The sequence below is a fragment of the Pteronotus mesoamericanus genome, unplaced genomic scaffold (genome assembly GCF_021234165.1).
Source record: "Pteronotus mesoamericanus isolate MK-2021 breed Mesoamerican mustached bat unplaced genomic scaffold, CSHL_Meso_final scaffold_651, whole genome shotgun sequence".
NCBI lineage: Eukaryota > Metazoa > Chordata > Mammalia > Chiroptera > Mormoopidae > Pteronotus > Pteronotus mesoamericanus.
Window position 1 is genome coordinate 46,446,912 of NW_026555325.1, and position 72,089 is coordinate 46,519,000.

At 37.2% G+C, this 72,089-nt stretch overlaps 1 protein-coding gene across 1 annotated transcript; it reads right to left on the bottom strand.

Moving 5' to 3' along the window:
- Positions 1–14,158: 14,158 nt before the first annotated feature.
- SLC40A1 (solute carrier family 40 member 1) lies at positions 14,159–35,646 on the bottom strand. The gene is made up of 8 exons (XM_054562694.1): positions 35,277–35,646; positions 34,746–34,813; positions 29,226–29,385; positions 26,888–27,003; positions 25,710–25,836; positions 18,517–18,762; positions 17,109–17,765; positions 14,159–15,753 (listed from the first exon to the last, which is right to left on the bottom strand). The coding sequence occupies exons 1-8, from the start codon at positions 35,317–35,319 to the stop codon at positions 15,440–15,442; spliced, it is 1,731 nt and encodes a 576-aa protein (XP_054418669.1). The 5' UTR covers positions 35,320–35,646; the 3' UTR covers positions 14,159–15,439.
- Between the last annotated feature and the right edge of the window lie 36,443 nt (positions 35,647–72,089).

Genomic DNA, 72,089 nt, shown 5'->3' on the forward strand with positions numbered 1-72,089 from the left:
AACACCCACAAACACACATCTATCAATATTCAAAATCTTTGATTCATACACACAGACTAAAAGCATATTGGACTTTGATATTTTTTAAACAAGTCAGTAAGTTCATAAGAAGCTGAACATGTATATTGTTGCCAATCTCCAGAAGTTTCTTGGACTAGTTCAGGCAACAGCTGCATAAATATTTCTTGCGTTGGCAGTCCGCCCCACTCCACTTCTTTGCAGGAAAGACCACATTTTTTTTTTCCATTTCAGCTTACTCCTCATATTTCCTATGTATTAACTGAAGAACATTATATCTAGGAGTGTTCCAAGCATAACTATGACTTCTGGCACCTAACAAGACACCACTCCTGTTCATCCTCCAAGACTTAGCTCAGAATAGCGAGTATCAAGAAATGAGAAGGACCGGTGTGAATAAAATATAAACCTTTATAAAGTAACATAAAGAAACACTGGAATAAATGGAAAGACATACATATTTTTAATGGAAAGAAAAACTGAAAGTTATAAAAAAAACTTTTTTTTTCCTAATAGGAAATATATAATGACAATCAAAATCTGAATAAGCTTGTTAGGAACTGAAAAAGTGTTCCTAAAGCTCATCTAAAAAAATAAAAATGCTAGAAGAATCAGGAAAAAATTTGAAAAAATATAAGAGAACTTGTCCTATAAATTTCTAGAATTTACTGAGTATAACAGAATAGTCTAGAAATAATCTCACATAACATGTGAATTTGATATCCAATACTAGCTACTATGTAGTGAGCTTTTATTATGTGCCATGTATTCTACGAAACCCTTTACAGATACTAACATATGAAGTCCTGATAATTCCAAGAGATAGATACTTTTATCATCCCCATTTTGTACAAGAGAAATCAGGTTCACACAATATGTAAGCAATGAAGCCAGGATTTGGATCCAGACAGCCCAACTCCAAGGCCTACTCTCTTAATCACTATATTACTATGCAGTATTTTAAATTAAAGGAAAGAGGTCACTCACTTGGGTGACTAACAGAAATTCTGTTGCACATTATATATCACAGCTGATTCTAGATAGTTAATAAATATTTAAATATGAAAACAAAACTCTAAAAGTAATAGAGGAACCTATGTGGTTTTAGAAATCTTCATGTTGAGAGGCCTTTTGACAGCCCAAACAAAGGTCAAAATCAAAATAGAAAAGATTCATAGACCTGACTGAAATATTTTCAAACCATAATTAGAGCCAAATACAGAAGTGAAATAATAATTATAGTATATATGACAGACACTCCTAGCATGCTAAGATCTTTTACAAATAAACCAGCTGTTGATAAACATCCCAATAAAAAACATATACATGTAATTCACAAAAACAAGTAAAAGAGACAAAAATGTAAAAAGATGTTTAAACTAATGATGAAATTCACATTAGAATTAAAAAACAACTTTTCATTTATCAGATTGGCAAACTCATAACAGGTAAAATTTAATGTTGACAAAGGCGTAGGAAAACATGGAATTTGTATTGGTAAACTTTTCTGAAGAGCAGCTTGGCATTTGTGAATCAAAATTTCAAATGTGTATGACATGATCTAGCAATTCTCCCAAAGAATTATCTGTGGAAATAATTGCCCAAATATCCAAAGATGTAGGTGTACATACAATGATATTAAGTATGGCATTATTCAAAACAATGAAAAAAATTGGAAACAATTGTACTTTAATAAAGTACCAGCTAAACAAATTGAGGCACAAAATATAATGAAATACTATGTAGCTGTAAAATAGTGATATAATTCTAAATTCATTGATCTGGAAAGATGTCCAGAATATATTGTTGAATAAAAAACAATTCAAGATACTGAACAACACATGGAATATTTATATGAAATTTATATAAAATTATGTCTACACACACATTAAATAAAATTATGTCTACACACACAGACACATACATGGAAGGGTACTCACCAAAATGTCAGCTGTGATTATTTCAAGATAAAGAGATTTGGGTAAGTTTTACTCTGTTTATATTTTCATGTATCATTCAGAATTTGTTTTTGTTTGAAACTTGTCCTTTTTTTAAATTTTTTTATTGTTATTCAGAATTTTTAAATGAGCAAATACCACTAAAAAAAGAAATAGAACAGATGCAATTGAAACCTTGCTTTTTCCAGAAAGCTTTCCTTAACTCCAGGTTGGTGTAAGTGTTGCCCTCTGACCTCCCACAGCACCCAGTGCATACCTCAACCACAGCAAATCCACATTACAATGCGAAGATATTTATTAGCACGTGTCACTCCCCGCCTCCCCCCCCGCCACTGCCCCAGCTGAATCCCCAGCTCTTGAGTATCACTGATATCTTTTTTTTTTTCCATTCACCAAACTCAGAGGCTGTCACATACAAGCACCCAATGACTGAAACTTATTTGGGAACTCAGACAAATATCTTGTAAAGTAATATATCATATAAGACAATAAATGTGAGTTTTATGAGATGTAGATGGTCATTTCCAATGGTTCTAACAAGATAAATTGTGGAGAAATGCAAAGTAGTGGCCTCCTTTTTTAATGGACCTATCAACCTTTAAGCAAGATACAGGGTCTCAGTAAATTAACATACTTCAGAATCCTTCTTGTGAGGACTGCTGTGTAAGTCTTGACAATGACTGACTCTGATTTGTTATTGAAAACAGGTCTTCTTCTCTGGAACTATCACTGCCTGCATCTGCAGACTGGAAATGAGAATGATTTCCCAAGCAATAAGCATCTACCTCCAATGACTGTGGTGATGAGGAATAACTAACAGTGCTTGTTCTAGATCTTTGCTTTAGGCATGATTTCAATCCCGCAATTTCCTGTGAACTCTGTCTGCCTCTACATTGACATTAAAAAACAACGTTTTGGCACTGAGTTACACTTAAAAATGTTTCACAATAAGTTCCTCTTATCAGTTTGTTGACTTCATCATGTGAGTTTTTCCATTAGCCAGATTTCAAATTATATTCTGGGGTTAGTACTTTTGAACTATAGAAATAGATGTGAATCTCAGGTAGAAAGTGGTCTCTAATTAGTAACTATTATTAGATATTAACATGAAATATAAAATACAGAAAAAGGAGAGTAGATAACAAATAAGATATCCCTAAAGTATAAAAGAGTCCTCTAATTGAAATGAGTTAAAAACTGAAAGACTTAAATTCCATATCCAAACTGTTAGTGTGTTCATAAACATATTCTCTAGAGGATGGTGTTGGTTTTGTGGTGTTGATGGTGCTCTTGCTCCTTATAAAAATTCAAAGAGAAGACCTCTGGTCAAGATGGTGGCATAAGTACACGTGTTTCACCTCCTTGTGCAACCACAGAGAATTGCAACTAAACCTCAAAGCAAATAACAACCAGACTATCAGAAAATTGAACTGTATGGAAGTCTGACAACCAAGTATTTGAAGAAGCCACACTTATCCAGGTGGATAGGAGGGATAGAGAATTGGAGACCAATGGAGAGGCAAGGAGACATGCCGTGGCATGGAGAGATGGCAGCAGCAGCAGAATGGATGGTCCCACATTCACATGTGGTAGATAAAAATTGGGTAGATACCTTGGGAGCGAGCGAACCCAGCCCCAGGCCAGACCGCACAATCCAGGGTTCCAGCACCAGGAAGATAAATCCCCAAAACTTCTGGCTGCAAAAACCAGTGGATGTTGGGATGGTGGAAGAAACTACCAGATTTTCAGGAGCTACCCCTTAAAAGGGCCTGCACAGTCTAAGAAGATATGCAAACCCACCCACTCTGGGATTCAGCACCAGGGCAACAGCTGGAAGGGTGCCAGCTGCATATGGGAAGTGGGTGCAGTAACTAGAAGCAGGGCAAGTGCCGGGCAAACCTCCAGAAGCCAGGCAGCAGCAATGTCCTCTCTCCAATTCCCCAGCCCAAAGCCACAAAGCGATGAAGCAGGTTTCCTGCCCTGGTGATTACCTAAGGCTCCACCCCACGCAATTTATAGATGCCTTTTCTACGATAGGCCATGCTACTAAGACAGGGAATCAAAGCAACTCTACCTAACACACAGAAACAAACACAAGGAGGCTACCAAATTGAGGAGACAAAGAAATATGTCCCAAATAAAAACAGAACAAAACCCCGAATAAGAACTAGATGAAATGAAGATAACCAACCCGTCAGATGCAGAGTTCAAAACACTGGTGATCGGGCAACTCAAAGAGCTCATTGAGAACAGCAACAACATCGCAGAAGAAATGAAGTTTACATGAAGTGAAATAAAAATCTATAGGGAACCATCAGTGGAGGGGAGGAAGCCAAGATTCAGATCAATGATCTGGAACACAAGGAAGAAATAAGCATTCAACTAGAACAGCAAGAAGAAAAGAGAATTCAAAAAAATGAAGCTAGTATACGGACATGCTGGAACATTTCCAAACACACCAACATCCAAGTCAGAAGGAAGCCAGAAGGAGAAGAAGAGCAAGAAATTGAAAACTTATTTGAAAAAATAATGAAAGAAAACCCCTCATTTGGTGAAGGAAATAGACATACAAGTCCAGGAAGCACAGAGAGTCCCAAACAAGTTGGACCCAAAGAGGACCACACTAAGACACATCATAATTAAAATGCCAAAGGTTAAAGATAAAGAGAGAATCTTAAAAGCAGCAAGAGGAAAGCAGAGTTACTTACAAAGGAGTTCCCATAAGACTCTCAGTAGATTTCTCAAAGAAACTTTGCAGGCTAGAAGGGACTGGCAAGAAGTATTCAAAGTGATGAAAAGCAAGGACCTACAACCTAGATTAGTCTATCCGGCAAAGCTATCATTTAGAATAGAAGGGCAGATAAAGTGCTTCCCAGCCAAGGTAAAAACTTAAGGAGTTAATCACCACCAAGCCATTATTACATGAAATGTTAAAGGGACTTATTTAAGAAAAAGAAGATCGATCTATGAACATTAAAATGGCAACAAATTCACAACTATCAACAACTGAATCTAAAAAAACAAACTAAGCAAACAAGCAGAACAGAAACAGAATCATAGATACGGAGATCATTTGGAGGGTTATCAGCTGGGAGGGAGAAATGGAAGACTTGGGGAAGAATGGAGGGATTAAGAAGCGTAATTGTAAGTATGAAATAGACAGGGGGATGTCAAGAATAATAAGCAAATGGAGAAGCCAAAGAATTTACATGTACAACCCATGGACATGAACTAAGGGGAGGAACTGCTGGAGGGAAGGATGTTACCAGGCAGAGGGAGCAAAGGGGGAAAATTGGGACAACTATAATAGTAAAATCAATAAAATATATTTTTAAAAATTCAAACAGAACAAAGTGGTAGCAAATGAAAAGTTATAGTTATACCCTTTGTTACACCAACCAAAGATAATCACTTTGCATTATTCTTGGTTCTTTAGGTAGTAACCTCATCTTTAGACTCTTTGCCTCTATTTAGACGAATGTGATTTTTACACTGTCCTCCAGGCTATGAGAACACCAGCTTTTCCTAATCATGTGAAAGCTGTGGCTTTTGCTTTATAAATATTGACACTGAAAGATCAGGTAGTGTCTTTCAGAGTGTTTATTTACTTAATCTTTTGGAAATTAAGCTTAGAGTTTCTACAATGTGTTACATTAAGCACGTGTCATCACTTTGAACTTAACATGAAACTGTTTATAAGACCTGTATGCATTTACTTACTTAAAATCAACAGTTCAAAAGTTTTAAGAAATGTAAAACATTGAGAATATAAATAAAATAACTCCCAGAAAAAAAGGGAGTGAAAATTAAAGGAAGAATGATTAGAAATGGGAAGAGTAAAAAAAGAAGTACCAGATACAAATAACCTACAAGCTATAGTCAACACAGTAGCATACAATGAAAATAATATAACATTTTAGAGTACATTGTGACATATATTTACATTATAAATATTGCAATTAACTTACAGTTCTAAGATCAAACAGTCCTTTCTTTCCACTTCACACAGATACACTTTTCACTTTCAAAAGAAGGCAATCTGCTCCATATTTAGTCAAGTCAGTGACCATCAATATGATAATAGACTTTTGACAAATTCTGCTCCTGCCTTCCTAAACTTGTACTTCCAAATGAACAGTGTAAGTTCTCTCAATAATTCAATCATTGGGATCTTTAGGGACTGTATTTGAGAAGAATGAGTTTGTTAATACAGGTATAAGTAAAGACTTAGGTCATTTTTAGAGTCTGCTAGAGTGGTTGATGTTAAGCCAGCTATACCTAATTCTCAATACTACTGATATCTCTCTCTTTCTTGATTTAGCAACCAAAGACTATATCTCTCAATGACCCACTGTAACAGATAATTCATTTCACATTACTTGCTGCTTTTTGCCCAATTCTTCTCTCAGCTTTTGTTGGTTCCTCTATAGTTTTGAGCTCTTTTATTGGTTACATAATTCATATCATATAAACTATCTCCTAAATTCATATAATATATTTTAAATAACATAATTTGTATAATTTCAAATAACATGTTTAAATTCCCTTAACTGTTACATCATTTTTAGGCAGTTCTTAATTCTTTCTATAAAATGAGGAAATAAGAACCCTACATTACCCTTCCTTATGCCCAATTCCCAGTCATTTTCAACCGCACCAGGACTTTTCAATTATTAGTTTTTATAACATTTACACTTAAAGCCCCCCTTCTTTGTTTTACAACTTTATTAAAAAGATTTTGTTTAGGGGTTAATTCTAAAAATTAAAAACAAATAACACACAGGACATTATTATTAGTGTATACTATTCATTGCAGAATCAACTATTGTGATTGGACCTTGGGGAAAAGAAATGTAATCCTATGTAAGAAAAACTTTGCCACTCAAAGAAAGTGACTTAGGAATCAAAGTAAAATTAATTTTGTTTTCTTTTACTCCAGCAGGCCCTCAGAACCATGCCACAGTTTACTTTGTTTCATGTATGGAAATAGCTTTCTGATACAAGTTTCTTAACTAGAAACTAAAGTTTCTATTGCCTTTTTCTATCAGACAAGAAACATATGAACTCCCATTACATCATTAAAGTAATTCAGCTCCTCCTCTTCATTCCTTCCCCTCCCACTCTGCTCCTTCATTTTTCTGGTACCCCTTACTTGATTTCTCGATAGAAAGATATTTGACATCCTGGATTAACCTTTCAGGTCACTTTATACTTTATATTTGCTCTACTCTTAATCTATGTTTTTTATTGAATTTTTGTGGGGCAACCATATTTTTAATTTCCAGAAAGTTCCTCACGTTCCTTTCTTGCATAGAACCTTGTACTCACTTTATAGATATTCCTTTTTGAATCTCTCTGAGGATATTAGCTAGAATTGAAAAAAAAATTGTTTCTTGCCTTAATTATCTGGGTTCTTTTTGGTTCATCAGTTAATTTATTCACCTTAGCCCTATTTTTTGGTACTGTTGGTTTGCCCTAGTATCTGGTCATCATTAGTTACCTATTCATACTTATGAAAGAAAGACTAGGTTAGCGAATTCATGGAGCTTATGTGGATTTCTTATACTGTTGGGTACATTTTTTTTGTTTTTGTTTTTTCCCAAAAGATGTCACTCTGACTTGGAGGATGTCTGGGAAAGTGGGCAAGTCATATCAATAGGTGGTCATACTTAACCTTCATAGGCAGAAACACAATGTAATCAGGGGTTTACTCCCAACATTGAAACACAAAGGCTTTTCTCCTGGAGGGCACACCTTCACTAGACATGCTGGCCCTCTCCAGGGCTAATGAACACTGCATGCTCTGCATAGGTGGGAGGGAGCACCTGTTCTGCATACCATCCTCTGCCCACTTCCTCATTGCTCCTCAAGCTATTCCTGCCAACCCAGGCTATTCCAGGAAAGATAGCTCACCGGTGCTTCAGCCTTTTGTGCTAGGGCTTATATGTAAATATGTTCTCACTAGCTTTCCTTATGCCAGAAAGTCATCTTTCATTGGGTAATGACTACCTTAGCCTGTTTTCAAAGGAACAAGTTGAGGTTTTTGTATTTTTTTTTCTGTTATTTCAGTGGCATTTGAAGAGGAAGAATGGATAAATATATGTACTCGGCTGACTATCCAGGACTAGACACATGAATTTCCTCTCTACTCTCCCCAATACCTTTCTTTCTTTCCTTCCTCTCTCCCTTCCTTTCTCCATCCTTCTGCTCCTCTGTTCCTCTGTTTTCTTTTCTAGATAAAGATCTAGAAGTCTAGGAAATGATATGAGAATTAACAACAGTGATGAGAATTTTCCTCTTTTTATTTTCATAGAGGTTCTTTGTAATGTCTACAATGGAAGTCTCAGCTATTCTAAAGAACTGAAACTAAACTTAATTCACTGTCTTTTTCTTCCAGGCAGGTCTCTTTGTTGACTTCCACTATCAAAATGAAAAGGTCACATTTGAAAAAAATTAACAGGTAAAATTAATTGATAAATTCACCTGACTAGTTCATTCAACATAAAGCACTTGCATAAGAATAATTTAGGTAACAATAAACTATGTTAAAATAAATAATATCCTCAATTTTTCTTTATATTAACTTTAAAAATACTTTATTGGGGGCTTTAGGTCAAGTAGTGGGCTAATCTCCTATGAGATAGGTATTAATATTCTTATTGTGTAAATGAAGAAATTCAGGAAAACTAAACAATTTGCCCAAGGGCATAGAAGCTAGTAATTTCCCAGGCCAATGTTTGGACCCAGGTTTCTCTGCTCCTCCTCACTATTTTCTTATTCCACATCAGAGAGGTATTGGAGAGACCCTGTAGTATTGTAAGTACTTAACAATAACCAACCAAGACATTTAAAACTTGTGACATCTATAAATATTGGGAAAAACTTAGCTCTCTGGAAACACAGTTAGAAATCCTCATGTTCAACAAATCAGTTAATAGAGGTGTGCCTATTTCACTGTGTAAGTTGTAATGTTTGCCATGAACAAATAGACCCATTAAGGAGATTAAGGATTTTCTGAAACTGCCCATTAGAAAAAGCTCATGCTAGGATTGTGTGGTACAGAAGAAAGAAGACAGAAATGGTTTTAGAATCTGTCTGCCACTTAACAATGGTGTAAGCCCATGACACCTATTCTAAGACTCAGTTTTCCCATCTATAAAGCTCATATGATATCTTTTTCAATGAGTTATGGTAAAGATTAAATGAATAAAGTGCTGAGAAATAAAAGCTGTTTAAATGTTAGCTTCTTTCCCTGTAATATCTTTTACTTAAATACCCTAGAACAGGGTTCCCTTTTCTCCTCATCCTTGTCAGCATGTATTTTTTAATTTATTAATTATTGCCATTTTGGCAGGTGTGAAATGGCTATTGATGTTGAGAATTTTTTCATATGTCTATAGGCCCTCTGCATGTCCTCCTTGGAGAAGTGTCTGTCCCGGTCCTTTGCCCATTTTTTTTATTGGATTATTTGTCTTCCTTGTGTTGAGTTGTATGAGTTCTTTATATATTTTGGAGATTAAACCTTTGTTCAGTGAATCATTGGCAAATATGTTCTCCCATAGAGTCAGTTCCTTTTTCATTTTGCTGATGGTTTCTTTAGCCATACAGAAGCTCTTTAATTTGATGAAGCTCTGTTTGTTTTTTTCCTCTTTATTTCCCTTGCCTAGGAGATATATCAGCAAAAATATTGCTATCTGAGAAATCTGAAATTTTACTGCCTATGTTTTCCATTAGAATTTTGATGGTATCACAACTTATATTTAAGTCTTTTATCAATTTTGAGTTTATTCTGGTGCATGGTATGAGCTGGAGGTCTAGTTTCATTTTTTTGCATGTTAGCAGCTACTGTGGAAAACAGTATGGAATTTCCTCAAAAAAATTAAAAGTGGAACTACATTCAACCCAGCAGTTGCACTGTTGGGCGTATACCCTAAGAATCCTGAAACACCAATCCAAATAACTTACTCACCCCTATGTTCATAGCAGCACTATTTAAAATAGCCAAATGTTGGAAACAGCCTAAGTGCCCATCAGGAGATGAGTGGATCAAAAAACTGTGGTGCATTTACACAATGGAATACTATGCAGCAGAAAAAAAAGAAGGAATTCCTACCTCTTGGGACAGCATGGATGGTACTGGATACTTATGCTAAGTGAAATAAGCCAGTCAGTGAAAGACAAATACCATAAGACCTCACTTATAAGAGGAATCTAATGAACAAAATAAACCAATAAGCAAAACAGAACCAGAGGCAGAGAATCATGGAACACACTAACAGCTCTCAGAGGGGAAGAGGGAGGTGGAGGCTATCTGAAAGAAGGTGAAGGGATTAGTCAAAGAACATTTGTGAAAGACGCATGGGGTGGGGGCAGGGGAAAGTGGTGGCAGGAAGGTGGAGACAAATGTATTTGAACAATAAAAATAAATAAAAAATAAAATACCTTATAATAAATAGATAAGATATATATCTATGTGGCCAGTACATTGTAGTAAATAAAAATTAAACCTATCATTGGACCACCAGTATTTCTAGAATACATACACAAGTTCAAATACTACTTTAGGTAAAATTTACTACGTGACTATGTCCTGCTTATTAGACTTACTATAAGGTCTTTGAAAATGAGTTCTTTAAAACATATATTTTTCCTGAGGTGTTTTATTTACTATAAAGCATATTTATCTACTTATATCTTCAATTTATTTAATTGGGTTAACTTTTGTACTATTATCACTGCCACTGCACCCATGAGTTGAGGACAGCCACTCTCTAAGACAATTTTGAACATAACTGTTTTAGGAACTTTTCAATGCATGTTTATCCCAGTAAAATGCAATAAGGAAAATGTTCAATTAGAAAAATACATACTAACTCTTCCAGAGGCCCAGATGAAGAACACGGGAAAAAAAGATGTACTTTGAACTCTACTTTGTTCATTCTTTAGATAAAATATTTGTTCCCTTTTGGACTTGCAAAATATAAACGGGTTTCCATAGAAGGAAAAAAGTCATTTAGCCTTATAGTGTGACTAAGTGTAGACTGGCCAGACTAGTTTGTGATGAGTGTAGGTGATGTCAGGGGTTCTTCTACCATTTCGACTCTACTCTTGAATTGCTACAGTGTCAAACAAAAATGTTCTGACAGCAAAGATTTTTCTGAAAGGCAGATCAAAAAATAAAAAGAAACATTATTTAAAAAGAAGAACGGTAAAGGGGCAAGCAAAAGAACACAGATAGAGGACTCACGGGCACAGACAATGGGGGGACAGACTGGAGGAGAGGGGACGTGGGGCAGGGGTGAGCAACGGGGAAAGAGGCAGGACCACTGTAACTGAAGAACAATTAAAAAAGGCAATGTTCAACTGAAATGATAAAGCATTTCAAGTAAATGTTTTTGGGGGAGGAAAAAGGTAAAACTCAGTCATCTTTAGTCTTGGCTGAAAGAAATCTTAGACTAAATTTATTTCTCAACCACAATAAACACATTAGGCTAGGTAATTTGTGTATCTACTCCTATGTTTTTAAAGTTTTTGAGTACTCTGTTCTGTATTTAAAATATTTTAATTATTGTATCAAGAATCTTAATGCAAACATGACTTTAACCCTCAGAATACTGGGGAAAAATATACATTGATAGATCAGTCAACAGATTTAGCTGGGTGACAATATTATCTTGGTAAACAAACCAAATGAGAATATAAAGTTATTTTTTTAAACTTCATTTAAAATAAATTATCTGTAAAGATACATTAAACTGTTTACAGTGAGGAGTTATAAGAATTCAGGGAGTGGGACAGGAAGAGAGGACCCGGATAATTTAAAAATCTGTGCTTACTTTGTTAAAATGAAACTCTAGGCTTCTAATTCAGACAAACTTTTAAAGTTTTTTTAAATTAAATAATCATTATCCTTTAACCCTCATCAGGGCAAACAACACATGAAATAAGGAGCTATGAGGCAGAATTCTCATTGACTTTAATACGGCAGATGATAAATGCATAGATTATTTGATATTAAATGCCTAATAGTTGAAAATTTTTCCACCACAAACGTGTCTGTCCAGTTCTTTTTTGTTCTCTGTATTCCACAATTTTTGCTATCAATCCCTTCTCTCCTCCTACACTTTATTCAAATACCATTCTCTTGTTCACAAACCATCCTCTTAGTGCAAAGCTCAAGAAAATGGCAGCCCATAGTAACCCACAAGTAGCCCATGGATGTATTTTTATTTGCTGAGAATTATTTCCAGTATTTAGAAACGTGGAGACTGAACACCCAACTCTAGATTCCCAGCTTCTCTCAAAAGATCAAAAGATATAAGCCCTGGCTGGTATGGCTCAGTAGATTGAGTGCCAGCCTGCAGACCAAAAGGTCACCAGTTCAATTCCCAGTCAGGGCATATGTCTGGGTTGTGGGCCAGGTCCCCAGTAGGGAGCGCATGAGAGGCAACCACACATGATGTTTTTCTCCCTCTCTTTCTCCCTCCCTTCCCCTCTCTAAAAATAAATAAATAACATCTTTTTTAAGAAAAAGAAGAAGAAGATAGGAAGACACAGGGCCCACATTCCTGAAGGGCAGGTGGGACTGCTGACAGCTACCCTCTTAGCCTGGTGCCCGCTCTCCAGCTCACAGCTCTGCCCACACTGCTGCCTTCCCAGCAGCACTTGCAGTGCCTCACTCCATTTAGCACCCCTTGGCGTTGTTCTTTGTCTTATGGTAAATAGGAAAGTAATTTCTTACATACACCCTTGTCTTCCTTTTTTTAAAAAAGGGGGTCAATAATGAAAGGAATATGAAGGAAGCCAGATGGTTCAAGAAAAAAAAGATGGAACTAGGCATATTTCTTTATGAAAATAAATATAGCTTGTGTTCCTGTGTTTAATCGGCAAACAACGGATGTCCATGGTGAAAGACCTTAATAACCGCAGTAAGAAGCCTGCATGGAGTAGCAAAAGGCATGAAAAAAATGTGAGGAATTTGTTTTTAAGTGGAAACATACTTAAAGGTGATACTTTTGTGAAAGGCAGTTACATGTTAGGGGAAAGACTGTTTTCCTATAAACAATCTACTTCACTCATTTGTATCTTAAGCGGCCCTGTAAGTACTTGGGCTTGTCCTCCCATTTAGAAACACACCCTGAGCTATCTGTGGATAGACACCCACCTCATCATCTACCCCTAGCCAACTTCTGTGCCCTTGGGCAGTAAACAGCAAAGGCTGTTGAGCCCACCAGATTCTCTTCCACTTTCCTCCTTTTCCTGCTCTGGACAGTACTCTGCAAAGATAAGGGAGGCAGCTGTAAAAATTGCTATTAACTCCGCAACGTCAGGCTCCTTCCTCCCACACAGGCCCTCTCTCTCTAACCCCACAGTCTGGCAAAATGCCCACATTAATTGCTGAGACCTTCCTTTGCTAATGTGGTTCATTTTACAAGGTCACCGGCCCTCAGTTACAGCTGCAAACGCTCAGGGCAGATCTCCAACCCCAGCTCAACTCCTATGGGAGAGAGCGCATGGCCTGTTCAAGACAGCAGCCAAGCCTAACAGAGGCCTCCACAGTCTGTTCGAAAGTCATGGGCAGATCAGTAGCTAAAGTGTGATGCCAAAAGTTCTCAAGCTCCCAATTTTAGGGGCCAAAAAAAGGAGGCTTTCATCAACTATGTCTGAGTCAGAGCTGCATCCCAGAACCAATAAATGTGGTGCATAGATCAGTAAAACATTTGTTGAGTATAGAATGTGGCTTTACTTACTCTGGACTATCAGCAGGAGTCTACTTTAACTGTCATTAGTTACATTCGGCGTCTGGTAATCGACTATTGCCTACCTTGTCTCCCTGTCCACAAAGTGCTTCCACGTGATTTGACTCATCTAGGAAAGTGGTAAGGTAGGGATGGTTGGTATAGTATGAGCTCCCATTTACAGAAGAGAAAATAGAACTTGGGGAGTTTAATATGATTCTTCAAGGTCAAAGAAAGAGCACTGCTCATGTTGACTACAGTTTCACCCAGGCCACCATAAACTAGAGGCAACACTCAAAATGATAAGTCATTGTGAAACTGTAGCCCTTTATAGAGAGAAAAATGCATTATCCAGAACAGATTATCTGTACCAAAAGGAATTTTAAATCATTAAAGAACACAATTCAGGAAAAAGAAATCAAGATTTTAAAAATATATTTATATAGAAATATTTCACAAAGATTTTACAACATAGCAAATCATCATGTCATACCATAGAAGAAGAAAAAGAATAAACATCAAAGGATTTAGAAAGTGCTCAGAGCAACATATTGCAGTCTCCATGAAAGTGCATGAATGGTTAAGGCAAAGTACCATGTTGGTACTGGCAGGTTGCAAAAGGACTTGTAAAACAGTTTTTAAAAATATATACAAAAGTCTTTATTTTCCCTACATTCTTTTCAGAGACATTTAAAAGGAAAACACTTATGAACAGCCTTGCTCCACAGCTAGGTAAAAATAACTCCTGGTTACAAAACAGTAAAGGTAAAAATGCTCTACCCCAGCGTGTTCCTAATAAATCAAGTGATTGACAAAACAAAATCTTTCCAAGTGTGGGCTTGCTTTCTACATTTAACCTGCCAAGCAGAAAGTCAACTCCCTCATATTCCAGGATAGAGATCATTCATGACTGTGGCAGGAGTTAAGTTCAGGTCTTTGCCCTTCTGTGCAACTTGTAGTTTCTGGTTTCTATGGCCAAACTATTGGCATATTTGAAGTTACTATGTATTCACTGTGTTATAGACCTACCTTACAGCTTCGCTTCTACCTGCAGCTTACCTGATAGCCATTTTACAAAATGCTGCATATGCTAATACAATATTTTGCCTTATCTGATAATAAAAACACCAAGGTGCTCTCTAAAGTTAAACCTTAACCCTGTCAGAGAATTCTAGAGAGATATTTTGTTTTTCCACACATCTGTAAATCCCTTAAGATCGATAGGATCAATAAGGATAATACTGGTTACCAAAATTTAATCTTCATGGTTGGGGCAGAATTTGTTTTTATAACATAACAGAATAAAATATCACAGAAAAATAAATGAGCTAGACTTGAACAAGAGTGAGTTTTAGGGAAAAATGACATATCTGAATTCTAGTACAGATAATAAATATCTGCCAAAGAATAACTTCATTCACATGGCTGACCACTCTTTTATATAAAATTTTGTCTACTTATGAGAAATACGGAGAATTAGTGTTGCCATGTTAGTCTCCACATTTAAACGTTTTCCTTTTCCTATTTTTTCCCATCCTTAAACATAAGGGAAATTAACCAGCTCATTCAGCTGACATAAGTTTCCTAAATAGCTGTTAGCCCTCAAGATACAGTCGTGGTGAAATCAGAGAGAGACACCTAGCCATTTGTTGGAAATTCTGAAGTACAAAATAAGCACATGTGCTCTATATAAGCTAGTAACAGGATAAAAACAGTTAAACTGTCTTACACAGCAGATGTATTAGCTTGATTTTCATTTGTAACTTCTTTTTCATCAGAACCACAGACAAAAAGCTTGCTGCCCAGAGTTTTCTGGGCAAATCGGAAATACATGATGTGGCCCATTGCCACAAAGGAGACTGAAATCAATACAAGCAAGCCAAAAGCTTCAGGATTCGGAGCCAGGATGACCATGATGAAATGCAGAAGATCAAGAAGATAGTTCATGGAGTTTTGTACGCCATTTATAATGCCTCTTTCAGATTCAATTACATTTTCTTGCAGCAACTGTGTCACAGTTAAATCAAAGGACCAAAGACCTGTAATAAAACATATTTTTTGAGATGCTCACTCTCTAAAATCTATAGCCATATATTTCCAATTTATAAGTTAAAGAAAGATCTGTTGACATGTGAAAAATACACATTTTAGCCCTATTACTTTAAGGTCACCATATTTATATTCTTGCTTTAGAGAATTAGTTTTCATTAATAAATCCTGGGTTATTAGTGGCTCTAAAAAATGATATTTACAGCCAGCAGACAAAAATAAGTCTAACCTACAAACTTCTTAATTCTGTTTTTCTGTGATTATTCATACCATGAAAGCAAAACTCTGAAATCAGAGACATAATTCAAAGTACAGTTATATGCCAAATAATGATGTTATGGTCAGTGACAACAGTATATACAATGGTAGTCCCATAAGATTATAATAGAGCTGAAAAATTCCTATTGCCTAGCGACATCATAGCCACAGTCACATGGTAGCACAATGTATTACATGTTTGTGGTGATGCTGGTGTAAACAAATCAACTGCACTGACAAATGTATAAAGTATAGCACATGCAATTATGTACGGTACATATTATACTTGATAATGATAATAAATGGCAATGTTACTATTTTATGCATTTACTATACTTTACTTTTTATCCTTATTTTAGAGTGTAGTCTTTCTACTTATAAAAAAAAGTTAGCTGTGAAAAAGTGTGTTGTACCATGCTGGCAGCAGCCTCATACATCTCCTATTACTGCATCTCTTGATTGAATTATTTTCTTTTGGGCTTGATTTAGTCTGGTGTTGTTTTGCACAGTAACATGCTGTACAGACTTGTAGCCTAGGAACAATAGGCTATGCTGTCTAGGTTTGTGTAAGTGCACTCTATCATGTTCACACAATGAAATTGCCTAACAACACATTTCTCAGAACATATCCCCCTCGTTAAGCAGCACATGATTGTACTAGTTTTCAAGTTTAAAATAAACAGACCTATATATTGTTACGGTTAAAGTGTAAGGAAACTTTAAACCATTATTACATTTACTGCTTGAGTTCTAAAGCCGCTACAATAAAGCTGTCTTACTTGAATATTAATGTCTTTGATAAATTAATAAACTGCTTTGTATCACAAGATAAAAATATGGTTTCATTTCAAGAATGAATTCGGGAGGAGATAATTCATCAGTACTCTATTAATGATTACTTAAATTTTGCTTTGTAAGAAGTCTTTACATTATGTTGCCTTCTAGAGCTATAAAATCCATTTGGCCAAGTATATAAAATACATATTGCTTAACGCATTTTGCTTAAATTAACACTTAGGAAGTATCTCTGAATTCTTATTGCAAAAAGACACTTTAGTTCATTAATATACAAAAGGAGATGTCTTACCGATTCTAGCAGCAATGACGCCTGCAAACAGCAGACTGACAGAGATTATGGACTCAGGGTTAGAACTCATCTGTGGGGCAACATTAGTAGGAACAGACCCATTTGACAGGTACATTTCAGTTGTAGAGATGATTTCAGGTCTTTCTGTAGGTATATTTGTGGGTAGTGGCTCTACTTGAATGAACCTAGAATGGATATCTTTAAAAGGAGAAACAGACAAGTCTAAAGGGCTTCCCGGCATGAACACAGAGATCACACACAAGATCAAACAGGAAAGCTGTGCAAATCCTGAGATCAGACCAGTCCGAACCAAGCCACATTTTCGCCGTAGCCAAGTAAAAGCCACAGTTCCCGTTATTCCAGTTACGGCTGATGCTCCCATCAAAAAACTGAGGATGGACCCACTCAGCCCCTGAGTGTAGGCGTACCCTGTGGTGATGCAATCAAAGCCCAGGACAGTCATATAGAGGAAAGCAAGACCCATGCCCGCCAGAAACACCGGCTGATGGTAATAGGAGACCCATCCATCTCGGAAAGTACGGAAGGGCTCAGCCATCTGGGAGGCACAGCTTGGCTCTTGCTCATGTTCAAGCTCACGGATGTTAGGGTCTTTGTCACCCATTAGATGAGTTGCCTCCAGGGATTTTGGCTCAGTTTCTGTTAATAAAAAACATCATCATTTAAGGATGAAGGCATGGGGAAAAAAGTCAATTATTTTTACTCAGTATTTTTCTTTTCTTCTTTCCCTCTGCCATGTGTACCCTTAGCTACAACAATGTAATATGTATTTTCTTTAATAATCTAAGAATTATAGCCAAGGAACAATCTCCAAGCAGCAATTACACTGAATAAACAAAATACAATTGATCTCAATTACTCACATACTCTTTTTGAAATTGTACTCCCACCAAAGTAAAACTCATCAGATAAAAATACAATCATTGTCTGGGAAAACAAGCATCTTATTTTCTGGGGCTCTGTCAAGATCCCATTTGTCCAGAAGCCCATCTGCCTCTTCCTGGGGAATGTCTGCCTTCACGTCCTCACTTCTCCTTTTCCCTGTCTCACAAATTACCTACAAATGGCATGTAACTCCCTTCATGGACTTCCAGGAATTCGTTGTTTTCGTTTCTTCCTATGGTTCAACTTTGCCCAGTTTTCCCTCCATTAATTGCCCCTCTGTGTCTACTGCTCACATTAAGGAAAAGGGTCACAGGTCCCATTCCAACCCCTTCCTCATACCCTCAAAAGCCTGGGTTTTGACTCACCTACCAAAGCAATATATTTAGCATCATGCAGGCCTTCAGTGGTAATAAAATCTGATGTAAAAGCAACTTAGTTTGGTCTTCACCAATATTTAAAGGTCTGAACATCAGAATGAAAGAGCTGAGCATTGTGTTAAATTTACCTTTGTGTAAATTCAGCTGTTTCAACTCAGCTTCCTCTACTTTAAGAGTAGCTTTCACAGCTAAAGCAGGGGTTTTCTGGTAAACCTTCCAGAGCAGAAAGTACTCCACGCACATGGACACCAAATTCCACCCGGAAATGAAACCACAGCCAATGACTGCAGAGCCAAATGTCATAATCTGGCCGACAGCCATGGGGGCCAGGATGTTGGTCAACTGGTCGATCCTGCGGATAGTAGCGTTCATATCTACAGAGGTAGGTGAAAGATGGAGGTAAGTGTGCAAATCTATAGGAGAGACTGCCCTCTTACACAATACAAATTCAGAAACCAAGTGTGTAGATTCCTTAAATGTAAATTTATAAAGGCAATCTATGAGCAAACCATAACCATTTTCTTAGAAAATTATTTGTTGTTTGGATCAAGTCATATTAAATTTGCCTCAAAAATAATGATTCCCTTGGAATTGTATAAATTACTTTCATATTAGATTTAAAGTGAATACAATTGTGAACCTACATTCATTTTTTTCAACAAACATTTATAAAATGCCTATTACGAGCTGGACATAATCTAGCACTATAAAGAAAATGAAGGCATCCCTTTCCCTGTCTTCGTGGAGTTTACATTCCCATGGGGAAAGAAAGACAATAAATTGGCAAGCATATACAAGCATACTGTCAGATGACCATTAAGTAGTATGGTGAAAAATAAAGCAGAGAGAGCTCAGGGAAAAAGGGACATTTCAGTTTTAAATATGGCAAGGTCAGGGAAGGACTCAGAGGAAAAAAAGACAGCATCGCAGCAAAGGCATGAAGTGGTAGGAAGTAAAAGAGTGAGTCATGTAGGTATCAGTGAAAAAAGAATTCCAAAGCAAGGTAAGTACGAAAGTCCTGGGGCAAGAGGAGCACACCCAGAGTGTTAGAAACAGCAAGGAGGCCAGTAGGACTGGGGCAGAGAGGGAGGGCAGACTGGCCTGGGCAGGTAAGGTCTTGTGACATGATAGGGACATAACTTGTGCACTGAATAAGTCAGGAAGCGATTGGGAATTTACGATCAGAGATATGGCACAGCCTGACATGTTTTTAATGGTTCATTTTGGCTGCTGTGTTGAGAAAAGACTGGAGACTAAGATGAACGAAAGGGGCCACAGACAAGAATAGACGCAAGTGGACAAGTGGGAGCTGATGGTAGTATGGTCCAGGATATAACAATGGAAATGGAGAAACAGATGCTCAATGTACTTTAAAGGTAAAATTTGGACGACTTGCAAACAGATTAAATATGGTGTATGGCAAAAGGAGAAGGACAAGGAATGGCTCTAAATCTTTTTTCCTGAGCAGCTACTCAAAGCATAGAGTTGCCACTTACTGAGGAAGGGGGAAGACTTCAGAAGAATCAAGATTGAGGCAGAAGAACAAACATTTGATCCTGGAGATTTTGATTCTGATAGGTCCACTGACATTCAAGAGACCACATCAGGCAGACAGTTAAATATATGAGTCTGGATTTTAGGGAAGAAGTATGCACCAGGTTTGAGAGTCATCGGCTGGTTGATTTTTAATGTAATGAGACTAGATGAAATCTCCAAGAAAATGAGTGTAGATCAAGAAGGGAAAAGTAATGAAAACTGAGTCTTAGCCATGTCAATGTCTAGAGGTTAGGAAGATGAGAAGGAACTAGTCAAAGAGAAGGAAGACCAGTACAGTATGGTGTCCTAAAAGCTAAGAGGTAACAGTGTTTCGAAGATAAGGGAGTAATCAACTAGAAAGTACTGGTGCCAAGTCAAGAAAATGGACTCTTAGAAGAAGCTCTAAAGTGGTCATATAGGAGACTTCAAAAAGAGCAGTTCTGGTAGAGCAGAAAGGACAAGCGCTTGATTGAAGTTGGTTTAAGAGACTAATGCCAACTCCAAGAAACACCATTTACATTATATTTTAAGTGAGTGGCATGGCCTGGATTCACAATGCGATGTTGCTCCCCTGGCATTACAGACCAAGGCCCTGACCGAAGAAAGGAACTAGAAAGAGTGAGCACAGACATTTCTTTTTATTAAGTTTCACTGAAAGAACAAAGACATGGGGTAGTAGATGGGTAAAGGCAGGGATACTTAAGAAGAGAAAAATTATAGTATGTGCATTTGCTATAACGAGAATGATACAGTAGATGAGTAGATACAGAAAGTAAGCGTACGCCACAAGTAGAAGGGTTGTTCTTAGATAGCAGCACAAACAATTCATCAATATCAACAACAGTACAGGCCACATATCGCTCCAAGTATGAGTAGAAAGAGCGATGTGATGTTTAGAGCACGTGGCAGTTCCCTTCTCATTTCTTTCATTTTCCCTATAAAATACAAAGCAAGGTCATCAGTGAAAGTAAGGACAGGAGAGGAGGTACTGAATGTACGCAGACAAAGGAGGAAGTATGAAACAGTCCTTTAGAAAAAGGGAAGAAGGACGGGAAGAGAGAAAATAAGATGATCATCTGGCAGCATGAAAGGGTCAACCTGAATCCAATGGTCATGAACTTTAGGTAAAAACGTGTGTTTTTCTCCAGCCACATTCCACTGCAGAGAAGTGGGTTTAACCAGGGTCTTATAAAAGGAAAGTAACAAAAGGAGAGAAAGCCAAATGAGCTGACAATCACGTGGTCAGGACAACTGACCTTGAAGTTTAAGCTGGGTAAAGCAAGGGAGACACGAGGGGTCATAAACAGTGAAAAGCCAGTAGAATTAATGACTTGTAGGTAGCAACCAGGTTGGACGGTAGTTGGGGCTGGGGTACCAGGAGGAATGAGCTGGAAAAATAGGAGGTGGCAGTTCAAGACATGGATGCTTTGGGTGGAGATTATGGAAGGGGAGGGTTTAGTGGTGATGGCAAGACCTAGGGTATAAGCATGGAAACATATAGCTGAGTCAGAGTGGAGGACAAGATGAACAAAGGAGACAGAGTCAAGAAAATGACCGACTGTCTCATTCTCTATCTCATAAAGTAAAACTTAATGAGATAAGTCCTATCAATCATGCAGGGCACCTTAAGGAAAAAGCAATACGTGACTAAAAGTACATTAACAGAAAATTGCCTTTATTCCTTCTCTAGTTCTTCCTGGTCCTAAATTACCTTCCAATTAGTCCTGTGAGTGTATAATGCTTATATGATAACAGAAGAACTTTGACACATTTCACCTTTCACTTGAGAGGCAAAGGCAGTTTTCACTGAACTTGTGCATGACCATTTTTTCCAGAGCCTTCAGTAACTTCCATCTGCCCCCCACTAATAAATTACCAACTCATATGCTAACAGAAAAATGTAGAATTAATCAAAATAACTCAATAATTTGAATCCAACAATAAAGCACTAATGAATATATATACTTGGATCGGAAAAACCCCAGAACAACAAAATTTTGTCACAATGATTTGTTACTCTTTCACTATCTCAATTTTCAAGTGCCCATGAAGCTACTTAATGCCACCAATTTCTTTCTTTTACATTATTCTTAGGATTTTAATAATGTTCATGTGTAATTTAGTGTCAGAAAACAGCTTTTATTTTTCTGAGGCAGAATGAATTAAATAATTTTTTTAAAGACTTAATCATTTCATGGTAACAGGCTAGAAAGGAATCAGTCCTCTGAATGTGCAAGCATACTTTTTACAAATACTATGCAAACAGACAAATGTGTGCTCATTTAAAACCAATTTAATTGTTTTCATCAGCTGTAGCACAGAACATGACATTAAATAAATACTTGCTATGATAAAGGATATATTACATCTCACAGAATAATAATTTAAAATAGCAGATATGCTGAGCAAATAGCAGCCAGTAGGTTTGTATACTTCAAATATGAAATCAACTTTTAGTCAATAGGGTTCAAACAAGAAATTTATTTGCCATACGTGATCAAGCTAACCAGCAGATGTTTCTTTAGAATGGTGGACAAGATAAACCTCAGATGCTATTAATAAAGAATGATTAACAAAGGAAATAGGGAAGGAAATAAAACACCAGATGGAGTAAAATGTCTGGGAAAAGAAGTGAGTTTAAACACGTTCGACTGGCTAAGGGTCATGAATAAGAGAATGTTTCAATAAAACACTGTCAGGTGCCTAGACAAATTAGTTAGCAGATTAATTAACAATATTTACGTCAAAACAATGACCTTTTCTGGAGCTGTCTATACTAGATAGTAACAGTTACATGTTAGCTTGATGCCACTGAAATTTTAAGACTTTTTAACCTTCTACAGACATTTCCTCCTGCCTTTTAACCGCAATGATACAAGTTCCAACTTTAAAACCTACTCTGAAATCAAGAAACAATGGGATACAGGAATGGACGCAATTAGCATTCAGCTCACCTTCCTCTTCATGAGTACGTCTCTTCCCCTTCACCCCCTCACACATACACACAATGCTCACCCAGGGCACCCGCAGTGCACACAGGTTCAGCCATCCCTGCCCTGCTTGGGTTCCTAAATCTTTGCTGGCAACTTCAAAAATCATCCCGATTCACATAAATTATTCCTGTCTGGAGTAGGTGCTTCTGTGCATAGAGACACAACCTCAGAGGGACTGGAATCCACTCTACCTGTACTTTTTCCTTCTCTCTTGTATGTTTCCTTTATCCTACTTCTTTTTTGCTGTTCTTTAACTCTGCCTCAAAGCAGAAGTGGCACCAAAAATCCATGGTTAGACCCCTGCTGACCCTTGGAACTAAAGAAATTTTTACATCCTGTTTTGAAACGTGGTTTCTAATTAACACAAGTATGGGGGTTAAAACTTAAGGAAAGACAAGGTTTTTTCCCTTCCCTAGGCTACTGACAGCTGGCTGAATGAGCAACACTTACTGAAAGCTAACTCACAGTGGGCAAGAGTTCAACAGGCAGCTTTTTTCCTTCCTTAAACTTGAGAAACTCCAGAAGGTTAGAAAATAGACTAGTTGGCCTAAACTCCTCCACTCTGCAGTCATTCCTAATGTAGAGAAAGGGAGCTGAGAAATGGCCAGTCATGCCTTTGTTGTTATTCTAGGACAACACTGCGGGGTCAGAAAGATCCCACAAAAGTTATATATTATTCATTTTTATTTTATTTTATTTTTACCTATTTATTTATGTACCTAGAAGAAAATAAAGATTCTGAGTAACATGGTTTTCATTTGGGACTTTTTTTTTTTTTTTTTTACAGATTATTCAGACCTCACAGAGTCAAAATGAGTTAAGAAATTCAGATAAGGGAAGGAAAATCATTTTAAAATCTAACTTTTCCCCCCAAAATATAGTCCAACAGGTATATATGTAATCTGTTTTCTAAATATATCCTTTTTTTGTCCATTGAATTCTAAAACATGGTCATGTGTTACATATCTAAACTAGTATGTTAAAAAAAGAAAGTAAACAAACAAAAAGAAACACAAAAAAAGACAAAATCTTATAGTTCAATGTGACAAAAAGAGATATGGGATTATTTCCTGTTAGTAAATGATCACAGGAAGAAAAATCAATGAGAATCACCACTTTAGCTCCAGGGAGAATTTCATGCAGTACAGACTCACATGTGCTAAATTCATCTTCTGCACACACCATCATCAAAAATCACAGCTGTATCCCTACCTGCATATCACTCTGCTGTCACAAAGTGATGATTCCAGCAAATTTTTTCTTCTAAACTAGACCTTCCATAGATTTTGTTCCTCCTTTTGCCATGTCCTTTCTTTTTTTTTTTTTTCCCTAAAAAACCACATGGTCCAGTCAAAGTAATATGCTAACCTCAGCACCTAATCTTGCCTTCTGTGTCCTAGAATAAGCTAGCTAAGTCATTAGAAATGTTTTTTCTTGTCTGTTAGGATGGCTGGGCAGGATGGTTTGTGATCCCCATTATCTCAATTACCAGCAAAGTTGATTCAACTGATCTGATCAGTAGAAAGGTATAGTCTTCCTTCTTTATCTTGTGTAACTATCAATCCAATTGGTGTCTCTGTGCTGTATGAGGGGCAGGTAGGAAATATTGAGTGAGATGGGTTATTCTGAGCTCAAGTGAGACCGATGTAATAGGATGTGATGCTTTGAAGGCATTCTTCAGTCTTTCTTTGGCCTCTTGTATATGTTTTCCAAGAAATAATTAAGATTATGAGCTTCTTAAAAACTGTATTCTGTCCTCTATTTCTTTAGTACTTGTAACAGCAATTATATAATGTGACAAATAATGTAATAACAAGTTACAGATTATATCTTTAAAGTAGAAAGAATTAACTTAAAGAATCTCTGAAAGAAAGGAAGGAAGGAAGGAAGAAAAAAGGAAAGAAAGAAAGAAAGAAAGAAAGAAAGAAAGAAAGAAAGAAAGAAAGAAAGAAAGAAAGAAAGAAAGAAAGAAAGAAAGAAAGAAATGGAACGCCTACCTTTTGCAACAACATGGATGGAACTGGAGAACATTAAGCTAAGTGAACTAGGCCAGTTGATGAAAAACAAATACCATATGATCTCACCTATAAGTGGACTCTATTCAACAAAATAAACTAACGAACAAAATAAACCACAGGCATGGAAACATGGAGCAGACTGAAAGTGACCAGAAGGGTTGGGGAAAGAGGACAATGGTGGAAAGAAGGGGAAGGGACTAGACAAAGAACATGTATTAATGACCCATGGACATGGACGACAGAGTGGGAATTGACTGTGGGAGCGGGGATGGGGGGGATGGGTGGAGGAGAGCAAAAGGGGAAAAATTGAGACAACTGTAATAGAATAAACATTATTTATAAATTTAAAAAAAATCTCTCTTTGAGTTAAGTTGTTTCCATTTGGTTTGGAGGAAAATAATATCTATAGAATAACTTATAAGTACTGGTAACAAAATCCATAGTATAACAAATAAAAGTCTATGTGAATATTTCAATGTTTTAAGTATTAAGTAAACATTTAGAAACAGTTAACAGAATTTTTAAACAGCTCAAAATGTTCTTCCATTTGTCAGGTTTGCATAGAATAAAAAATAAGTTCACCATCCTATAAATTAACTTCATAGCATTAAGCTAAATCTTTGCACTGAGAGTGCTAATGTGGTAAGTAAAAGACTGCTTTCAACTTAATGTCCTTAAAAAGTACCCAGAAAAAAAGGCTTATAGTCTCATTTATTACTGATTAAAAGTGAATCCTAATATAACCTATCTAGTTGAAAGAGAAAATCAAATTACCTGCTAATTTGCTTCTGTCTTCTCCTGCAACAACAACAATCCAATCCCTTTGGATTGTAATTGCAGTCGCAGTACTGGCCAAATTTGCAATGTTTGCAATAGTTATGATCAAGATATAGCAGGAAGTCTAAGGAATTACGAGGAAAAGTTGAGTTAAAATGTCAGCTTTACCACACAATGCCTAGGCTTCAATGCGCAATGTACTTTAAAATGGTCTTTGATGACATAATAATTAAACTTTGATTTTAATTTCATTTATAACCAATCATTTTACTTTGTGTATGTGAAACAATAAATCCCAATGGTCAAGTTAAAGAATATATTACCTTCCTAATTCATAATATCCATAGTATATATAGTATAAAAATTATAATAGTCCTATGCATATTTATGTCACAATTTTATAAAGTGTTAACAAAGGAGTAGTTTTTGTCTCCCCCATATATATTTCCTTTGGAAAAAACATCGAAGGGAAAGGGAGAAGACCTGTATTTAAGTGAGAATTCTGACACTTTCTAGTTGCATAACAATGGACAATCGGCTAACATTATTTTGTCTTATTTTTTCCATCAACAAAAGGAAGGAAATAGACTAGATTTCTACTGCCATACCTGGCTTTGAAATTCTACAGTTTCAATCCAAATATGCATAAAAAGATTCAATAGTGACATTAAATCCATTACTTTCTACCATACCCCATCTCCCTCTTTTCCATAAAGTGATCATACAATCATAGTGTGAGGAACGATCTAGTCCATAATCCCCCACTGCCACCAAAATACCAATTTTTATTGGAAGAACACAATTATGACTGATTTATGTATATAAAACATTTTTTATATAGTGTGAACAAATTACAGTTTAATACTAATGAGCTGAAAACTAACAACTGAATTATATAATTAACTCTTAGAAATGCTATTAAAAACATAGGAAAAATAGGAAAAAATCCAAGAGGACAAAATTTAAATTTAAAGAACACTTAATGAGTACCTGTTATGGGCGACAACAACAAAAAAAATTCAGGGATATTAAGATAGACACAGAGATCAATATTAAATGGTCCCATTTGGAAAAAAAAAAAAAAAAAAGATACTACTTAGCCTCAAAGCATTTTCATATTTTACCACTACCAGAAATTCAATTTTCTGCCATCAAGAATCACATTGAGAACTTACAAGAACCCATCCATGGTACATGGTCAGAAGCTGGTCTTTATGCAAGAAAACCATCATCAGGATAATTCCACACAGGATGACCGAAACATTCTGTATCACCAGCGAAGTCTGGGCCACTACACAGAGGGAGAAATGAAGTGTTCACTACACACTACACCAAAATGTCTCAATGGGGCTGTTTTTATCCATACATCATTGTTCTATTACCTTTATACATATGCAAATTATACAGAAAATAAAAATAAAACATTTGTGAAGTAAATCCTGCCTCAAATATCCCCAGGACAATCCATCAGATCATATACCACCATAAAACTTGTAGACAGAATGATGAAGCACCCATCACTTTTTCCTTTTTAGTTGAAGCCATTCATCATGAACACATTTCCATTTACTTTATCCTCATGAAAGTTTACTACCATAAACAGAACAATATTACATAGACAAGATCTACCTCTCAGCTTTTTGCCACTTAAGCTGAAATAAGAACATATAGGAAGTGGTGAAGGAGGTTAAGGAAGAGGTCCTGGAATCCATAACCTCCTACACAGTAGGCTGAATCTGATAGGACACTATGGATAAATAGAAAAGACATGTAAAAATTTCTCAGGAATACAGCAGGAACATGTTTCTTCTGGCATACTAATGCCGTTTGTCATTGCTATGATATTCTAATCTATACCTTTCCTCACAGACAATGCCAACTTTTCTTGGAGTGAGGCACCCATATAGATAAAGTGCTGGAGTAAGGACAGGTAAATATACAGGTGAAGACACCTTGTAGTCTTTTATCTGCCACTCACTAGGATAGAAGATCTAGAACAGAATGCCTAATGTCTCTTAGGCTTGCATCTCTAAGGTGAGAATGCCAGTACATACCTGCCTCCTTACTTTACAGAGTCATTATGATGTTCAAATAAAATACTTATTAAAGCACTTTGAAAAACATAAAGAGTTGTATATGTAAGGTATAATTATAGCTCTTGTCTTTAAGGACAGTAGAGCTCATTCTGGCTTGGAAGGTCATATCAAAGCCTCAAGAAAAAACAAACTGCTTTTTGAAATTAGTTTGAAATAAAATCCCAGAGTATAACTCATTCATTGATGCAGTCACTCATTGCACAAGGATTAAATATCAACCGAAGGAGGTTCTTAGCTTTCAGGACCCCACAGACCAGAGGAAGGATAGACATGGGAATAGATCATTATCAGAATGTAAGTAGAATAGCAGAGGTATTAATGAAGCCTGATGGGAGCACCGAGGAAGAAATGGTTAACTCAGCCTGGAGACATCACAGAATGCTTTCATGAAGGATGAGGGAGGAGTTGATTACATGGGATCCAAGTGGGAGATCACTAGCTGACCACACTCTCCTCCAACTCAGCATTCTTTCTAACCTACAATTTCAGGGCTCAGGAATCATAAGGTTAAAGATCTCTATGAATAATATTCCTATGTTCCTATGTATAATGATGTAAATAACTATGAATATTTTTTAGGATATAAAACTTTTTTCTATATGCATTTTGGTCTATTAATTCTCAAAGCAGGAAAATGTCCATCTTGACCATCTTACTAATAGCATCAAGTCCTAGAATAATCCAAGGGCTTGCTACCCAGGAGCAGTCATCTTATGCTGAAAGAAACAAAAGATATCTCAATCTTTCCCCAACATCTAAGGCTAACACAGCCAGGTCTCGGCATTATCACTGAGCAATTCAGGAAAATTTTTCCCTATTACACTTAATAATTGAATTGCTGAATCACTTTCTCTCTTTCCTATATAAAGCTGAAGATTTCCATATTAATGCTCTAGATTTAAATGTTATTTTATTTCTTCTTTTTCCTCAAAAATTTAAACTTCGGCTTTCTGTGATCCAGACTTTCAGACTCAGATATTCTCTCTTGTATCTACAGTTTTCAATTCCCCTACACACACCTCTAAGTGCAATACAGTAACCCAGAGGACACATGTTAAAGCTGTCCCAGGAACCTCACACTAAAAAGACTCCAGTGTAAATCAGAGTTGGAAAAAATGCCAGACTAAAGTAAACTTTCAATGTTTAACATGGTTCTCAAAAAAGTGCTACACTGTTAATCATTACCATCTGAAATTTATTAATAGCCAAGATACCAAAAAAAAAAATCTATTAGTTCAATATCCTGTCATCCTAACCTTGTGCAAGGGCCCCGGAACCCTCAGTGCAGAAGTGCTGCCACCCACCTCCCCATCTCTCAAGTGTGGCGTGCAGGCCTGCAGTGGGTTAGCCCCAGTGTTTCTCTTGAGCTCAGGCCCAGGTCCCACGAGTACAAGGGCATAGCTGTAGCAACACTCACCTTTAAGTCTGGCATTCTTATCCACCCAGTCGCCAATGATGGCTCCTAGGACCAGAACAGACCCTGCCACCACCAGCCCGTAGACTGCAGTCAAGAGGAGGCTGTTTCCATAGAGCTCCACCAGAAACACAGAGACTGCAAAGTGCCACATCCGATCTCCCTTGAATAAGAGCAGAGAAAATGTTTTGCTGAAACAGTTTTAGTTTCCAGTCAATTGTACTCAGGAAGTTGCTTCCTTATCAAAAGGGCACTTTCTGGCCCCATCATAAGATTTTCAAGGTCAACTCCTCTGTGGATTGAACACTGGTCAGGTGATAAAATGGTTCATCCTGGCACAATAGAAAATATTCTTGCCCAAGGGCCAAATAAATCTGAAAAAGCATGATATTAATGAAATATGCATAGTCCTTTTAATTCTAGAAAACAAGCAGTTTCCAGAACCAACAAAGTGTTTTAAGACAAAACTGTTCTCTTCTGTATGAGGCTTCTACCTGAGCCTGGAATTGACCTATCCTGAAGCAGCTTGCTACTGAATCGGAATGAAACTACAGAACAGTTCATAAAGATCATGATGTCTTGAATGTCAAAAAAAAAAAGAAAAGAAAAGCCAGTTTCCTAATTTGTAAAATAAGAATGGACTATATGATCTCTAAAGCTTCTTTTGCCTCTAATATTCTAAAATCTATGCTCTATTCATAAATAAATTTCAAAATCATAAAACAGCAGGACAATCAGAAAGATAAAATTAATATGGGCAGATTCTAGCACTGCATAAATGAAAATATCAGAAATAAATGCATAAACAAGTGGTCATTTTTACATTTTAATACAGATGGGTTTTGAAAGGGGGAAGGGAACTACTTATTTCTTCATTCATTCCAAAGTATATAGGGTATTTAGGAATTCACTACTGTAAGATGTGGAATGACAAACTTTTAAGTGAGTCAGGTAAATTAATGTGTAAGAAATCCATAATGGACCTTACTATGAGATTTTAAGCTCCTCTCCTGACTAACAGGTTAACAGAACAGGACAACAATGTTCTATCATAACCTATCCCTGGAAATCATTACAGGAAACTAAATTTCCAGGCTAGATTCCTTATGGATTTGACCCTATGTGGAAGTACTTGCACTCCTACTTCCTTCCAAAGTCTATTAACATCTTTCTGATAAATTTCATGTGCCAGGAGCAAAGTATTATCCTGGTATGTCAAATGAGTTTAAATATTTATAAAGCCAAGACTACAATCTTATGCATTTAAAACTTAAATTGATTCACATGCACACTAGCCAAGGTTTACAATAAATTTCATACATAGCAGTATTTTTCAAGTGGGGGGTGGACTGTGATTTTACCCTCCAGGGATCACCAGGCAATGTCTGGAGCTGTCTGGGGTTGTCACACTGGAGGGAAGGGGTATCTACAATGTCCCCCATAACAAAGAATTACTCAGCCTGAGATGTCAATAGCGCCAAGGTAAAGCACCCTGGTTTAGATTAGGAACATAATTTAAAATCACAATTCAAAATTAACCTAAGACTAGGGCCTTAGAGGGTGCGGTGGATATAGTCAAGTAAACATTAAAACAAACAAACACTGGAAGCATTGTGTTTGAAAAACTGATTCTCACTTTGATGGTCTGGAATGTGAGCTCTAGAACCTTCTGCACTCAACCCTCAGCACAGTGCATGGCTTGCAGTAGATGCATAACAAATAGCCGTGGATTCAACAAAGGAGTGGATATGCAGTGGATCCCAGTTGTGAATGAGTAAATATAGAATAGGTGGCAAAAACATACACTGATTCATCAACTATACTGTTCTAACACATTAGATTTGTTCTGCAAATGTTCAAGAAGTTTGAGAAATAATCTGCACCATGATTAATATTTCTAAGAGAGCTATTTTTTAAAGTTTGTTCTGATAATGAATTTTTCCACTTGAGTAGGATTATTTGAGTTTCAAATACAATTGTACTAAATAATTAAAAATGTATGATACACTACAATTTGTTTGAAAATAAATTAAAAAATAAGTTTATATATTAAGATAAAGATGTCAATAAGAATAGCAAATTAAAACTGTTTTTTAAATCTTTTTTACAAGAAGCAAATTTAGATTTGATTAGAATAAAGTGGGATGGGGAGAGAGGAGGTACAGTCATACCTTGGTACTTGCCAGCTTCAGAACTCTCGTCAAACCCTGTACTTGTCCATTTTGATGGACACTCAGCACTCAGCACTTGCTCAGGACTTGTTGCACTTGCTACAACTTGTATGAGTCATGATGCTGCCCCACAAGAGAAAATGCTTCATCATTTGGTACTCGTTGTTTTCAGCACTCATCTTGAGTTCCAGAACAAATTAACGATGAGTACTGAGGTACCACTGCACTCGAGTCTAATCTCCATTCCTCTGAATAGCTCCCAACGAAAACACTAAAACACATAAATGCCCCACATGACAGGCTGCCCCTATGAGTGAATTTCCTCTTTCTTAACCTAAAGAGTAAGAAATATTATTCTACTACTATTGCCTCTTTCTTTTTTTTGTTTTTTTTTATGTCTATCTTTTTTCCAAAGGAAATAGTTTTAGATTCCTTTTGCAGGGGTGTCCAAACTTTTGGCATATCTGTGTCACACTGTACGAAGAAAAGTTGTCTTAGGCTACACAATAAAGACACTGTGACATGGAATCACAAAAAAATCTCATAATGTTTTAAGTAAATGTACGATTTTGGGTTCGGCGGCATTCACAGCCATCCCGGGCGGCCTGCAGCCCCCTGGCCGCGGGTCAGACACCCTGTTTGAGGGCATCAGAACAAGTGCTATTAAATGAAAATTTTCTCTCTTGCTTATCCCTGTATGACATGCCACTTACTTGATGGAGAGGAATAAAATTGCTCTAGTGACTCCAATTTCCAAAGGCTTTTGGTTTTAAGAAGCAACAGATTGTATGCTCACAAAGCCCAAAATTGGGTAAACTCTAAATAAAAAGTGGACCAGGTACAATTGCAAGCCCACCTATTTCTTCCTTATGTACATTTCCTGTCCTCCCATAAGCTTTCACCATACTTTGATGATTTCCTTACATGTCCCTTTACACCTAGTGGATTAAGAGCTGAAGACCATCTGAATACTTGTGAATGAATAATCACAGTCATCAATCTACCTAATAGTTATTGAGAGGCTACTATGAAGACATTAGAAATGCAACAATGCACAAAAATCAAGGTCCATGCTTTCATGCGGCTTGCATCCCAGTGAGCAAAGACCAAAAATAAATCTAGAATAAGTCAAGCAGTGTAAAATGCTAGGGGAAAAAATAAAGTAGGTTGGGATTGGAAGATGGCATTTTGCACAAAATAGTGACAGAGACCTCTAACCTGAAGGAAGTGAGGGCTGGAGTCATGCAGACATCTGGGATATAAATGGAGACAGTTCATAGGATAATGACATAAGATATAAGCAGCTAGCTACGCTTTTCACTGCCTTACACTAGTAGTTATCTTTTTGTTATTAGCCCTTATTTTTTTTAAAGCCCTTGCTAAACTATAGTAAAAGCTCCTTGACAGAATCAAATTATGACTGTACTTTGTATTCTGATGGTATAGAGTAAAAGGTAGCAATCTACTGGCAGATAGAAATGAAGTCAGAAATAAAATGCGTTCAGCTCTACACAAATTAACCTCATATAACCTCCCAATCTAATACTTCTATGTTCAGCATATAGGAAACCATGGTTTGGCAGAGTTGACAGGGGAATAGAGAAATAGATGTATAAACATAAACACACATTTTCTTGTAATAAAATCAGATAGAATGTCAAACAGGATGCAAAACTCAGGCAAAATTATTTAGAATTAGAGAGCACTCCCCTTTTGCACTCCTTTGCACTGAAAAGTAAAAATCCTCTAAATCTTATATGATTGTAGTTTGTTGTTTGTTTGTTTGTTTTTTAAATACAACTTTCCCACAAGAACTCTCTTTGCTCAACTTACTTGTAAGATTTGGGTAAGCATATGTCACTTTATTGTGGGGCTTTTAATTAACATAACAAAAACAATCCTCCTTGAACAACCACAGTTCCATTGTTTTGGCAAATCTGACCTCCTAACCTATTAACAAAAGGTCACATAAACCCTGAACTTTATCAGTATTTGGAAGTGAGACATTGTTGCCTTAATATTTAGGTCTAGACCACAGAATAAGAATTTCAGATTCTATCTTCATCACTGGTTATTGGTTTTTTTCAATACTTAATACTGACTGAATTAAATTGGAAAAACTACTGATTTAGATTAATTAAGGGTAGTTTCACTAGATGTCTGCCATCAGCAATTGAAAATGAAACATGTTCACATCAATTCCACTTTGTTTACATACATTTGCAGTGATCCCTGTCTAAGCCTCTGGGAAGATAGGAAGGAGCCAGCTTCCTAAAAAGGCCATCTTTGAATTGCTATTTTTTAAGGAGATGATAACCTAGCTTAATAATTTCCCAGGGACATGGGTATAGATTTCCTCACACGATAGTGTACATTTATGTCTTAAGGATGATCGAACAGAAGTTTCCAATTTAAAAAGAAAGCAACATTCACAAAATTTACTCTCGAAATTCTTTCTCCTTACTTATGGTTATTTTTAACTAAATATCATATATGAGGCATGGATAGAATATACTCAAACTGCTTTTAAACAATACAAATAATTATTTAATTTTAAAGAATCTAATCCCCATTAATTAAATATACACCCAACTTCCTTTTAGGATTATTCTTTTTTGTTGTTGTTGCAGGGTGTGGTGGGGGGAAGAATTGATGGAAGAAACCAGGCCCACACAGAAACACTGGGACTCTTCCAAGACCACATCGGAAGTCAGAGGAAGAAGTACGAATCAGTTGATAATCTTCATTGGATGATGGTTTTAAGATAGCCTGAGAAGCCCCACACATATCCACCTATGGATAACAATTTTAAAGACCAGGATTTTCATCACACAGATGTTTGTTTTGGGGGTCAATTTTATTTAAATTAATCTTAGAATACTGTTTTTAGCTTAAGTCAAGTCACTCCACTATTCTGTATTTTCACAGTGCAGCACGCTGAAACTTAGAAATTTAACAAAAGAAGAAAATAGAAATATCTTAGAATGTGAAAGAATAGAAGGTATATGAGATGTCCGTCCATTCTGAGCAGCAGATATTACCATTTACCAAGCCTAGTAATGCAAAATGCAATTTACAAATAATGCAAACACTACTGTCCTAGGTAATGCTGTCTTTGGATATTTGTCAATCTATATAAATGGTTATAACCTGATCATTAAATAACATTTACTAACACCTGAGACAATAGACCCTTGTTGAAAAAAACTTCTTCATTAAAGCATGTGTTTGGGTAATTTACTTCTTGAGCTGCATGACAAAACTAGAAGATGGCTACACCAAGTGGCCCAAGTAAAAGGAAACAAGAAATTGTGAAAGTATGTTGTAAGAACTACTGTATACACCCACTTACCCAAGTAGATAAAGAATGTCCGACGTAGAGAAGGAATTTTGCCGAGGTCAGGTAGTTTGTTAAGGATCCTGCAAAAACACACCGGCAGAAGATCAAAAGCATATTTTTGTTAGTGGAGTGAGAGGAGGTTGGAAAGCGTATACATGTAACATGACTGTTAAACACGATTATTAAAGGCTGTTTTGTGGGGCAAACCAGGTACATTTTATCAAGTCAACACTCACTTCAATTTAGCACGACCGATAACTGACTAACTTCGAACAGTGAAGAAAGCGCTGTATCAACATTCTTTAAATCCTTTTTTTTTTTTAAATAAGGCAATCCAAACTTCTCAGTCGCTCCGTCCTTGCCTGCGTGCAACCCCCTTTTTCCACACCTTGAAATTCATTTCTTCCTCAACCTTCACCAAAATATGAGTCAAACAAACTACAGAGCACTCACAGGTCAGTCACACTCCTCCAAAACCCGCCTGAAGACGCCGGTCTCCAGCGCCCAACCTGCGTTTCCACCACCTGCGTTCGGTCAACTCACCGCAGCATCCTCCCTGGCGGTTTTGCTCTCTCGCCTTGGTCATGACACCAGGCGCCCTCCGCTTGCTCTTCTGCTGCTACTGCTGCTGCTCTTGATGAGGAGCTTGTAAACAGGAGTGCGAGGAACTGAAAAGAGCACCACTAAAAACACAACAGCCTTTTGCAAAAAGACCCCAACGACTACTGCGGCAAATAACAGAAGAAAAACGGCCCGGGGATATTCTTTTCGTCTTCCTTCCAAACTTAGCTAACACTGTAGCTGAAGTTGGAAAGGCAAAGCCTTATGGTAGCAGGTGAGAGAGACTCTCAACAGGCCTTGGGAGCCCTGTCGGTGCCTCTGTGCGCCACCGCCGCCACAGCCGCCGCGCGCCCGGCCCAGCCCTTATACCGGCCCGGGGCGGAGCTCCCTCCCACCGCGGGCCGCGGGCGCCCCTCCCTCTCAGGGCCTCCCGGGCGTCCCCGCGGCGCGCAGCCCGGCGCCCGCCGACCCCAGTGCGGTGCCGCCTCCACGCCCTCCTCGGGCGTTGTTGCGCGCCCGCGGTTCCAGCGCCCCACTGGCCACACACAACGTGCAAACTCCACTGCCCGCGTTTCCCCGCGCTCCGGGAAGCCGCGAGAGAGGGGATCGGGAAGGGTGAGGGGCTGGGCAGCGGAGGCCGCAGCGAGGGCCTGGCGAGGGCCCCGGGCAGAGCCCCGCGGTGGGCACGGGAAAGAAGCGCTTGGCACCCGTCACCTGCGGGTCCGGGGGAGGGCTGCCTCCTGACGCCCACTGGGCTTGAGGGATCCATTTTTTTAAACGAAAATTATTTTTAATATTGGTATCTAAATAAAAATAATCCATGTCACGCAGGCCGCTCTCCTGGCCTTCCCAGGCTAGCCCGCCTGCGAGAGAGAATGTCTTTTCTTCCCAGGACTGCATTTCAGTGCTTCCCTCGAAGAACCAGAATCAAAGGGCAGGAGGGGGCCCAAAGATCAGAGCCTAGCCCTCTTCAGAGGATTAAACGTTGGCTTGGGAAAGTCAAGTCCCGCAGCGAATTAGAGACCCATCCCAGCCCAGAACTCGGGGGCTCAAACGCTCCTCGGCGATGGCGCCAGGAGGACGCAGACCAAGCATTTCCCTTCACCATCCCTCCGTCTCCCTCGGCACCTCTCGCCCCGCCCCCACCTGCGCGTCCCTTCCCCACATCTCCTCCAAATGCCACACTATCTGACAGGCAGCTAGTTACCAGGAATACCGGTTATCCCAGTTGTGTCCCTGGGTCTGTCCCTGCCCAGATAAAGCCATTCAGCGCGGCCTCCCGAAGGGGCAGGTGAATGATTGTAAAGAACACAAGACTTAAACCTTCCAGTGGCTTTTTCACCCTCCATCCCCCACCGCCCGTCGTATTCCAAACCCTGGGGCATACCAGCCCCTATTGCCAAGCCCTATGACCTTACCCTTCTCAAACTCGCCAAAACCCCAGCAGTGGATCCTACACATTGAAACTGCAAACAGATTCCAGCCAGTGAGCACGGGCTGGATGGACACCCAGTAGTGAAGGGGGAGACAGGCTTGAATATATGCCCTGTATCTGAACTCTCAATCAGGAGCCCACAAGTCGACGGGCGGGGTGCAGCTGGATTCGGTTGGGATGTGGTCTGGAGGGCAGAGATAGGGGATTTACAGTTTAACTACTGCTGTTAACTGCGTTCTTCCTTTTCAGACCCTCTTTCCTCATCTTTCCACAAGACTTCCAACTCCTTTCTCTCCACTCCTAGGCAGATTTTGGTTTATCTTCTAAAGCTGGGAGAATAGGGTCATGGTATCCACATGTCCTTGAGAAGGAAACCAAGGCATGTTCCTATGAGGGACCTGCAGAAGGAGCAAACTGATGAATTAAACCACTTCATGTGTGGGGATCTCTTACTGGAGATGAATTTTGATAGATCCTCAAGCAGAGCACAAAGATAATGATATTTGCACATTTGCCACAGTGTCACTCAGCAACAAGGACCTCCAAGTGCTTTACATTAATTTTTCCATGCTATGAGAGCAGTATTGTGCTCTTGCCAACTTCTAGGTGCCTTAAAGAAGTCTCAGTCGGTTGCAAAAAAAAAAAAAAAAAAAAATCATTTCTGGTCAACACTGCCTGAGGAGCGTTTGTGGGAAGAGTAGCCAAGTGAAAGGATACCTCAAAATGTGATTCGGAGATTGTTTTCCACTGTCATCAAGGAGTTCCCAGAAGCGAAGACAAAGAGAATGGTGAAAAGCTCAAATAGGAGACCTCAGTGAAGCATGGAGAAAAGATACTTTGGAAAGAAAACAAGTAAAATCCGTAACATCAAAAGCAGTGAGATGTTTGAACTTTGGCAGGGGATTCTAAATCTTTATTAATGGGAGCGGTCAAGATATATTAGTTGGGGCTCATGAAATAGGAATTGAAAATTAAAATGTAATAAAAATCCTCAAAATATGTGCAAAATGACAGTAATCTCCTGGCCTTGACATTCATGATTACACAGCACTGCTTAAATCACAAGACCCTGTTGGCTATTCCTTCTAGAAATCATTTGACTGATCAAAAATTAAAATTTGTTTCAAAACTCATGTGTATTTTTTCCAGAAGTCAGAAAACACAACTTCCCTGTTAATGTAATCAAAACTAAGAAAGCCATGAAAATTTTAAATCACTTAACAAAAGAAAAAGATACCCTAAAAACCACTTCCAGTTCATTTTCAAAGTTTTTAAGTTTGTGAATAGATAAACTAACTTTAAAAATTCTAGTCAGAATAAAATGTATATTCTAATTTAATATTGATAAGTATGTATGCTTGCCAAATAAAAGGAGTTTTATTATTTTATTTTTAAGTTGCTCTTTCACTTACCGGTCAGGCATCACAAGTTTCCTCTGCTTTAGCTGACGTGCTCACCAGGACAAATGAAGAAAAAAGAATGGTCACCTCTACACTGCTCTAAATAAAAATTATGGGGTTATCATCAACTATTACAGGAAGAGCTCTGATCCGGGACAGAGCTTCTGTTGCATGTGAAATATCTGGACTTAGGCACTACAAAGCCATGTTGTCATTCAAAAGCCTTTCTCAATGTTACAGACATATTTCCAGAACAATTTGGCATTTCTATTACCTATGACTCCTAATTTAAATTACAAACACTAACTGAAAAATAAGTATTCTCCCCAGTTTCCTTTTTGTTTGAATATTTCAAATAGATTTACCCATGCAGTGTCTCATAAATGCTGACTCTGATTTTTGTCTCTGTCTCTTTCTCTCTCATACACACACACACACACACACACACACACACACACACACACACAGATCCGAGATATCCTCAGTAGTCTACAGTTTCTAGTTGGGAAATTAAATGCAGAATTTAGAAGATTTTTAGAGAAATATCTTCCTATGGCAAATCCATAGAGACAGAAAGCACATTAGTAGTTGTTAGGGGCTGGAGTAGAGAATGGATAGTAACTGCTTAACAGGTACAGGGTTTCTTTGGGGGTAATAAATATGTTCCAGAACTAGATAGTATCAATAGTTGCACAACATTATAAACATACTCAGAGTCACTGAAATGCATACTTTGAAATAGTTAAAATGCTGAATTTTATGTTATGTAAAGTTTACCTCAGTTTTAAAATATATTTCTATATGGAAAGTTTGCCATTTTTGATAGCAGTGTTCACTGGGATAAATGTAGGCCAAATATGGTCTTAGGAGATTTAGATCAAAAAGAAAGACTTTGGAAAGAGAAAAAGAGATATCTTGCCCATCAGATTCAATGGAACTACAAAAGCATGAAACTGAATTGACTGCTTAGTTTTCCCCATGTATAACCAGAAAACACATATAAAATTCCATTTAATAAATGTTTTGGTACCTCATCTTTTGCCATAGATAGTTTCTTTTGCTGCCTAAGCTAACTCTCATGTTACAACACAAAGTCCATTTTTCTTATATTCTGTCTTCGGTAACACAGAAGACAGATGCTTAGCATTGCCCCAATATTTCTTTCACATTCTCAAGAACTTGCTTGGCTTTTCCCAGGCTATGTAAACAGGAATAGATTTCTTAGGCATTCGATCATTTTAATTGGTCTTCCTATTTCCAATTGTACCATTTGTACCATTTGCTTGCAAGCCTCTCATAATAGAAGACAGCACAGAGGGCCTCACTTACCTGAGCAAAGGGATCCTGAGTTACATGCTCTTATATCCCCTGTCTTGTCTCACCCACTGCGCACTACACACCTGTTTTTAAACAGTGCCTTGGAGCTGATTCCCACTAAGCTGGCCATACACTTATGCATGAAATTTACATTCTGGGCTCTCAGAAAACATTTCGGAGTTTTTTAATGTTCACTGTGGGACATAGTCCATGTGTCCAGTCCAAGAGTCCCTGTTTCCCAGCTCCCTTCCGACTCCAACCTCTTTGTCGTGTGATCATTGTGCCTGCTCTTCTGCTTATTTTTTTATGAGTAAAGAATACTTCCATACAGCTGATTTGTTCCTTTCAGTTCTCATAAAATGCCTAATTATAATAGCATGTCAATTATAAGTACAGCATAGTAAAAGATAATGGTGTCTCACAGCCACAAAATTCTAATTAGATGATATGCCTCTCTTCGGTTCTTGACTTTTTGGTCACACAGACCAGGAGTGTAATTAGGAAGAACCTAAAATAATAAAGAAGACCTTTATCACACGTCCTGGACAAAGCCCTCCTCTCTAATGCAATTATAAAGTATTGACTAGAGTGATTATTTTAACATTTAAGAATAGGTAAAAATACAACATGAAGGTCCCTCCCTAGGATGCATCAGAAAAGTTTTACTGCATTGTTATCGGCATTGAGCCACATACATAACAAAAGTATCATCTATTTGGAATACTAGACAAATAGCAGATATTAAGCAAGGTGCTTATCAGATATTATCTCATTTTATCTTTATAACACCCCTATGAAGTAACACTGTTATTATCCCTATTAGACACATGAAGAAACTGAGACTGGAAGAGGTTAAATAAGTCACCCCAGGTCACTCAGCTGAAGAGGGAAAGAGCTAGGATTCAAGCCTAGATTTGTCTGACTGCAAAGCCCTTGCTCTTTCTGATTTAATATTCTGCCTCTCACCACCTGATAAGCTTGAGACAACACATGTGCTTCAAATAAGCATAAATAGGGAATTTTCTTCCTCTTGGCTCCCTTATAGATGACTCAGGTACTACCAGGGGATTTAGAACTAAGTGTTGACAGTAGAGGCCAATATAAAACTGGGAGAGGGGGTGAGATGGTGGTATTCCCACCCCTTTTGTGTGGTGGGAACCACCCAATTCCAGGAGTAGTTGGAGAACTTCCCTGAGGTGGTCACCGCCCAAGTCCAACAGATAGTACAGCAGCACTTTCAGAGCACTATATAGCTATAAGATGTACACAATAACATTAAGGTGGTTAGTGAAAGCTCAGTTTGAAATTTTTACGTATGAAGAGGGGAGACTAGATCAAAATAAAATATTTGAAGCTTTGAAGGGTTTATTTTTAGACTGCTTGCTGTCGAAGTTTTAAACTGGCATTAAAAGTTGGGACTTTCTAAAAGTTTTCCTGTCTCAAAAACAGTTTAAAGGAATTTCTTCTTGACACTGTAAAGGGAAATAAAATAATTTTAAAAGGAGGCATAATCAGTGTAGATTTTACATGATTAAGGAGGTGTTTTGTAAGCTATTTTTAAAGAATCGTGACTTATAAAGCAACATTGATACAAAGTTATTATTAGGTATAGAAGATTGGGGTTTTTTGTATGGTGCCAGAAGAAATGTATTTTTGAGAATAATTTTTCATATTTAAAAAATGTTCTACCTAGAAGAGTAATAATGTTTGCATAGTTAGTTTTCCTTAGTCTGTGGTGTGCTTTTGTTTTTTTTTTTTTACTGCTCTAATAACTATAATCACACATCAAAAACTTTTGATCAAACATTGCACATCAAATCAATCCCAGAGGTCCACTGCCTGTTGTGTGTGCCTTCCCTCTCTCTAGTGCACACATGCAGTGTTGGGGGCGTCCCTCTGGAAGTAGGAAAGGTTTTGAGGGGTGGGAGTTGGGTGATGGGGGATATTATGAGTTTAGAAAAGGGCCTGAGTTAAGGAGATCTTAAGGGGCCAAAGATGAAAGTGAACGAAAGAGCAGGGAGAGTGGTCCGCAAGGTACATCAGAAACATGCTTCGGATTAGAAATCAAGGGGGAGAGTTCCTTCTTTGCTAGCAAGTAGCTTTTTGTTCTCAGATAACTTGCTTTACCTCTAGCTAAGGTCTGTTCCCTCATTGGTAAGTGAAAGGTTTAATTGATCTCCGAGATCAAATTCATCCAAACTGTCTGTGATTCAATAACAATACTTAGCTTTAGTGATTTTTTACTTTCCTCTCAATAATTTTCTATATAATGAGCATGTATAACTTATATATCCAGAAACAAAAAATTAAACTTTCTGTTGTTTTAATTTCTTCAACCACAGGAAGGCTTTCTTGTATCTGTTCATACCACTTCAAACTTCGAACAGGGCTAGCTGCAAATTCTCCTCAAGGATACTCATCCATAAAATACTAATCAAATTTTTAAAAATCTGAGTTACAAAAATAGTTTTAAAAGAAATCTCAATAAATCTTTCTATATGTATGGGTATCATTTTATTTAAAAGGAAAATGGGTAACGATGTTTTATCTTTGATTTTGCACTTGAATTCATTCCACTATCATACCTCTGGGGAATTTTGAGGTATTTGTTAAGGCAACATATGATCCTCGTTTATTTTTAGACTACTTTGTTTACTTACTGGATCCAACTACTCATAACCTGGAAAGTAATAACACTAAGTAAATGACCTTGGTTTGGTAATTATTTTGGTGTTTCCACACTTACTTGCTTTTTGAATTATTTAGTCCATCTGATATCTAAAATATTACAATAGATATTTGAAGTTTTTGCTTCCTGAAGAACATATAATTTACATGTGAAGATTGATTTTTAATGTATACCTATAGAGATGCAAAATATATATAAAACATGCTGCCAGAACTGATTGGCAAAAATATTTCCGAGGCCATCAATCTCAAAGAATGTGTCCTTGAACTTTTAGGTCTCGTTTGATTTTGGAAGCCCAGCGTAAGCTGCCTTTAGCTCCTTCAAGGATTGTTTTCTTAGGTTTATCTGACCCTCCATCGATACTGACTGTGAGTCTCCCCTTTTCTATCCCCACCCTTCCTTCTCACAGCAGGGGCCAATTACTGCGCTGTGGCAAGCTCAACAATCCATTTCTTGTGGTCAAGAGGTATGTACTTTTTGTATAATCTACTTTGTGTATTCATCAGTATTAAGTCGACCCATCCTTTGAAAAAAACAATAATGCACTCCTAGGAAGTCACATTAGAAAACATTAATGTTTTGACTAATTTAAAACTGCAAATGAAAAACACCTAGACTACAATTATCAGTTTACGAGGAAAAGGGGTATCATTAAATGAGCTTAGTTGTTTCTTCGTAGTACCAATTACTTTACACATGCCTAATTTGTTTTTTCCTTCGTATGTGCAATCCATTGCCCTTTAAGGTAAATGTGGACTGATGTAGAATGATTAATTGTGTGTCAGCTCTTCATACGGTGAACCATCTAAGCAAAAGTTGAACGCTAAGGATGAAATGGTTTAGGAAATGTGCATGTTTGTGTCATAGGCATCGCTTTCATCTACTAAAAAAGAAAGAAGTCTCATTTTCTAAGCAGTTGACAAGCTCAAACCAACTGTAATCATTAAAAGTAAGTGTATTCATCTGCCTATTGGGAGCATAAACTGAGCTGGTGGTTAAATATTTAGGAAGTAAGTCCTCACTAAAATCACTTTAATTACATTAAATTTATATTTATCTTTATTTGATTGAGCTATCTGGCCCCAGGGGAAATCTGATCTGACACATTTTCTATTTCAAACTGATGACATTTTTTAGAATAAAAGTATATGACAACACTTCTGATTTCTCCTGTTCACGTAATTCTGAGACTGATTGGTTCATCAATACCACTTGTTCCAAACTGTTTTGTAAACCTGAACAGTATATAAAGGCCCCATGGGACAGTATATAAATGTCCTAGAGGTGCCCTATACCATACCTGTTGGTCAATAACTAGCTATTGTCTTCATTCAGGAAAAGCTCAAAATAACTCCCAGCTGTTTTGATAGTTTCAGTTCAAAATACTTTCAGTTCTCTGCCAAATATGTCTCTATGAAGACAATTCAGCTTACACAACTAAACCTAAAAGTCCAGCGATATTTGTCAACTTTTGGTTCAACCAACATAGGAGTGTCGGTAACCATTATAAACCAGGGGTGTTTATGAGGATTACTGGTCAAAGTATCTCCCTGGTAAATATGTAGGTTAATTCTGGGTGTAAATAATTGTTCAAGTTATCTTTGAATAATTACCATCCCTTCAAGGGAAAGGAAGCTTCTCTACTGGAATCCATTTATTCTGAAATTAAAAGGGAGAAGAAAATCCCTCAGATATTTAGTCTAAATTCCTTTAACTTAAACTTTATTTGCTGGCTCTGCTGTTAAGAAGTCAGACACTATTTTTTAAACTATTCCCTAGAACAAGAAAGAATATAAATGCCAGATTGAATTAACCTAACAGTGCATAATGCAAGATTCAGACTCTGACTTAGGGACAAAATGATAATTTGTAGAAGATAGTGGTGTGCCTCTTTGTTTTTAAGGAAGTGGTATTAGGGATATGCTATTCGACACTAGACAAAATTGAGTTCAAACAAGACTGTCCTTCTTATTAACTATGTGATGATATCACCTAACTGAACCTCAGGATCCTCTTTGGTAAAATAGAGATAGAAATGTATTGTTGCATAATAAATGCGGGGCCACAGATATAGTACCTGGTACATGCGAGTCTCAAATGTTAATTACTTCACCAAAACTTAGGGTAAACACCTTAGAAACCAATTGGAGAACTATCTCTTTACTGATACCTATATTTCCTGAATCTCTGTTTTGAGTTGTAACATGAACCCATTATCATTTCCTATCTGAAAAAAAATCCATTTGTTTACAATCAGTATTTTATTTGCCTTAAAAATTCATTTTCAAACCTTCAGAAAAGAACCTAATTTAAAGAACCTCAATTTAGCCCTGGCCAGGTAGCTCAGTTGCTTAGAGTATTGTCCTGACACACCAAGGTTGCAGGTTTGATCTCTGGTCAGGGCGCGTACAAGAAGCAACAAATGAGTACATAAATAAGTAGAACAACAAATTGATCTCTCTCTCTCACTCTCTCTTTCTCTTTCTCCCTTCCTCTCTCTCTCTCTAAAATCAATAAAAATAAATAACCCTCATTTAAAGTTAAGTTCATGCTCACTTGATCTTCATTTATTATTTCATTGTCTTCAATCATTCCTTCTTTAAGTCTTCATATTTATAAATTAAAGTCTTAGTTTAAACGTTAGCAATCTTAAAAAAATTGTGGACCACTATTTCTTATGATATTTGAAAGAGATGAGTAGTAATGACTGGTCAAATCTCCTAGATAATTTCACAAACAGGAAGTGGGGTGGAATTGCATATAGATCACCTTCGTTAAAAGGAGGGGTGAAAAAGGGAGGTTCTAAGTTAACCGCTGAACTGAATAACTCAGACTGGTTCCCCCAAACTGGAGGAAGACATGTCTGTCTTACTTAACATTGTTTCTGGTGTCTAGTATAGCGCTTGTCACATAGTAGTTGACTGAAAAATGTTTGTTGACAACTAAATAAATGAATGAGCAAATATATGCCATTGATAATCAACTCGTGCACTCTTTCATAATGTACTGTATATTACAAATGCCTGGTTATTTTTAACAGTTAGGAATGCTTTCAGTTGCAAGACAGAATACTTAATCCAATAGTGGCTTACACAAATGAGGTTTATTGCTCCCAATGGTGTGGAGAATGGAAGTTGCAGATGTGTTGGCTGAGTGGCCCTATGATCAGGTTCAGAGTCACCTAGAGTCTCTTGGACTTTTCTGGTTTGCAAGATTGTTGCAGAAGTCCCAAGTATCATGTCCTCCCAATAACCATGTTCTACTACAGAACTAGCTAGTGGTATAGGGGAGAGGGCTTCTTTTAGTACCTTGCCTTTCATCAGAGAGGAAATTATTCCCAAGGAGGGCCCTAGGGGATTTCCCCTTACACTTCACTAGGCAGAACTGGGCCACATTGCTTCTAGGTCAAAAACTAGAACTAAGAAGTACAGGATTTTAGGAAGTAGTAACTTATGTGGTATTTATTACTTAAGGGGGTTTTATTGCTTTTAGAGATTCTTCATACTGCTATTATTAATACAAATAATGTCGCATAGTTTGTGATGTACTGTTTTGGGTGATAGACATCAAATATCAAGTCTACTAAAAATCATCTCAGAGTAAGATGTCTCCTCCAGAAAATAAAGCATCTGTTTCTAGTAATTTTTAAATGAGAATTAAAGATTATAACTTAGGTAAAAAGAGAAAAATAGTAATTTGTTTATTTCCCATTATAACTAAGCTTCCAGATATATCTGTATTTACATTTTATTAAAGAGAAATATATATCAGAGTAAATCTGGCTATCAACCCAAAACACTCATCTATCTTATCCATCCTACTTTTTAAAAATTTAATTTAATTTAACTTAGAGAGAGGGGAAGGGAGGAGAAAGAGAGGGAGAGGAACATTGATGTGAGAGAGAAACATCCATCGGTTGCATTTCTTAGGAGCCACTCAGGCCTGTACCCTGACCAGGAATTGAACCTTTTACTTTGCAGGACGGCGCCCAACCAACTAAGCCACACCAGTCATGGCTCATCCTACCTTTAAAAAATAAACAATACATTAAAATTAAAGTTCACTTACTTTGAGATATTATATGTTGTGAAAAGCAACCAGTAAAACCCCTTCAGTCATTCACAGGTAGGTTTTCTATACTTTTTAGAGCATGTGCCAGGCAAAAATGAGGTGGTAATGTAATGAGCCATCATCAACCAATAACTTATTTTGCCATTTTAGTAAATATTAAGCATTTATTCAGATATGAAAGTAAAGTTTACAGGATGTAAGATTTTCCTGGTTAAGATTGGAACAATTCCACAGAATGCAGGATGGGTGGCGCCCTCAGTTTCCTAGTAAGTAAGTTATATAAAAGATGAATATTTTCAAATTTTATTTTTTTTCATTTTTATCTGTGTATTCTTTTTCTTTTAGAACTTATTTTCCACACTACAATTTATTGAATGTTAGATATAAGAGAATATCATTTCAGAATCTTTGCTTGTGAAATGAAGACTCTCTTTCTATATATTTATATAATATATTATATAAGAGAAGTTTGAAAATGGATTGTTAAGGCAAATAAAATACTGAGTGTCAACAGATGGATTATTTTTTTCAGGTAGGAAATGATAATGTGTTCATGTTACAAATCAAAATAGAGATTCAGGAAATGTAGGTATCAGTGAAGAGATAGCTCTCTAACTGGTTTCTAAGGTGTCTACCTAAGTGGTGGTGAGAGAGAAGTAAGGATGGGAGAGTCAGAGAGAGAGAGAAACACCCCTGTAAGAGAGAAACATCAATCGGTTGCCTTCCATATGCGTCCCAACCGGAGATTGAACCCACAACCTAGGTACGTGCCCTGACCGGGAATGAATCCCCACACTTTTGGTGTACAGGACGATGCCCCAAACAACTGAGCGACACCAGTCAGGCTGAAATGAAGACTGTCTTGATCAACTTGTCAACTGAGCATTACAATCCCTGACTGGAAGTAGTTTGTTTAGTTGACTGGTGTGTTCGTTTGCTAATTTTTGGTTGACTTTTTTTCTTTATATTTTTGAAAGTAAGACACAAACTGGAGGGACAGGTTGCATCACTCATGAACATTTAAAATTAAAATTTGCGGTTGAAATTGTTATGGATTGAATTGCATTCAAAATTCATATTTTGAAACCTCAGTACCTCAGAATAGGATCACTGCATATGTATGTAGTTAAGATGAGATCATACTAGAGTAGGATGGCTCCTTAATTCCAAAATGACTGGTATCTTTATAAAAACAGTAAATTTGGGCATAGACACAAACACAAGAAGAATGCCACATAAAAATGAAGGCAGAGATCTACAAGGAGCACCAAATATTTGCTAAGAAACCACCAGAAGCAGAGAGAGGCATGGAACAAATTATCGCTCGCAGTCTTCAGGAAGAACCAACCCTGCTGTCATTTGATTTCAGACTTCTGGCCCCCAAAGCTGATACAATAAATTTCTGTTGTTCTAAGCCCCCCGGTTTATGGTAGTTTGCTGCAGTAGCTCTAGCAAACTAATCATAAAGCAATAACATTTGAATTCTCCCAAGAATTTATGTTTTTCAGGAACAAACAATCCAAGTGACTGTGACTACGGAAGGAAACCAAACCACTCATCTCATTTCTGCCACTCTCCTTACAGGCGATACCTTATAATAAATATTCTTTGGAAAGAATACATTTTGGTTTTCTTTTAATCATTTTAAAGAATAAAAATGGTTTTGTATGCTTAATATTAATGTCACATATGGCAGAAACAGCATAAACTATACACAAGTAATTAAGAAAAATATTGTTACATGCAATAATTGAAATAAATTTCAGCATTTTAACTAGGGATATAACCTTTCCAAATGCAACCTTTTCATATGTGAAGACTATTTTGAAGACCTTATATCCAAAATGAAAGTGGCATGATTTCTCTTCAATAATTAAAAAATAGAAGTGGTTGAAGAGTAATTATTTTGAGGATTTTTCCTTCCTTCTCAGTAAAGTCAAAAAGGGCAAATTTCAGTTTTTTTCCCCCCTTCAGTCTTTGAGTTAGAGATTTAGAGATAGTGTAGAACAATGTGTGTTTATTTGGCAGGGGGCTAGAGAGGTTTCAAAGTAACCAAAGTCAAGAAATAACTTGAGGCAGTCTCAGGACATGGGAAGCTCTCTAAGAATATTAAAAGCTTCCTTGGACAGAATTGATCCCTACTGAAGAGAGCAAATGAAAGAGAGAGAGAGAGAGAGTTGTTAGCACCATTCAAAGAAAAGAAAACTACCTACCTAACTGGTAGCCCTACAAAGATCACAATAGTAAATATAAGAATTATTTGGCTTTACCACATTTATCTGACAAATCCTTTAAACCCATCCAATTCACTTTCCTGTCATTTGATTCTCAGCAAGTAATCTGGTATTTATTAATTTAGTATCACAGATCCCATGGTGCTCTATGATACCAAAGGGAATATTACAGAGTATTCTTTTCCCTGGAAAGGAATATGGCTCTCTGCAAATTAAAAAATGGTATAAACCAGTACCCTTTGAGTTTAGCAAATATGATCTAGTTATAATGATTTGAAAAATAATAGTAAACACAGAGCACTTACTATGTGCTGACGTACCTCTAAGTACTTTACATATACTAGTTCATTTAATTCTCACGGTAAACCCAGTGAAGTGAGTATGATTATTATGCCCATTCTATAGACAAGGAAATTAAAGTTTAGATCTTTGGTGGAGCATTTTACTGATTTTCTACACCTGAGAGCTAAGAAATTAAACCCTTGACCAGCAATAATCTCCTAAGGCCCTCTTCCTTCTTATACCTGGTTTGACACTGACAGCCTCACCGACCAAATCACCATACAATGGAGTACCTGCACTATCTCACTGACTCTGTTCTCTCGTAAGAACTAAGGTAGCAGTAAAGAATTGCAGACAAAGTGTATTCTATCTTCTCAGACCAATTACGGGAGAACGATACTCCACATTATCATCTACCTAGCATTCACAGAGTATAGATGGTGGAAAATAGCTTGGATATTTAGTGTGTACAGATTATGTACAATTTTATGTTCACACTATCACATTACTGGTTCAGAAGCACAGTTGACCCTTGAACAATGCAGATTTGAACTGCACAGGTCCACGTACGTGCAGATTTTTTTTTTTCAATAAATACTGTGAATGTATTTTTCTTTCCTTATGATTTTCTTAATAATATTTTCTTTTCCCTAGCCTACTTCATTATTAGAATACAGTATATAATACATATAACATACAAAATATGTGTTAAGTGACTGTGTTATTGATAAGGCTCTGGTCAACATAGGCTATTTGTTAAGTTTTTGTGGAGTCAAAACTTATATGCGAATTTCCATCTGCACCAGGAGTCAGTGCCTTTAATCCCTATGTTGTTCAAAGGTCAACTATAGCACCCTATACCCAAGATGTCAGTTTTGTAAGGGTGATTTTTTTTGCAAGGTAGTACTACACATTCATATTGCAAGTAACTAAACTTTATCCCACAGTGCAGTAAGAGCTTTAATGTGTTCCTTGGAATCACTGTAATCTCTCAAAATGTATGACTAGAAGTTAAATACGAGGTGCCTGATTTCTTTTATAATTTTACAGATCACTGATAGAAAAACTGGAAATTAACAGCACCAAAGTCTAGGCATTGAACAATTCCCTACAATCTATTTTTATCTTTGACTTATAAGTCTTATTTAAATTTTGTTACTCTGGTCAGAATGAGATTTTTTTAGGAGTTAATACTATGGACTTGGGCTTCAAGTATTCTGTTATGTTATCAATGTTAAAGAAACAAACATGAGTTCATCAAAATAACAATGAAACAAAAGGTATAAACTCAAGAAAAAGGTGAAGCATGGCTTACCAATTTCTGTATAAAGAGTAGTTTTTACCCCATAAACCTTAAGGCAACCAAAGAGACTGGGAGAAAAAAGAAGGGGGACTGGTGCTTATCCTGAGGCGGGGAGGGAGAAGACAGCTGCTTTCCACAGGTTCTGAGCAGAGCTGAGAGAGCGTGCATTTTTGCTGCCTGTCTACACTCCTTTATGCAGCCCTTACTAGGTGGCAGGCACTAGGCACCGTGCAGCAATACAGAAATGAACAGAACAGACAAGGTCCCTAACCCCATGAGGCTTGCATCCACTATGCCAAACTCATGGGATGGGGTATTAATCTCTTACAGTACCGGAAAAGAAAAGTTGTGGCGAGGTGGACTTTCCCTTTGGACCCTCTTGAACCCAGCTGACTTGTGGACCTAACAGACAAGAAAGACAGTGAGAGAAACTGAAAAATCCTGATCTCCTCCTGCCTTTGGATCCCTAATTAATATGACTACAATACAGATTACAACCAGTAGCCTATAAAAATAACAATTATAGAAATACTTACAATCTTCAAATTGGGACAGTGTGGGCACATGGAAGAGATTCAATAAATACTTTTAGAATTAATGCATAATGAATAAAAATATTAAAACTGTCAAAAATCAGCTTCATTATTTAATATTTACTATATGACAAAGTTGACATTGTATAAAGTTTTTGTCTTCCTTTCTTAAAAGAAACAGTACTTAATAGTGCTTAAATAAAGAAGATGCTTACAGAATTTAAAGTAGGATGAGGTACTATTTTAGGCTATTTTAGCACTCCAGTTTCTTCAACACACGAGAATTCTTTATAAAAAAAACCAACAAAAAGCATGAAGTTATGAGAGGTCCAGCACCTGAGCAACACCGTATCAGCACAGCACAGGCTCCAGGTGTGGCTGGCTAACCCTTATCTTCAAAATGAATGATGTTGAGTATCTAAGAAATAAACAATGGGGATTGTTGTCCTTTCTGAGGTCAAAGGACACACTCTCTGAGGAACAAAGGTAAAGAGGGAGAATTCAGTCTGCTTAGTGAAAACAAAAATTGTCCACTGGATTTGCCTTCTAACTGGATTAAGTGAGCCATGTTTAGACAGGCACAGTACAGAAAAATTTTGTTAATTGATTAACTTCATTGGAAGAAATTCAATATTGAGGAAAAGAAGTGTAGTTGCATAATTTCCCACCAAACATGAAGAATATTCAAATATAGTAAATTTTTGATTAAATAATATAAATAAATGATTACTGTCACTATTATTAATAGCAGTGCCAATTTTTTCTTTCCACGTCCTCATGATATTATCTTCCTGCTTAACCACTTCCTCAATAGTCTATTTGCAGCCTACCACAAACTGAGAGAAAAATACTTTAATTACCAATACTTAGAGTAAACATTTTAATTAACGTTCCTAACAAACATGGAAGAAAGAAACCAATAGCAAGTGGCATTGGAGGAAATCATCTCTGTCAGGCTGATATTTCTTTAGACCAAACGAAGATGCTGGTCATCCCCAACATGAGGGAGAGAGAATGAAGGAGATAAGCAAAAACCCAGGAGATATAAAATGGGCAGCTTCTGCATTTATGAGTCTGAACTTCATAGTACAGCTTCATTATTTTATTTGAATTATTATTCATTTTCAGCACAACACACCCACATTAAAAAATAAGTCCAGAACATACAAGTATTCCAGAGACATGTATAACCATACAATCAGCACTTAATTATATCTGCTAACAGGAAAGTAGGGTAAAGATTACCCAAATATATTTTTGGACACTACTTTGCTCCAAATTTAATGTATTTTTATTGAGATATAATTGGCATACATCATTATATTATTTTCAGATGTACAACATAATGATTTGATATTTGTATAGATTATAAAATGATTACCATTTAAGTCTAGTTAACATCCATCACCATACATAGTTACAGAATTTTTTGTTTTTGTGATGAAAACTCTTAAGTTTTACTCTCTTAGCAACTTTCAAATATGCAGCACAGTATTAACTATAGTCACCATGCTGTACATTACATCCCATGACTTATTTATTTTATAATTGGAAGTTTGTACCTTTTGATTCCCTTCACCCATTTTGCCCACCCTGTACCCCCCATGCCTCTGGCAACTACCAATCTGTTCCAAATATCTTTTTAAAAAACATTTCTATTGGGCTATGAATATAGTATAGTATCAACACACGATTGAAAATTTGATGAACAATAAGGATTACTACCTTAGGATTGTTGTTGGTAGCTGTTTCTCTCATTCTCTCAAAAATTTTGATGGAATTAACTCATCCCTAACTAAGTGGAATTAGTAACTAAGTCAAGAAACTTAATTTACTCCTAGGAATAAATTAGGGTGTGAGGGAACATGAAAGTTGAGAAGTATCCATTCCTAAGGCCTCTTCCAGTCTAACATTTAGAAATCTGTGTCCGGAAGACAAGGAAGTTAAAGGCAATGACTGGATTACCCATCACACAGAAAAGAGTAAAAGGAGTTTTCTGAAACCTTTGATCTTCAAAGTCATAAGTAAACATAAAATAAACTTATGAGAGGAAGGCAACCTGGGGAGCATACCAGGTGGCAAGAATCAACTGGCTTAGAGCCAAATGGCTCAAAAGCAGAGAAACATCTGTTATTTCAATGAAAAGAAGAAAAAAAATTTAAAAGAGAGATGATAGCATATTTCATATTTCAATGTTAATAATTTAACATTTAAATACTTCTAAAATGGCATTTCTACACATTCACATCAAAAAAGTCATGTTCCCACCCAAACGTCCATGCACACTTGTGTTTTTAGTGTATTAGAAACAAATAGCCCAAGCGAGTCTAGTTCTAAAACATATTCACCAGGCTGGAGCCAGGGTGAAACCCAAGAGGCTAATGACTTTTCCAGAATAACCATGTGAGCAGCTACAGGCTGATTAGGTGACATAAAATGGCTATGAGCTTTTGTAGGCAGAATGAGGTATTATTCATCTTTAGAAACCCAACACCTACTACATTGCTTGGTACATAGTCATTACTCAAAAAATGTTGATTAATTAATAAATGTACACCTATTCTGCACAGGGAATTTATGATAACATTTAATCTGTTATCTCTGTTTTGAAATATTCAAAATATTAAAGCTATATAGCTATATTAGAGGTCATTATGCATCAGCTTATTTTTCTTATATAACTTATCTTAGTATGTAACCCTTACAAGAACAACTTATTAAGGCTATTTAATCTGCTTGGGAAAATTGAGACATGTATATATTTTTTGGTTTTGATTCCATTATTTACACAAAGTATTCATAATTATTACTATTTGCAGAGTAAAGCACACTTTCAGAAATCTGATAATGTACAAACTGGCAATTCCAAAATTATCTGTTTAGAGGTTGTTTCAGAGAATAAAAATCAATCTTTTTCTCTAACACCAGTTTTCCAGTGTTCTTACACTCTAAATAAATAACTATATTGATCATCCTTAACCTTGAATAAATTTTGAGAACTCTCAGTTTGATAAGAAAACCTCGGTTTCATTAGTATCTTTTAATGAATTTGCCCAGCTGAGCAAAGGTATTTGAATCTAATAAACACGTGGGTTAAATGCATTCTCCTGCATTTGATAGGATTTTTGTTATTGTTATTTAGATTTATTTTTCAACCAGCAGCTTTGTCCTTGTCAGATTAGGAGCAGAGCTCTGACCTAACTACTTTGACCTTAAGACTGTTTAATCTTATAATTATGATGCCTTACCTATGCAGGAGCAAGGAGTTCATTATTGTATTTACTTAAAAAAATATATATATATATATAATAATCAGGTTTGTGAAGGGTGTAATGAATCATTGGTTACTGATAGTTTCATTTTTTTAATAAATAATAATTTGTCGTGATTAAATGGGGTTAGAGTGTTTTTGTTTCCAGTTTAAAAAAAATAAAGAAAAACAGATAAGTCACTCGAACAGCTTTTAAAATATAATTTTGTGTGAAATTAAAAATTGCAAAATGCTTCATTATTTATACTTGTGGAGGATTTTCTCCAAAATTGCAAAATAAATCAGTTATTTTTGTGATATGGTAGGTATTATTGAGAACGTATTAATATTTGGTAGCATTACATATATAAATAAAATCTTAGCCTTAAATAAAACTGTAAGAAAAATTTGGTATCCATAGGGGGTTTCGATAAAGTACAGAATACTTTTGCATTTAATCTTGGTAAATTTAATCCTTTATGTTTTCCTCCTTTAGAAAATGAAGAAAAAAAGAAGCAATCATTGGAGGGTATGAAGCATCTATTTTTTCCCCCCTGATTTTGTAACAAAATGAAAACATTTTAATTCATTTTATAGCACTATAAAATATGTGAAATTATTTTTAATAAATAAAACTATGCTTCTAAAAGGGTTCTTGCCAAAAAGATGCCTGATATTATTGTGTTAACTAATGAAAATCTACAACAAATTAAAGAATAAAATAGCTATGCATTTCATTTTGTCATTTTAATTATTTATTTATTAAATTCTTAACCTATAGGACGTACATAGATTGTATGAATAAACAAATGAATTGGTTCTATTGTTCCTTCATAGCTTCAGAACTGCTCTATTTATGGCTAAACCACATTAGTCTTGTGATCTGTTTGTATTTATAACTCTCAATAGTATCCTAGGGTCAAAAACTAACTTATTTTAATTTAAAAATATCTTTAAGCCTCCGAAAATTATCTGTATTTGCTTGAGTCTGATGTACATTGAATCCTAGTCAGTAAACATTGCACAACCTGAGAGCAAGGGTCTGTCCCACACATACACATCACTCTCAAACCCCCCTGCCCCCCAGATTTAACTACCACCATATGCACTTTATTTTTAACAAAACAAAGGAATCATAACTTGTTCCTTTCAAAATTTCTCTGCAAGAATTAACATCATTATAATGTCCATACTACCCAAAGCAATCTATCGATTCAGTGAAATTTCTATTAAAATACCAGTAGCAGCCCTGACCAGTGTGTCTCAGTTAGTTGTGCACCATTCTGCAGAGCAAAGAGTTGCTGGTTTGATTCCCAGTCAGGGCACATGCCTAGGTTGCAAGTTCAGTCCCCAGACAGGGATGCAGGGGTGGGGTGCGGGGGGAGGGAGGACAGAGCATATGAGAGGTAACATACTGACATTTCTCTCATATTGATATTTCTCTCCCTCTCTCTTTCTCCCTCCCCTCTCTTTCTCTACAAAAATAAAATTAAATTAAACATTAAAAAAATACCAATGGCATATCTCATAGAACTAGAACAAATATCCCCAAAACTTATATGGAACCACAAAACACCCTAAATTGCCTCAGCAATCTTGAGAAATAAGATCAAAGTTGGAGGAATCACATTCCTTGATATCAAATAATACAAGTCGATAATAATCAAAACAGCATGGTAGTGGCATAAAAACAGGCATATAGATCAATGGAACAGAACAGAGAGTCCAGAAATAAACCCATGCCTTTATGGTCAATTAATATTTAATAAAGAAGTCAAGAATATACAATGGGGTAAAGACAGTCTATTCAGTAAATGGTGTTGGGAAAATTGGTCAGATATAAGCAAAAAAAAAACCCAAAAACCAAAAAACTAGACCACCTCTTTGTATCATAAACAAGAATAAACTCAAAATGTATTGAAGACTTAAATGTAAGACTCAAAATCATAAAAGTCCTAGAAGAAAACATAGGCAGTAAACTCTCTTACATTTCTCATAGCAATATTTTTTTATATATTTCCTCAGGCAAGGAAAATAAAAGAAAAAATAATAAACAGAACTACATTAAGTTAAATTTTTTTGCACGGCAAAGAAAACCATTACCAAAATGGAAAGACAACCAGCTAAATGGGAGAACATATTCACCAGTGATACATCTAATAAGGTGTTAATTTCCAAAATTTATGAAGATTTTATACAACTCAACACCAAGAAAACAATCCTATTTTTAAAAATGGGCAAAGGACCTGAACAGACATTTCTCCAAAGAGATGGCCCTACAGATGGCCAACAGACATATGAAAAGATGCTCAATGTCATTAATCATCAGAGAAATGCAAATTAAAACCACAGTGAGCTATCACCTCATACCTGTCAGAATGGCTATCATCAATAAATCAACAAATAACAAGTGCCAGCCAGTATGTGGAGAAAAGGGAACCCTTGTACACTGTTGGTGAGAATACAGATTGGTCCAACCACTGTAGAAAACAGTGTGGAATTTCCTCGAAAAATTAAAAACAAAACGGCCTTACAATCCAGCACTTCCACTTCTGGGAATATATCCAAAGAAGCCTGAAACAATAATTCAAAAGAATATATGCACCCCTCTGTTCATTGCAGTATCATTTACAACAGCCAAGATTTGGAAGTAGCCCAAGTGTCCATCAGAAAGTAAGTAGATAAAAAACAGTAGTACATTTATACAAAGGAATATTACTCAAGTGTAAAAAAAAAAAGAAGGAAATCTTACCTTTTGTGAGAGCCTGGATGGACCTGGAGAGTATTACGCTAAGTGAAATAAGCCAGTCAGAGAAAGACAAACACCATCTGATATCACTTATATGTGAGATCTAATGAACAAAATAAACTAACAAACAAAATAGAAACAAACTAATAGATAAAGAGAACAGACTGACAGCTTTGTCAAACAGGAGGAGGAGTCAGGGGACTGGGTGAAAAAGATGAAAGGATTAAGCAAACACACACACACACACACACACACACAACAGTATGGTGATAGCTAGAGGGTAAGGGGGTGGAGGAAAGTGAAAGAAGACAAAGGAAGGATAAATGGTAGTGGAAAGAGACTTGGCTTTGGCTGGTGAGCACAGGATGCAGTGTGCAGATGATGTGTTATAGAGGTGTACACTTGAAACCTGTAGGTTTTGTTAACTAATGTCACCCCAATAAATTCAATAAATTGTTAAAAATGGCTTATGTTCTGGTGTGAAATTGGCAAAAATTTTGACAAATAGGCAGTTGCAGGGAGAATCTTCTGCCCCCTGTGATGGAAGCAGTGGCTCTTCTGTTTTCTGTCCACCCCTGGCTGACAGGTATGGGGGAGGCCAGGCAGAACCAGTCAAGAGTTTGAACTATAATGTGCATTTATATGCATATCTATGCATGCACATATACATATCTCTCTCTCTCTTTCTCTCTCTCTCTCTCTCCTGGCATTAGTAATTTGGTCCATAAAGTAAAACGGATTTTAATATAAATGCCAGAGAACCTACTAAATTAATAAATTCAACTTTGATACCTACAAAGTTTACTAAATATATCTTTTCTCCTAGTCAGCGGCAATCATAATTTTTGTTTTATTTCAATTTAATCAGAAGTTAATCTTTTAGACACTATCGCTTGTAGTAAGTCCACACTTTTAAATCAAGCTTTTTTCTTTTAAATAGACTTTACTTCTTAGAGCAGTTTCTGGTTTACAACAAAATTGAGCAGAAGGTACAGAGATTTCTTATATACTCTTTGTTTTTATAGATGCATAGTCTCCCTCATTATCAATATTCACCACCAGACTGGTACATTTGTTACAATTGATGAACCTACATTAGCACATAATTATCACCTAGAGTCTATAATTTATGTTAGGGTTCACTCTTGATTTTGTACATTCTACAGGTTTTGACAAATATATAATGACATTTTAACTCTCAAGTGTACAAGTTATTTTGCATTAGAGCACAATTTTTATAAATATATATTGTAAGAACTAATTCTTAAAGTCAAGTTAATCATAATAAAGTTCCTTCAGCTCTTGGTAGATTCACAAATATTTACATTGATGTTGCCAATAATCTGTTTCCCAAAGCTTCAGCATTTTTTGACAGAGTTAACCTGTAGGCTTAGTACTTGGGATTTTGTTTTTGTTTTGGTTGATTTTGTTTATATTTGTTTTCAAGAAACAATAAAAACACAAATGAAAATAATATTTTACTAAATGAATCATTTGTTTGAATGAACTAGTTGACCATTTCAATCATGAGTGTTATCAAATACAGTATAGTGTCCAAGCTGAAAATTAAATTTGCTCAGAAATCCAGAAAATATAACTACATTTATACATTGCCCATATACAACAAAATATGCATATCACCAGTAATATAACCTCAGACGAAAAAGTGGTACTATAGGACATGTTTAAGGAACCTGAAAATACAGGTCCTTTTAAACACATGGTATATATGGAACTATACAGAATAATATTTTTGTTATTAAACAATGCGTAAGAGGTGTGGTTCTTGATTGCCACATCATAATTATTATTTAGGTTTCTGAGCTTGTTCAGACACCTACCATCTCTTTCAAGGATTGGGAGAGAAGCCAAGCTGAGATCATGGCAAGCTGCTGGCTGGCCAGGCCGATTGTCGAGTGGGCTGAGTTGGTCTTCAGAGCTGCCATCACCTTCGCCAGCGCTCCCCTTACCTCTGCCTGACCTTCTCTATGTGCATTCCTAATAGCACATATGCTCTCTGGGTGCTTCCGTAGAACTTCTACCTCCAGACCAGCCTCCCACCCCTCAGCAAAACCTGCTCCAAGAAATATGGGACAGACTCACTTTCATGTATAAATAGCTGACAAAGCTTCATTTGCTACTATTCCTGTATTATTTAACTTTCAGTTAAACAACAAATAAGCATAGAATAAAATATTTATTTTTTAAATTCAAGATTTTGGCAAGTGAAGAAAGTATTTTTGCAGGATGATGGGAAGGGAAGGGATCTTCCCAGCCAAAAAAAAATAAGGAAAGCTTAGTAACCTTAAATTAATTTCAGAATTGCTGTAGACATTCATATATACTTAGGTCAGGTGAAACATTTCCACATAAAATGTGATGACTAGTATTTACTTATATCAAATAGCTAAATAGGAGTCCAAACTACAGCTTTATAACTTAAACCACAATTATTTACAAGCTTCATTTCATCCCGAGTTACTCCCAAATTACTGTAATCTATAGAAAACATTTGGTTGTCCAGGGCACAGATATGTTGATTTGTTGCCTATTTCTCAGCCAGTCCTGATGTAGATTATGCCCTGGTTCATGTCCAGAAGAGAAGAATCCTGTTTCTTCATCCTAGTATTAACAGAACAAAAATACAGTCATGTGCTGCATGACAACATTTCGGTCAACAATGGACCACATGTACAGCCGTGGTTCCATAAGATTATAATGGAGCTGAAAAATACCTATTGTCTAGTGATGTAGCAGCTATTGTAACATCTTAGCACAATGTGTTACATGTTTTGGTGATAGTGGTGTAAACACACCTACTTTACTGCTGGTCTTATAAGAGTGTAACACAAACAATTATGCATAGTACATCAAATTTGATAATGATAATAAATGACTATGTTACTGGTTTATGTATTTACTATGCCATACCTTTGCTCCTTATGTTACAGTGTACTTTTTTTATTTATGAAAAATAGTTTGTTGTAAAACAGTGTGTCATGTTATGTCAGCAGCAGCCTCATATATCTTGTTATCACATCTCTTGATTTCATCATTTTCTCTTGTGATTGATTTAATCTCTTGTTGTTTTGTAGAGTAACATGCTGCACAGACTTGCAGCCTAGGAACAATAGGCTATACCATGTAGCCTAGGAGTACAGTAGGCTATCCAATCTAAGTTTCCAGTTTGCAGACTGAATGCCATTGTTAAGCAGCACATGACTGTAGTAACTTTGTACTAGGCTAAGTAAGAAACACCACATGAAATAAAGGGCAGTAAAATATGTGAGAATTAGGAGAACGATTGCCAAGAAAGAATTAAAGTTTACAGATATGATGAGATTGTTTGTTACATCCTTTCAGTACTTCATGAACTGCATTTCTTTATCCAAAGTAGTAGTAGCCAGAACTCCAGTTCTTCTCTCTCATGTCTGACAATGGATATAGAAAGCATTTTAAGATGTTTGGCAGAAGCTATGCAACTAATGAAAAATATCTGTCCCCCAAGGCTGTTCAAGCTCCGTGTTTATAATCATGAACACCAGGGTCACTGGCATTTTAGGTTGCATTGTTCTCATGTAGTTTTTTAATTTCTCTTGCTTTTCCCATTTTTATTTTTTCTTTCTTTTTTATTTTATTTCTCTTTCTTTTTTTATTTTCCCACCTCAGGGCCTTTGCACATACTTTCTTTGGACAGAAATGTCCCTCCCCCAGATCTTTACCTACTAGTTCCTTCTTTTCATCCATTTCTTGCTCAAATGCCACATCCTCAGGGACCTTTCCTAAACAGTCTGCCTGAGTCAGCCAACCCCTTCCCCTGCCCCAGGCATTCCCTGGCCTGTTACTCTTCTTTATTCTCTGCATAGAACTTACTGATATATGAAATATATGTTTTATTGTTCAAAGGCAGTGTCCTCCACTGGAATGTAACATCCATGAGGACAAACCACTATCTCTCTAATAGGAACCAATTTCATAAATATAGAATGAAGAAAAATCAATTACAGTTCACATTCAATTCTCTTTGTTTCATTTAAAAAATATTTTCTATTTCCTTGGGGTTTTCCTATTATTTCAACCCTGTGGCCTGTCAGTGACCCTTACTGTGGCTGTGTTTCCCAGGAGAGCCCACAAAAACAGGGCAAGGGTTTCTGGAGGCTCCCAAGCGTTTATGGGGAAAGAAGAGTTGCCTCGCTGGGACACGAAGTTTTAAAATGAGCCATGTTAGGGGGACTCTAAAGAGTTCTTGATACCAGTTCATTTTTGTGATGGCAGGTTAAGAATTCAGATGAATTGCACATAGGGCAGGTCTCCTGGATGAGGTAAATAAGGACTTGTCTTTTTTCTAAACTGAAGGCAGAGATTCTCACAATTTCATGGATCAAAACTAGAAAAATTCTGTACCCCTAACAGCCAGAATAAAGTCATATGATATGTTTCTTATAGACTAACAGAAAAGGAAAAAAAGACAGTGAGTAATAGAAGGCAGCAGAGTGCACTGGGAAGAGCAATAGTTGGGGAAGCAAGACCGGGATTCTAATTGCTAGTGAGACATGTGGTCTCAGACAAGTCCCTCACTCTCTGTGACCCCGTCTCCCCAATCTTTAAAATAAGTGGGCAGTGTTTGAAGATCATGGCTTTCTTATTGTTTGAACACTTCATGACACTCAGACTAGAATAGTTGAAGTAAACATCCCAGGTATATTACATTTCCAATGATGTGTAACAAAATACCATGAATTTAGCAGCTTAAAACAACACACATTTAGTATCTCATAGTTTCCATGGGTCAAGAGTCAGGGCTGTGCAAGACTCAGCAATACTGAAATCAAAGTGTTGTCAAGGGCTTTATTCCTGTCTCGAAGCTGGTGATCCATTTCCAAGCTCAAGAGCTTACTGGAAGCATTCATTTCCTGTAGTTGTAGGACAGAGGGCCCTGGCTTCTTGCCAGCTATCAACTGGGGGCGACTGTCGGCTCCAAGAAGCCATCCACTGCTCCTTACCACATGACCCTCTCCATGGGCCCTCTGGTAACCTAGCAGCTTGCGTTTTCAAAGCTAACAAGGTAGAAAGAGAAGGAGCCCAGCAAGATGGAATCCTATGTAATGTAATCATAGAAGTGACATCCCATCACTTTTGCCATATTTTACTGGTTAGAAGTTAGTCACAGGTCCCACCCACACTCAAAGGGAGGGGATTATACAAGGGCATGAAGTCCAGGAGACAATGGTCATGGGGCCACCTCAAAGTCTGTCTGCCCAAAGTCTGTCTGTAGTATTTTTTCTTACATTCATTTTTTTCAGCAGATTCTGTCTGTTGAATCTTCAAGATATACTCCAGATCTGCCACTTTTCATCACTTCCGTTTCCACTCCAACTTCCCTAGCCTGTCATTTTCTCTCATGTACACTACTGCAATAATTTCTCAATCAGTCTCCTCTGTTTACCCTTGTCATATTAGCTTAAAACCTTCCAGTGGACTTCCTGTTTTATGTGTCATATAATCTGAATCCTTACCCACATGCTGGCCCCTGACCGCTTCTGTGATCTCAATTCCTACTGCTCCCCGCCTTTGCTCACTTCACTTCTGCTACCACCAAGCCCATTCCCACCTCAGGACCTTTGCGCATACCTTCTTTGGACAGAAATATTCTTCCTCCAGATCTTTACCTAGTATTCACTTCTCCTCATCCATTTCTTGCTCAAATGCCACATCCTCAGAGACTTTTCCTAACCTGTTGCCGAGTCAGCCAACCCCTTTCCCTGCTCCAGGCAGTCTCTGTCCTGTTACTCTGCTTTATATTCTGCATAGAACTTACTGATATATGAAATATGTGTTTTATTGTTCAAGGGCTGTGTCTTCCACTGGAATGTAACATCCATGAGGGCAAATCACTGTCTCTCTAACAGTGACCATAAGTATGGAATGAGGAAAAAAATGGAAAAAATCAAACTTCAAATTTAAAAATTAATTGAATAAAATTGGCTGTCAGATAATTTTACTGTATTGTCTTTAAATCTCGCAATTTACTATGGGCCATTGACAGGTTTATCAATAATTGCTACCTATTCATGCCCATCTTTTTGGAGACAATTCCCTTATTTCATCACCTCAATAGGAATTGTTTTGACGGAAGGAGCCCTTGCTCTGAGTCTAAATGTCTGGTGAGCGCTTGGGCGCCGATATTCTGAGTGATGAACTGAAAAGGGACTCATATGTTTTAGTCTAAGATGTACAGAGGCAATGATCCTGGAACTAGGAGGAAACACCTCTTCTTTGTTAAAAACTCCTAAATCCAGTCATTTCCATCTTTAGTCAGCAATTCATATACAATGGAGACAGCATAATATGGTAAAAAAGAACACTGGTCCAGGAAACAGGAGACCTAAATTCTAGGATTTTGCTGCAAATAAAGCAATTTAGAGTACTTTTTTTATTTGCCCTCGGCCTCATTTTTCCTTGTCTACAAAGTGACAGAATTCAGAAGGATAACTTCCAAAGTCCTCTCCAGTATTAAAATTTTTAAAAATCTACGAGTTCCACCAATCTATAAAATTCTATAAAAGTGTAGCTGCTGAGCTGAGTCATTGAGCAAAAGTCTGTCCTACAGATGTTTTATAGATCACATCATAGAGAAGGGAAATAGCCCACAGTGATATCAGTAACAGCAAAAATGGTTCATCCCATTCCTCTGAAATATTCAGATTGTCTTTCCATTGACAGTTCTGAATATTATAGTGCTGACACTTGTCTTTCAACCTAATTATATGTTATCTCCTAAACAATAAAAATGTGAGCCAAAGCAACAGTAGCTGTCTCAGTCATTCATCTCATATTCTAAAAGCTCTTTATATTATACAGCTACCTGGTTTGGAATTCCAGCAGAACAAAGGAAACCTTTCTTTTATCTAATCCACAGAAATCATTTGTGAAGACAGAGTAGGGCAGGAAAGAGTAATGGGGGCAGGCAGAGGAATGGAGACAACTGTAACTGAACAACAATAAAAATAATTTTTTTAAGAAATATACCTGAAACCTATATCTTGCTGTTAACCAATGTCATCCCAATAAATTGAATTTTTAATTAAAAAAAGACAGAAAACATATATACCAATTTGGGGGCCAATGAATTTCTTGGATAATGTAGACATGGTTTTCCAGAAGGTTTCAAGAATCTCTAATTTTCTAGTAATAAATATGTCACCTATGTTCATTCGCAGCACTTTAAAGTGATTCCACATGTCATGTTATTCTTGTCTTTCCTTGCATAAAGTTGTACTATTTATTTGCAGTCCATATTAAAACTTTGCATGATATTCTAATTAAAATAATAATAATAGAAAGTTAATTAAAATTACTTAATAGGAAATTCATCATTTCTGTTTTTTTAGTGGGTTGCCCGGTATCCATGTGAATTAAAGAAGTTAACCTTCAATTTGCTTAATTCACTCACTTTTAGAACAGTTATAAAAACAACCTAGGGTAGGTTCCTCAAAAATAAAACTATCAATTGTGGCCTTCTACTTGAAGATAGCACAATGGTTTGAAATAAATAATAGACACTATAAAAACACACAGGAGAAACTGACAAAAAGACTGACAATATCTGGTACATAAGGCAAAAACAATGCTTATTGGAAAAACAGAATTGAAAAAACTTGCTTTTAAAAAACCCTGAAAACAAATCTAAACTTTTTTAAAGAAGGCAAAAATTTTATTTCATAATCTCCAAATATTTCATGACTGTGCCATTGGAGTTTTGAATTCATTCCAATGGCTGCCTCTGCCTTTGCCCTTATTTCGTAAGGCTTAAAAATAGGTATACACTACCCAGTTAAGGCTGATGCTGAAAATGAGAAGACCGCATTCCCCCTGCAAGTTGCTTCATCTGCCATTCACATGCTAATGAGTAAATTAAAAGAAGTATAAACAAATGAGGCCTGAAAGAAAAAACTAAGAAAAATTACCCATGTACGTTTCCCAGGTAATTCAGACAAAAGAGAAAGAAAGAAAAAGGAGAGATCGGACATTGGCGTTGGAACTAAGCATGAACCGATCAGGTTGGAAAGACGTGTGTTGATGGTGAGACATGATGTGGGATAAGGCACATTTTAATCTGTATCAGATGAGTAGCTAATAGTCACCCTCTTCCTGTTCATTTTGCCTGTGTTCACATATTGGTAACTGAAAAGGTAAGACAGATGTTCTCTCCCAGAGCGTCATTTACAAATTACAGTTCATTCATTACACAGAAGGATTCTATAACACTCTAAAATGTTAGGACTGCATATCTTCATCAAATTAAAGTGTCTCAGCTCCCTCAGAAGGGCATCAAGCACTGTTGTTACAACAACAGTGTAGACACTGTGGGTGGGTTTGGGAACTCACTGTAAGGATGTGGTTAATTTAAGATTTCAGAAGTTCACTGTGATCATGTGTCCAAAGTGTCTAGATGTTCAGATTATTTTAAAAGCTCTCAAACTTGCTATTTTAAAACTCCCAATCAATTTATTCCTTCTAGGTTGAAGACCTAAAATTTGTTTTTGTCCGAAAGAAGCCACTCCCAAGAATCTTTTATTCACATAGCTATTTTGTTCTAGAAAGACAGTGTTTTAAAAACTTCCTTTGAGGCCCAGATGCCAAGGGTAAAGGAGAACGGGCCCCTGCCGTTGGGAGCCTGAGATCGAGCAACATAACCACATCCAGGTTCGTGTTAACAGCAGTGAACTAGAAGCTTTACCATGTTTCTAAGAGAAGAGCTGTGGGAAGAAACAGCAGTGTTTCTTTCCAACAACATAGTGGGCTGTGAGCAACGGTTCCCAGAGGACTGCAGAGGCTGGTGGAACAATGACCTTCATAAAGATTATTGGTGGAGAAGCAGCAACAAGACTGCAGTGCCCAAAGGCTAAAGTGGGAGAGCCTTGAGTACTTGCTCTGGGAGCTGCATGACTTAGTGCTTGGAGAGTCTCCCAGTGGCATATGCAGAAAGGAACCTGGTGAAGGGTGAAAGCTTGGGTCATAATAATTTGAATATGAAGGGAGAATTGTGACCTTTTATAGTCATAGGCTCATGAGACCTGGGACATAGTCTAATGTCTATATAAATTCCTTAAGGGCAGAGGTCTTTGTGTCTTAGTTTCTTTATCAACAAATATGGGTAAAAGTTAGATTTGAGGATTAAAATTATGTATTTTAATTTTATATAATATAAAATTAAACTAATATAAACATATAAAAAGTTTATATATAAGTAAACTTATACATAAGTTTACTTATATAAAAGTAAACTTATATAAATAGAAATGTTTACATTTATGTCACATATAAATTTATATTTATATATTGTGTTTGTTACATATTCTATAATATAAAAATTTATTTTCATATCATATATCTCTTTGTAAATTAAATTACAAATATATAAAAATTATAAAGTATCTGGCCATAGAAAGAGATCAAAAAATAAAGTAGTCATGTATAATTTTGTTCATTTACCCCCTGGGATTGGAAGGAAGGGAGGAAGACATGAAAGGAGGAGAAAGAACAAAGAGGGACAAAAGAAGAAAGAACAAATGAGTAAACAAGGGTAAATATTCCCATAATGTATCTTGAGAACAACAGAAAATCTTTAAATATGCAAGGAAGTGTTCTTGTAGAAATAGTATGGAAAACTCACATTTACATAAAACAACTCCATTTTACACAGGTAAATCCACCCCCTATTTTGGCTGTTTACTTAATCCTTTAGCTGGGCTCTTGCATCCACAAATATAACCTAACCGACAGAGCTGGGCAGCAGAAGCAGCCCCAGACCCCCCAGATCGCAGTGACTGCCCCGCGGCTCCACGCTGTGATGCCTGTGCTTTCAGCCTTGGAACGGCTGGGGGAAGCACCTAGGAGGAAAGGAGATAGTGGCTCTGCAACTAGTGCTATAAGGGCAAAGCCTCGAATAAGCAGCAAGACAAAATTGGTTAGATGGTCTTTTCTGCAGTCCACTGACATTGCTGTGACTGCTCTCTGGAAAGGCAGTGTTCTGACTCTACCTTCAGTAGCAATATTGAGCAAGGCTGGCCTGGCAAAGGGCATGCCCTGGCCCTATTCCACCCCCTCCATCCCATGTCGTACACTCAGTTAGAAATGTTGGCTTCCAGTCTCTCTCCTCGCTACACTAGCCCTCTCCCACCTCTTCTCAAAAACAAAAAAAACAAAAACAAAAAAACAAAAAAAAAACCTAGATTATCAAAATTGTATTAAACTAGAGCCTCATATGTTTCCCCTATGGCATAATGTGTAAAACAATGCCATGTACAAGTAGGCACTGCACCAATCTAATCCTTTACACTTTTAGACAAAAGTGGATGTGGCTTGAGGCCTCCCATTGAAAAGTCCTCTTTGCATTTATGTTGAGTTGGAGAACTATCTCCATGCCAGTGTCATTCTGGAAGAAACTTAATAGTAGTCGCCTAAGTAAAGCCAAAACGGGAAAGAGATCAGAGAAGGACTGAGATTATGAAGCTGCTCCTGCTTGGAACAGTGCTTGTCACATCACACAAGCAAGCAATGTGGGATGGTCAACTGTTCAGCTGGCTGTAGTCTTGACTCTGATATTTAATAATTGAATCAGTCTAGACAAAAAACACAATTTCTCCAGTACTGAGATTCCTTACCTATGAAATAAGAAAATTAAACAACTTTTTCTATGTTTACTTTCAGAAATTTAGTATTTTAATAAAAAAACCCATAAGTGTGAAACCTAACAGGGTAAACAAAAACAAGAGTATATGTATGTGTAGGGATGTTGGAGCGACAGGGAGCAGAGCCTCATCCACCTGTCTCCTCCTCCTTCCCTTTGATGGCTACTGAGCCATCATAGGGTTTGAAGATAATTGTGATTTCTCAAGTAGTCCTCCAAGAAGTCTTTAAATTTAGTGTGTACTTGTACCCTGTGTAATGATGCAATGATTATGTTGCAACAGAGCCAACTACAGAGCAATCCAGACTATGTTTCTGGCCCTGGGTTCCATAGGGTGCCTCGGGGCTCTTGGTGGTAAGGAAACCCTAAAAAAGCCTAGCCATTGGGGTTCTGTAACAGGAATATTTACCTTCTAACTACTTAATGATTTGTAATTCATCTTCAAGGCTGACTTGACAAGTATGCAGGCCTGAAGGGCCTAATCTAGGGTGAGTTTTCTTTCACTTCTTTCTAAAATGATGGGATTTAAAAGAGATGAGAATCACCAATACTTGGAGGAAGACTTGAAGACAGACAGTAGGTAAGATTTAGAAAGATGACTTGATGTGTCGCTGTTTTTAAAGTCTGATTTGTTTAAAATGTGTGTGTATAAGTACCGCGTGCTAGCCGATTGCGCCACTGGAGCTCCATAGCAAGGACTCATGGACAAAACCAAAGGGGAAGAGCTGAGAGAGGGAAGGTGGGAGGGGGCAAGGGAAAGAGGTGGGGGGAAGGCAGAGACAAATGTATTTAAAAAGTAAATAAATTAATAAAAAAAATCATAAAAAATAAAAATAAAAAAAATAAAATGTGTGTGTATAAATACATATATAAAATATTAACTGATGTTTTCATCATTGCCAGTAATAATTGTAATTACCTGTAGTAATTGAGGTCTTTCAAAAGAAATTGCACATATAAGCAGTCTCCATAATCAATAATCAAACTTATAAATGAATCAGAGCAAAATCAATTTACTAAACTTGAGGCCATACAGCCTTTCCTTTTCCTCCACAGCCCCCTGGGATACTTTATGCACATTACACAGTGTACCCCCACCCCCACCCCCACACCAGAACCAGGGAGTGTGCCCACTGGCTCTAAGAAGCTACACAGCTTGGAGCACGTGGAGAATCTCTGTTTGGGGTACTCTGTGACCTACCTGAAATGTGAGGTGGGACCTAGTGGCCACCTGAATTCTCCTTCATAACTCAAGCATTAAAAGGTCTACAGGGTGAGTTAGGATGTGGGATATGTTCCAGTTATTTTATTTCAAGTTCTTTCTTATAACTTCAAACCTTCATATAGTATCAATAGCGAGGAAAATATTGTTATCCACATGCCCCCCCAAAAGAAAACACAACCTAACCATCTTTTTGATGGAGGAAATCTAACTTAAAATTAGCTTGTTACAAATATATGAGAAATCAAATCACTTATTTTGAAATCAAATATAGCTCTCTCCTATGAAATATATCGAGGTCTGTTCAAAAAGTATCCAGCCAAATACTATGAAAAATAGAGACATTTATAGAAGAAGATAGAAGAACCATTGTACATAGGACAATGACTCCTCAGCCCCCTTCAAAGTAGGCACCTTGGTACCTCACACAGTTCTTCCATTCGCCATCAGCTGCCCCATTATATTTCCCTGCATCTCATCAATGGTCTGAAATCTCTTCCCTTTCAAAGGTGATTTTAGTTTTGGGAAAAGCTAGAAGTTTCAAAGCACCAAATCTGGGCTATTGGGGGCTGAGTTACCTGGGTGATTTGATGTTTTGCCAGAGAACTGCCTAAGAGGCAATGCATGAGCAGATGCTTTTTAGTGATGAAGCTGCCAGTCACCAGTTGCCTATAACTGTGGCCTTCTGAATCATCTAAATAGTATCTGTGGAGGAATGTTCAAACTTAAAGCAAAATCTGATGCAAATCCATTGCTCTACTCACTTAGTTATTTTGAATGTGACAGCCACATAGTACACATGCTCACTCAACAGCATCTACCACCCCCACTGACTAGTACAGTGAAGTTGTCATTGTTCATGCATGCTCATTCCAGTCCACTCTCCTTTGCTTGCCAGGTTACACTGATGTCATTCAAACCGTTTTCATTATATTAACAATGGTTAGACTTTTTCTGGGTAGACCTCATACATGTTCATTATCATAATATACATACCTCCCTTCTTTGCCCCCTCCAAAAAATGTTTTTATATGACTAAGAAATTCACAAAATAAAAATATCTCCTAAGGCGGGAAATCAGTATAAATAATTTTGTTTCTATACACCAAATTTTCCATGTAAATTATAAGAAATTATACTGGCTATACTTAAATTTTAGTAATTTCATTATTAAAATTACATAGCACATAACAATAATTTAATTGTAATGTATATTATTTTTAATGCCAAAAAGGTACATTTAGAACAAATAGAACCTAAATTTAAAGGAACTAAACTTTATTTTGTTTTATTGCTTTATATATTTTTATTTTTTAATTTTTCAGTTATAATTATTTTGTATTGGTTTCAAGAATGCAGCATAGTGATTAGACACTCACAAACTTTACATAGTGTCTGCCCCAATATTTCTATTACACACCTGGAACTATGCATAGTTATCACAATATTATTGACTATAGTATTTCCTATGCTATATTTTACAGCCCAATTACCATATCATAACTACCAATTTGTATTTCTTAATGCCATGACCTCTTTCATCAGGTCTACCCCAACCCTCTGGACCACCAGTCTGCTCTCTGTGTCTAGGAGTCTAGTTGGCTGTGAGGATCGACTCCAACTGCAATGTATGAGCTGCTGTGTCGGGGCTGACTCCATGAAATGGAATTCACTCCAACAAAGACTGGTGCCTGCCGAGATTGCCATTTGGGTATGCTGCTTGTGGAGCTAATTAGGTCATACTCTTCTGGTCTGAATCCCACCACAAGGTATGTTAGTTCTGGGCTACTAGGAACGCCACTACAGGTCAATATCAGGCTCTGCCTGTGACCAACCCTGGGCTACCTGTTTGGAGTTAAGAAATAACCCAGAGCGTGTGACTGTCTCTGCTGGGTCTAGGTATCCATAGGAGGGGCCCGCTGCACACCAAGGCCAGATTCTATCAGCCCAGAGCCTGGGGGAAGGTCAGCAAAAAGCTCCCCAAGATCTGCCTCTGCCTGCTAGCTGCCTGCTATGCTAAGCCACTGAAAGAGCATCTGGTGGTATGTGAGCTGAGCAAGGTATCTTCTCAATGAGTCATGATATAGGGTTGGGTTGTTCACAAGATTGGTACAGATTCAAACCCAGCACCAGTGCTGGGTGTGAGGCCACTCAGCAATATCAGCAACAGTCAGGGTACAAGGTCACCTGCCAGTGCCCACAGACCTTTGGGGTGGGTCAGGGTCTCAAGGAGTCATCAAATTGAGGCCATCAGCATTCATCAGGCCCAAACAGACCAAGATTAGGCTGTGTGAAGGGAGAGCTCTGCACAGGAATGGCGGTGTCAGTCAGGCATGCCAGGGGAAAAATGGTCCCTGTCCAAGAGTCACACGATTCAGTTTTCCCACAATCAGCCTGGAACTCCTGGCTGCACTGGGGGACCAGGCTGGCTACAGCCTGCTGACAGTTTGCGAGCTGTAAGCTCAGCAGAGCAGGACCACTGGGAATCAGGAGGGTATAGCTAGTTGTTCCCCTGTGGTGGGACTAGTGGATCTCCTGTGGGAGGGGGATGGTGGGGTGCTACTGCTCTGGCATGTGGAAAAAGAGGAGAAAAATGTCCCCCACTCCACAGTCACATAACTCAGTCTTTGACTCCTTTGGATTTTGCTCTCAAGATCCTCCCAGAAACCCCACACTACAAGCTCAGGAAGCAGACTCCTTCACAGGGTGTGAGCTCAGCAGGGTAGGTCAACAGAGGGTCGAGAGGATGGAGCTAGTGCGGTCCTCCAAACTGACACAGTGTGGAGGGGAATGCTCAACTCAGGAAAAATGAAGTCTGTGGGCAGTGCAGGAGAAGGGCTCAGCGGAGGGACCTTGGTGGTCGTTCCTTCAGACTCTCCCTAGAGCCACGCAACCCAGTCTGTCCTAGCGCGACTCCAGTCTGCTTCAGTCTGCCCTCCCTCTGCCAAAGCCCAGGGTAAGTGACTGCGAACAAGATTTAGTGGATTGGCTCTTTAATAGGGCACCTGGTTTCTAGCAGACTGTTGTTTCTCCCTGCCAGGCAGAATCCCTGCTGATTTTCACTGCCAGATGTTATGTGGACACCTCTTCCCTGCTCTGGTGCTCTGAGCTGCAGTGCCCAGCATGAGGTTGAGACTCCATGTTCCTCAGCTAAGATATTCCTCCAAAATCTCAGCTACCACCCGGGGGTGTGGAGCCAGCCCTTTTCACATGTCCATCCTTCCTACCTGTCTTGATGTAGCTTCTTCTGTTCATCCTCGGTTATAAGACTTCTGTTCAGCGAGCCATCAGTTGGTTATTCAGGTTGATTGTTCTATAATTTATTTGTAATCCCAGTATGAATCTAGGAGGTAAGTGAATGTAACTTCCACCTACTCTGCCACCATCTTCTTCTTGAAAATCCACAGATATTTTTAAAAACCACTTTACTGAGGTATGATAGACATGTGAAAAGTTGTACATATTTAATGTATACAACTTGATGAGTTTGGAGTTAAGTGTACATCTGAGGGACCATCAGCACAATCTATGCCATAAACATATCTATCACCTCCCAAAGTTTCTTACTGCCATATTTGTAATTATAATAAAAACTTAACATAAAATCTACCCTTTTA

Coding starts and splice junctions, on each gene's coding strand:
- SLC40A1 (XM_054562694.1), bottom strand. CDS start 35,319: ATGACCAAGGCGAGAGAGCAAAACCGCCAGGGAGGATGCTGCG. Junction 29,386..34,745: donor GACATTCTTTATCTACTTGG/GTAAGTGGGTGT, acceptor CTCTTATTCAAG/GGAGATCGGATGTGGCACTT. Junction 27,004..29,225: donor TAAGAATGCCAGACTTAAAG/GTGAGTGTTGCT, acceptor CCCTCTGTGTAG/TGGCCCAGACTTCGCTGGTG.